Here is a 72,089-nt window from a genome sequence, read left to right on the forward strand (position 1 = left end):
TCTACAAATAAAAGGGAAAATAATAATGATTTTGAAAATTAGAGATCACATTCTTAAAAACCTTCTAGATTCCTAACTCATCAGATCTAAATACTGCTCTGAGTGATTATAAAGGGATTATTTTGTTTCAAACGAACAAGCATCAATCAATGAGTAAGTGAGCACACATTATCTCAGGCGGGCTCGGAGGGCTAGGCATGTCGTGGCTTCAGAGCCTCCCAAGCCGCACTCCAGCTGTCCGTGGGTGCTGCAGTTTCTGAAGAAGCCTGCCTCTGACTACTACACTCACCCCTCCCTTGAGTCACGGTTGGCAGGAGACTTCATTTCTTTCCCACATGGGCCTCTTTGTGGGACTGCTTATAATACAACATGGTTTCTTCTACTCCTAAAAGTTAGGGACAGAAATAGCGGCAGGGTGTGAGATGGCCCAGATGGAAGCCACAGTCCTTTTATAACCTAATACTGGAAGTGACATACTGTGTTAGTCTGGGTTGGCTAGAGAAACAAATTCATAGATGTGTGTATAAGAAAGAGCTTTATATAAAAGAGCAATCATATATTGAGAAAACACCCCAGCCCAGTCCATATCAAGTCCATTAGCTCATATGTGCAATACCAATCTATAAATTCTTCTTCAGACTCATGCAACACATGCGATGACACAAAATGCAGGGAGATCACAGGCCGGTGGGTGGAAAGTCTTGTGGATCCAGTGGCTGTATAAGCATCTCAGTGCTGGTGTGGGTCTCCACGTGGCTCCTCCAGCTCCAGGATTCTAGTGTAGCTCCATGTGTCTTGTTATCAGGAGCATGAAGCACAGTGAGTCTACTGTCTCTGGAGAGGATTGCAGGAGTTCTTGGAATCCTCAGGCAAAGGCCATACCTACAGGGAAGCCTCATTGGCTATGGCCGGATTGACAGGCTAGACTCCACCCTTTTGCTAGTTGACCAGAGATTACGTAATCGCCACATTTCCCATAACTTCTGCTGACATTCTAATATGAACCAGACTTGGGGAAAACTTGACAGCATACCAAGATAACTTGACTATCAATATCTGATTGATAGATGCCTAAAGAGCAACCAATTGTCTGCTGTGGGTAGACATGTACACTTCAGTGTGAGTAGATAGCACTTCTTCCTCGGTCTCCCCATATCTGTTGATACACATTACACATAAAGACAAAGGAACTGGGTGAGGAGCGATGGAGGATGATGTAAGATATGGAAAAAATAATCTGTAACTCATCAAGAGTTCGTGAGGGAAGGCGAGCAGGGGAGGGAAGGGGAAAATAGGGAGCTGATATCGGGTTCAAGTGTGAAGATAATGCTTTGAAAATGATGATGGTGGCATATGTGCAAATGTGCTTGATGCATTGGAGGAGTGTATGGATTGTGATAAGAGATGTAAGAGCTCCCATTAAAAGTATTTTAAAAAAAGGCAAAGGAACCCTGGCGGTGCCGTGGGTTAAATGTAGGAATATAGGAGTCACCTTTTGGGCTGACTGCTCGGGCCTCACTTACTGTTCCTTCTTTTATAACTGCCTCCCCCCTACAGTGTTCCCCCTCCTTGGTCTTGTGCCACCCATCCCTGCTCATCTCTTCTGAATTGAGCAAACTGCATCACAATGACTCAAACTTGGCTATCAAATCTCTTTCTTAGGAATTTGGACCAAAGTGATACAAAAGAGGAATTTTTGTGAGAGTTGGAGTTCTGCTCTCTAAGGGCAAAAAAATTCTGAAGAAACTGTTTCTTTCCTCACCACCACCAGGCCCCTTTTTGATGTAGGCTGAGGACAGTAAAAAAAACCCAGTATTTAGTGATTAAAGAGCAAAGCAGATGTTGTAGAGAACCGATGATAGAATATGAGGAAAGAAGGATTTGGGGATGCCAGATAACTTTCCACTTAATATGTCAGTCTTTCTCTGAGGCTTGGCTTCACTCCAGGAGATGCACATGGATGCTTAGAACACACCGTCTCAGCCTCGCGGAGCTCCAGTGGGTAAGCGCGGATGCATTGGTGCAGGGTGGAGGAACCCCGAGGAGGGAGTGCTCACTCGACCTAGGAGTCCTAGCAAGGTTTCACAGAGTAGGGGATATATGAACCTGATGCCGAAGGATTTCTCTTAAATGGGCAGAGTCCAGTGTGGCTAGGGGAGTGTGTCAAATCATGCAAGAGCACAGCCGTCAAAACTGAAGATGTAATGTGATGCTGGAAAAGCCAACAACTTCTCATGTTATGCTCAAAGTAATGAGGCATATTTTCAAAAGGGAAATGAAGATCATCTAAAATCATAACTTGGAAACAATTGGTTTGGAATATCTCCTCATTATGCATTAATTTACTATGCACCGTAATAGAGCTGATCTTTGTAAATGCATTTGGAATTCAAATGGCGTACATGTCCCTTCAATAAGGTTTGGTTTATACCTTTGAACAAGCTAATGAAAAGCATCAATGCACTTTCATGCGGGTTGCGATATTTCTGTGACAAGGGAGAAGCATTCGAGAGCAAATGTTTCACCATCATATTTGGCTCGGGCAGGTGCTAACTAGAAACAAAAGAAATTTGTGCTTAATTTAATGGCAAGGGGAAATTCATGACACACTGCTCTTTGGTCAAAGCACAGCAAAGGTGTCTTAGTTCTCCAGGGTGGGTATAACAGAAATACCGTAAGTGGGTGCCCTTAGCAAACGGAAATTACCTTTCTCACAGTTTAGGAAGCTAGAACTCTGAATTCAGGGTACTGGGTCTGAGAAAGCTTTCTCTATTGGCTCTGGGGGAAGGTCCTTGTATTCTTGAGTTTCTGTTCTTTGGTGATCTTCATGTGGCTAGATATCACTCTTCCCCCATCTCTGCTTCTTTTATTTCTTGTTTACTCTTCTATATCTTAAAATAGATTGATTTAAGACTTACGTTAAAATAATTCTATCTCAATATAGCGAAGACAACCAATTCCCAAATGGAATTATAGCCAGACAAAAATATTATGGGTTTCTCTCTTTCTTTGGTATCTAAATCTCTCTCTCTCTCTCTCTCTCTCTCTCTCTCTCTCTCTCTCTCTCTCTCTCTCGTGTGTGCGTGTGTGTTAGGCTGGGTTGATGAGAGAAATAAAACCAGAGACACTCATATATGTTTAAGAAAGAACTTTATATCAAAGAACAATTGTATGTTAAGAAAACATCCCATCCCATAAGTCCAATATCAATCCATAAATCCAGTGCTAGTTCATAAATCCTTCTTCAGGATTATGCATCACATATAATGGCACAAAAATGCAGGAAGATCACAGGCCGGTGAAAAGGCATTGGAAGCATGTCAGCACTGGTGCCGGTCTCCACGTGGCTCCTCCAGCTCTCTAAGGGTCTCAACAGCAAGAAAGGGAAGCAGAGACTGAAGCCTACCTCCAGGGAGAAAGAGAGGAAGCCCCCAGAATCCTCATGAGAAGGCCATGCCCACAAGGAAGCATCATCACGCTGTGACCTGATTGACAGGTTAGACTCCAGCCGTACACTTATTTATCAAGTTGACACGAAATTATGTAACTACCACACTATCTCTATATAAAATTCACTGTCATTGAGTCAATGCCTATAGGACAGGGGAGAACTGCCCCTGTGAGTTTCCCGGAAAGGCCGTCTATTTCGCCCCGTGGTTTTGAACTGCTGGTCTGTGGCTCTCTCTTCATGATGCCTTTGTCTTTCACCCTCATTGGTGTGGTTAGGTGTCCTTGCGTTTGTTCGGATTTGCAGTGGTCCTGTGACCCAGCCCCGTGCCGCCCTCACAGTTGTTACAGCCACTGGGGCCATCCATTTCCTGGAGGGCCTTTCTCGTTTTGATATTTTTAACAAGGACTGGTCGCTCCTGAGGAAATGTCCAGACAGCCTGAGATGAAGTACCACCGTTTTCCCAAGAGGCATTCTGACTGTTCTTTTTCCAAGAGTTTTATTTATCCCTTTGCATTCCATAGTACTTTCAGTATACATCATAATCTAAATACGCCGATTCTTCTCCTGTCTTCATTGCTCCTTGTCCAGCTTTGACAGCACTTGAAGCTGTTATACTCTGTGCCACGGATCAGCCACACCTTGGTGCTTAAAATGAACGCTTTACTCCTTAGCACTTTCAAGAGACCGTGTGCCGCAGATTTGTGCAATGCCATATATCCTTTGATTTCTTGACTGCTGCTTTCAGGAGCAATGATTGTGTGTCCAAATAAAATGAAATCCTCGACAACTTCAGTCCGTTCTCCATTTGTCACCATGTCTATTGGTCCAGTGAAGAGGCTTTACATTAAGTTGTAATCTGTACTGAAGACATAGGCTTTGATCTTCCTCATCAAGTGCCTCAAGTCCTTCATGCTTGTAGGTTGTTACTCACACGTTGTTATTTCCACCAGCTGTTGGTCCCATTTTGATGCTGGATTCTTCTTCACATGGTCCAGCTTTTCTGATTATTTGCTCAGCATGCAGATTGAATAAATATGGTAAAAGGATACAGCACTGAGGCATATTTTTCCTGATTTTGAATCATACAATATGTCTCTCTTAAAATGACTGCCTTTTGGTTTATGTATAAGTTTACATGCCTCACTCACTGCCATCAAGCCAATTCGGACTCCTAGTGATCCAATAGAAGAGGGTAAAACTGTCCTTGTGGGTTTCTGACACTGTAGATCTTAGGGGATTAGAAAGCCACATCCTTCTCTTATTGAGCTACTGATGGTTTCAAACCGCTGACCTTGTTGTTAGCAGTTTAATGCATAACCCAGTACACCATGTGAGCATAGCGAGTGAACCATAGGTTTTTAAAATCCACACAGCTGACTGTCTTGGCATTGTTAATAAAGCACAAGTAAACATATTTCTGGCATTCTCTGCTTTTAATCAGGATCCATATGACATCAGCAATAACATTCCTTGTTCTGTGTCCTCTTCTGACTCTAGCTTGAACTTCTGGCAACTCCCTGTCAATGAGCAGCTGTAACTGCTGAATTGTTTTCAGAAAAATTTTACTTGCATGTGATATTAATAATATTCAGTCATAATTTCTGCATCCTGTTGGATCAGCTTTATTTGGAATAGGCACAAATATGAATTTCCATCAATCAGTTGGCCAGGTAGCTCTCTTGGTGTAGACTGGTGAGTGCTTCCAGTGTTACCTCAGTTTGTTAAAATATTTTGCTTGGTGTTTTGTCAATTTTCAGAGTCTCGTTTTTTTACTGATGCCCTCAATACATCTTGCACTTTTTTCCCGGAGTTATATTTATTGATTTGAATGAGCAGTGGATGCACAATTACAACAAAAACAAATCTCACAGCCAAACAAACATGCTCCCATTTTAAGGAAATAACTGTTGGAAATTTCATTTGCCAAGAAAAAATTCTGAATGGATATACAACAAGGTTTTGAAAGCAGTTATTTCTGAAAGATAAATCTAAATGTTTCCATCTTCTATCTCACCTTTCCTTCCACCCCCAGCATATGTTTATAATTCTATCACCCTTTTCTATTTTGTCAAATGAATGTGATTTAGGGGAGAGATAAAGAGGTCAACCTATTTAGTTGAGCATTACTGAACTAGAAATCAATTTTTTTGAAAAAAATAGGAAAGGTGATTGCTGTTTTTAACTATTTTGAAAACAAAATTTGATATGAAGGTAGTCATTTTTCAGTGAGTACCAAGGATTACAAAGTTTTTATTTTTCTTTGTTACTTAAGAAGTCATATCATGATTTCGTACCATTTCATATTAGTATTCCTTCTGTGAAGCAAAAACAGTCCCCAAATGGAGGATCCTAAGGGTCATAGGAAGAGCAGATGCCATTAAATCGTTAAAGGTCAGAACCTGAGATGGCCTGTGGGTAGGCTCAGCATCATCTTGAGAGGGAACATCCTGACGTTGACACCCGCTGCGTTTCCCAAGAGCTACTGCAACAAAATGCTGCGCATCTGTTTTGCCTTCCTCAAATACCCATTCTTTTTCTGCCTTCCCATCCAGGGATGAACGAGTTTCTCTAAAAACTTGGTTTGCATCCAAGTTTAATGAGGATATATCAAATTCAAGCCACTGTAATTCAAATCCTAATCCAACACTAATGGCTTTTTATTTTTTAAGTGATGGGATTGTCTGTTACTTCTCAGCGTGTGTTTATTTATTTTAACACTATTGTGATTTGAGTGAACGTTTACTGAGCACATTGGCTTTCCAGTTAAATATTCATACACATTTTTGTTTCACCAATGGCTTTTATAAAGCTTCCTTTCAATGTCCAATTTCTAGGAAACGTATCCAGATGAGTCCATTCATCCTTAAAGCTTCTGATGGTTTCCCACTCGTTGTTAGTAAATTTTCCTTCACATAATATGAAAGAATTCTGGAATTGAATCACGACCTGGAAAGCTAGTCTTCATGATATCAATTCCAACTTGCAGCTCAGAAGCAAGTATCGCATAGTCTTCTTCATGAGAGATGTTAAAGTTGAAATTGGGATATGGATTCAATGAGTCTTTTGCAAGTATTTATTTCTTTGTTTATGCAGTTCTTGGCAAGCGAATATTGTGCTAAGGGATATTCAATTTCTCTGCAACCAATTTCCTTATCATTAGATGACCAGTCATGACTGCCTTAGCAGCCTGGGAAAGGATAAACTGGCCAATGCGCTCCTCTTCCTTTGACTGGATCGATGGTACCCCCAGAAGCCACTCTGCCCTGCTCGGCAGCCAAGTGCCCAACACACGCCCTCCCTTGCTGGCATCCAGCAGAAGTGCTTGGCAGGGTAAACCACGCACTGAAAATGGACCTTGCTGCCACCTCCAGGCTGAGATGGCACGGATGCTCTGGACTTCTGTTTTCAAAACCATCGACTCTTTATCATAAGCTACGTATTGGGATGGTTGAATGTGGACCAGTTATTTTTGGTATAGTGACTCTATGTACTACTCCCATTGTCTTTCGATGGTTCCTGGGTTGTTCAATATTTTGCCCATAGACTCCTCCAGCATTGCAATTCAAAGGTTGACTTTTGTTTGTTTGTTGTTCTTTCAGCTTGAGAAGTGCTCATTAAGCTCACCCTTTTTGGTTTTCTAACTTCGGGTCTTTGCGTATTTTATTGTAATACTTTACTTTGCCTTCTTGTGCTGCCTTATGAAATTTTCTGTTCAGTTATTTTACTTCATCATTTCTTTAATTAGTTTCAGCTGCTTTACATGCGAGTCTTTTCTGACATCCACTTTTGTCTTTGCTTTCTTTCCTGTCAGTTTAGTGAGCTTCTTGCTTTCTTCATGTATGCCATTCCATTTTTAATTTATAACAAATTACTTTATTGGGGGCTTGCACAACTCTTATCACAATTCATACATCTATCCATTGTGTCAAGCACATTTGTATATTTGTTGCCTGATACCTGATCCTATCGACACCTTGTGATCACACAGGCTGGTGTGCTTCTCCCATGTGGGCTTTGTTGCTTCTGAGCTAGATGGCTGCTTGTTTATCTTCAAGCCTTTAAGACCCAGACACTATATCTTTTGATAGCCAGGCACCATCAGCTTTCTTCACATTTGCTTATGCACCCACTTTGTCTTCAGTGATTGTGTTGGGAGGGTGAGCATCTCCTCCAGATTGTTTATCCTATCTATCTTATCTAGATAGAACTGCAGAGATAATAATATGCTCAAAAACAAGACAGAGCAAAACAAAGCGACAAAACAACAAAAACCACCACCACCACCGAAAAAAACCCTGTAAATAATTTTGTTCTGTTGCATGCCCATAGTGTTTCACCTCAGTGTGGCGGGGTCAGATTGGATACAATTCCCACAGTGTGTCTCCAGTGCTGTCCCCCGTATCACTATGGGTCAGTGAGAGACGTCGTGTCTGGTCGTGGGGCTGGCCCTATGGTTTTCTCCGTGCATTGGCTGCTCTGAGCAGAAATATCGTCCTCAGGTTTGGTGGACCAGGATGTGCTTCATTCTTTTTCCCTCCCCTTTAATTTGCTCCTGTGTGCTCTGATCAGACATGTCCCTCCCTCTGTGCTGTAGCTTCAGTGCTGCCCTCTGAAATGAATTCTTCTGGCGGGGAGGGAAGGCTGTTCACTTAGTTGGGAATGAGGCTGCCCCTCAGGCCTCTCTATTGGTTCCTTGCTTCAAGCCAGTGCATTGTTTTCTTGTCTTGGAGCATCCCGTGGAAGTCTGGTCCCTCTTTCCCTGTGGAGATATAAACAACACCCTTCCCTTGGGTGAGTTAGTACCCTTTTCCCATGGCTACCCATGTGTTTCCTCCCCTCCCCCCTCCTTTTTAGTTGGCTACCGTACTTATCCCTGGGTTTAGTCTGACTTCTGCCATATTACCTGGACCTCAGCCCAGGAATGTATGTGCACGTATGATGTTCTTTATGTCATCTCACAGTTCACGAGGCCTATCCTTAGTGTACAATGTGTCAAATCTCAAAGTTGTACCTTGCTTCTAATAGGCTTGTGTTAATTTTCTGAACTTACGTAAGTGTAGTGATGGTCTGTCTGTTCCCTAGTCAGCCCGTGACTTCGATGGGCTGCTGATACTGACCTTTTCTGTCATCTCTTGCCATAGATGCACCCAGTTTGACTCTTGTGTATTCCATCTAGTGGAGTCTACGTGTATAGCTCACATTAATCTTGTTGAAAGAGAGTATTTGCAATGAAGAAGCTGTTGGTCTTGCAAAATTTTATCTTGTGATCACCAGTTTCATATGTATTATCATGGCCATGTTTTCCAACTACTAATCCTTCCTTTTTGTTTTCACATTTTACTTTCCAGTCACTTGTAATTATTAGTGCATCTTCATTGCATGTTTGATTAATTTCAGACTGAAGAAATTGGTATAATATTTCAATTTATTCATCATTGATTTTATTTTAACTGTCAAAGGACCCTTTCACAGGAGTTACCTAAGACCATCAGAAAACACATAAATATTTCACAATATATAATTACACATTGTTTTTGATTAGTCACTATGCTTTAATTATGTTTAATTATGTTTAATTATGTTTAATTATGTTCAATTTGAACAAGGAAAATATATCTTGAATATCGAATATTTACACTACAATTCATAACAGTAGCAAAATGACAGTCATGAAGTAGCAACAAAAATAATTTAATGGTTTGGGGGGCAGGCACCACAACATGAGGAACTGTATTAATGGGTCGAGACATTAGGAAGGTTGAGAACCATTACTTTAGTCTTTTGACTTATGGTCTGCTGAATATATTCTTTTTGGTTTTCTAACTCTAGGTCTTTACATATTTTCTTACAATATTTTACTTTGGCTTTTTTTTTAAAGAGAGAAACTTTGTGTTTAATGGTAAAGCTTAGCACACTACAACACAGGGGATGGTCTGGAGCTGAAGCCGCAGGGACAGGTTGGTGAACCCCACAGAGCTTCACGTGGCGAAGAGGATGAGGAAGGCAACCATCCAACAGAAGAGCCCCTTAACCGCAGACAGGGAAAACCCCAGGATGGCATAGGAGAAGAGTTGCTGCTTGAGAGATGGGTTCCTGGCATAGCTGATGATCAAGCTGCCGAACACCGTCCCAATGCCAGCTCCGAACCAGCCACACTGACTGTGGCTGCCCCAACACCAGTACTCTTGGCTGCTGCGTCAATATCCCTGGAAACAGTGCTGGTCTGGATCTCCTGCCTGGCCACCTGGAGCAGGGAGCTGCTGCTGCAAGACAGTTTAGATGGTGTTTAGATGGGATCTCTGCTTGATTCAGGAACCAGGTAGACACAGGCCTGAATAGACCCCTGGCACAACAGTGGACCAGAGCTGGAGGAATGAGTAATGCCCATGGTCTATATATTTTCAATCTCTTAGCTTTAACTCTGGGTCTCTTACTTTGACATCTTGAGCTTCTCTTTGAAGTTTCCTGTTCAACGCTTTCACTTCATTATCTCTCCCATTTGCCTTAGCGACTCTATGATTGAAAGCAAGTTTCAGAGTCTCTTCTGACATATACTTTTTTTCCATCTTTATTTAAGTCCTTCAAAAGATGCAGCAACTATATTTTGTTATTGCTCCATTTCCATCAGGCTTACTTTTGAATGGCCTTTCAGTGTTGTGAAAATAGGATTTAAAAAGAAATACATATAGGATTTTTCCATTACCAACTTTGTGTGTGTGTGTGTGTTATTGTTTGAAGTGAACTTGTTGGTCACAAGACTCCAAATTCATTTCAGTTCACTTTCCTCCTTTTTTCTTTAAGCCACTCAGTCCACTGTTTAGGTTTGAGGGCTAAGGAATCTGGAGGGCTGACATATACTTTGATCTTTCTTTCTCACCTATCTTCTTAATAACCTTTGGTTTTCTTCATGTATGATATTTTTGATGTCATACAACAATGCCTTGGCCTTCTTTCTGATGCAACATGGTCAATGCCAGTCCATTTTAGCCCATGCATTCTTAGAATGTTGGTCTTTATTCATTCCATTTCATTTGTTATAATTTCCAATTTTCCTAGATTCATATTCCATACATTCCAAGGTCTGATTATTCGTGGAGGTTTACATCTGTTTCTCCTTACCTTGGGTCATGCCCCATCAGCAAATGAAGGTCCCGAGGGATTGACTCCCACAGGCTTTGCTCCCTTAGTGCCATTATGGTTGACTCTACTTTGAGAAGGCAGCTCTTCCTCAGTCAGATTTTGGGTGCCCTCTGACCTGAGGGCTCATCTTTTGTCACTATGTCGGATAATTCAGTGCTTCTATTCATGAGATTTCCCATATCTGACAATGTTTCATTTGTGCTTATTACATTTTTGTGGTAAATTCCTCAGAAGCAGAAAGCTTATTCCTTCTTCATAGTCTGTTCTTAGTCTGGAAGCTCTGTTGGAACCTGCTCATTTTGGGTGACCCTGCTGGTATTTGAAATACCAGTGACAAAGCTTCCAGAAGTCCTAAAACACACACGCCACCGCAGTAGGACAAACAGACAGGCGGCGGTTCCCTGTCATAGTCAGTGTATTTCCTATGGAGTCTGTCTTTATTTTCACTCCTGTTTTATGTTATCTGTATATGGTCACAGTTCACAATTACATTTGAAGTCAATTCATCTACTTTTAAGACTTCGCTTGTATTTGAAATCTGTCGTTATACAGTTTCAGTTACTTTCTGGTAGGCAAAAATCTAGTGGATTTTCAGGAGTTGACAGCTGACATTTAATTTTTACTTTCTTCTTCCTTTTGCCAATCTTGTAAACTTTATGCTGCTCACTAACATTTGCACCAATACTTACTCATGGATGAAGCTGGATAAAACATCCAATAAACAAAATTTTGTGATTTCTGAGAAAATTTGAGGAAAGATTCTTTGGAAGAGGAATTAATACTCTTTGATATAAATTAGAACTTTAATTGCCTGTAGAATTGATTTATCTGGACAAAACGATTTTCCTGGATTCTTCTGAAGACTAATTCAATTGTGAATAAAATCCCCTTTTGAAACTAACTAAAGGTTCAGGGACAACTGGTTCTTTTCTGAAGTTTTGGCCAACTGGGAAAAACTTTTAAGGTGATGGGTCTAATGGAGACCTCCAGATTAGTTCATAAGACAGTTTACTTCTCACTTCTGAAAACAACCAGAACTTCTACTCTTGGTTAAAAGATGGAGAGGAGCCCCATTACAGCAAAGTGGGCTACATGTTGGGTGGTGTGTTAGTCTGGGTACTTTAGAGAAACAAATCCACAGAAACTCATGTATAAGAGAGAGTGTTATATAAAGGTTAAGTGCACATTAAGAAAACATCCCAACCCAGTGCTGCCCAAGCCCACAAGCCCAACATTAACCCTTATGTCTGACACCAATCCACAAAGTCCTCCTCCATCTCACAAAACACACACTATGATGCCGACTGCAGGAGGAAAGCAAAATCAGTGAACATGTAAGCATCTCAGTGCTGGCAGCGGTCTCCACATGGCTGCTTCAGCGCCCAGGGCTGTATCGGGGCTGGTCCATGCGGCTTCTCCTTGGGGATGCCTTGCAGGATGTGGGCCTTGCCAGTTGAAGCAGGGAACTGGCTAAGGCAGCTGCACCCTTGTCCGACTATCACAAAGCAAGAGACCTAAGAACTAGAAAGGCGAGGCTCACCGAGCCATTTATCCCTCCGCCCTTCAATTAACCCCATATGTGTTTATTGGCCAGGTTGGCACAATAAACTAACTACCTCAGGTGGTTAACAGCATGTTTAGCAGTTCAAACCAACCAGTCTCTCAGTGGGAGAAAGATGAGGATTTATCTCTCGGTAAAGAGCGATAGTCTCAGTAACCCACAGGAACAGTTCTACGCTCCCTGTAGGGGCACTATGAGTTGGATTATCAACTCAATGGCAGTGAGTTTGGTTTTGAGTTTATTGACAGATGGAGGAAGATTGTGTGGCTTTAAGATTTTTATTTCTAGTTTTTGCCTTTACATTAACTAGCTATGCATAATTATAGTAATCCAATTAATGAAAACAATACTGTGACTTATTGGGTTATTATTATATGTAAACTATATACTTATAAATGTATTATTACTGAAGATTTTATAATCTATGAGTTAGAATATCTTAAGGCATATGAATATTATGATGCATATTTTACATGTAGTCCACAGATGAAGTCTGTAGTAACAGATGATGAAGGAGTTCAGGATTTGCAACCAAAATGAGATGAGAGGCTGACTTTGGAATAGGCCATCAATTGCTTACATGTAAGTTCAGGTTGAAATTAACAATAATTAAAACAGGATGGTGAGAGCCAAAATGCAACCTTGAGTATATCCCACCCTAATTTCAGGACTGGCTCAAAGTATCTGACACATTGGACACTAGTTGTAGAAAATTGATGAGCCATGGATGACAACAAGAATACCACACAGAAAGAAAGCACTAGGAGATTAAAAACCAAGAAAGAAATAAGATATCAAGGTGGATGTCAAAAGAGACTTTGAAACTTGCTTTTGGATGTAAAGTAGCTAAGGACTACAGAAAATTCCAAAGAACATTGATGAAACTGAAGCACTTCAGGGTCTGGATGGACCTGGAGAACATGGTGCTGAGTGAATTAGTCAATCATTAAAGAACATATGTTACATGAGACCACTGTTAGAAAGAAAACATAAGAAAAAGATTTTCATAACCAAAGAAACAAGACTTGGATGGTTATGGAGCCAGGGTCAGGGGTGATGGTGGTGGTGGGGAGGGCAAAGTGAAGGTAAAGCTATAGGCTAGAGGGTGACCTCTTTTAACTTGGGTGAAGAGGAAGATAGTATTCCAAGAGAAGAAAGAGAGATCATGTGTGGGAGAGAGGTGGGTCAAGATATTAGAGGGTTTGAAAATTAGTTTAAGTTGCTGAATGCAAAACTGATTATATGAAATGTAAATGCCCACATAACTTCCCAATGGAAAGTTAGAAAAGGGAAGGAAGGAGTATTAGAAGAGATTGTGATGATGTATATACAGCTTAAAAAAAAGTTAATTATGGAGGTGGATGATATGTGAATATTATATCAAGAAAACTGTTTAAAAATCAGACAAACAAATAAACCCAAACTTTAGCTATAGTTACCAGGGGTGAAGGAGGAAAATATTTGCTTAGGAGACATTGAGTTTATTCTAATGGTGGTGAAATAATTTGGAAAAGGATATCAATAATGGTTAAACCACACGAAGAGTAAAATCAATGGCACTGAATTATACATGTAGAAGTTGTTGAATTGGAGAATGTCTTGTGTATATTTTTGCCACAATTCAAAATAATCATACAAATAACAATGAGTACAAGGAAGATGAAAGTTCTAAAATTGATTGTGATAATGATTATACAGCTCTTCTTCATATGATTGAACTATTGAATTGCAAGATATATGGAGGAAGGACCAATAGACATTTTTAAAGTTAAAAAAGGGATAATAGAAAGAATACAGAGTCACGGTGACAAAAAGAACTGATTAACGTTCTTGCATTCTGAAAGGTAGCACCTGAGCAAGAACCAGGAAGAAGGGCAGGTTGTACTGAAGACAGTAGTGAAAAACACAGCTCGAGTGAATCGATGGAATACCAATTTAAATGTTTCAACAAGTTGATGAAGCTCTGGAAGAACTCACTCACGTGCCAAGAAATTTTTAAGTAAACTACCTGGCTAACCAACAGGAAGAGATCCACATTTATGCCCATTTCAAAGAAAAATGACCCAATAAAATACAGAAATTGTCAAACAATATCATTATATCACATACAAGTGAAATTTTGCTAAAAATAATTCATCAGTACATTGACAGGGAGCTACCAGAACTTCAAATTGTATTTAGAAGAGGTTGTGGCATGAGGGATATCATTGATGACATGAGATGGAGACTAGAAACATGTTTACGTGTGTTCATAGACTGTGAAAAGACAATTAACTGTGTAAACCAAGAAAGCATGAATAGCCTTGAATAGAATGGGAATTCCAAAACACTTAGTTGTGCTCATTTGAACTTGTACATGAACCAGGAAAAGTTGAACAAAACAAGGATACGGTGGTTTTAAAGAAAGAAAGGTGTGTGTCAGGGTTGTATCATTTCACCATATTTATTCAATCTCGACGTTGAAAAATAACCTGAGAAATTTGACTTTATGAAGAACATGACATCAGGATTGGAAGAAGTCATATTAGCAACTTGAGATATGCAGAAGACATAACCTTGCTTGCTGAATGTGAGGAGACTTGAAGCACTTGCTGATGAAGATCACGGATTGCAGCCTTAAGTTTGGATCACAATTTAATGTAAAGAAAACAAAAGTCTTCACAATTGGACCATATTTCCATGATAAATCAAAGTAAAATCAGAAAAATTGTCAAAAACATTTCCCTTTTCTTGAATCTGCAATCAATGATCTTGGAGGCAGTAGTCAAGAAGTCAAAGGTTATATTGCAAAGGACAAACCTGCTGCATAGGACCTCTTTAAAATGCTGGCGAGCAAGGATGTCACTTTGAAGATTAAAGTGTGCTTGACCCAATCCATGGTATGGTCAATCACCCCACATGCACGTGAAAGCTGGACTAAGGAAGACTGGTGAGGAATTGATGCATTTGATTTACGGTGCTGGAGAAGAATAACGGAAAAGTGGGTGAGGGGTGACAGAGGACGATGTACGATATGGAAAAATAGTCTATAACTTATCAAGGGTTTGTGAGGGAGGGTGGATAGGGAAGGGAGTGGGGAGAAATGGGGAGCTGATATCAGGGGCTCAAGTAGGAAGAGAATGCTTTGAAAATGATTATGGCGGTACATGTGCACATGTGCTTGACACATTGGAGGAATGTATGGATTGATATAAGAGATGTAAGAGCCCCCAATAAAAGTATTTTAAAAATAAATGAAAAGAAAAAAGAAAAGAAAAGCAGAAAGTACCATGGCTGCTAAAAGAACATACAAACCTGCCTTGGAAGAAGTACAGCTAGAATGCTCCTTCGAATTGAGGAGGATCGTGAGACTTTACCTTTGGTACTTTGGGTGTTGTCAGGAGAGATCAGTCCCTGGAGAAAGACATTGTGCTTGGTAAAGTGGAGAGTTAGTGCAAAAGATGAAGACCTTTGATAAGATTGATTGACACAGCGGCTGTACCATGGGCTCAAACAGGAATGACTGTGAAGATGGCACGGAACTGGCCAGGGTTTGCTCTCTTGTACAAAGGGCTGCTGCGAGTCAGAACCAATCAGCAGCATGAACAATGTTTACAAACAGAGCTCTTGGGGGGTAGAAACTGTTAACATGGTCAGCTGATAACAAATGATTGGAAGTTTGAGTCTCCCAGGGGTGTCTTTGAAGAAAGGCCTGGCACTCGACTTCCAAACACTGGTTTGAAAACCCTAGGGAGTACAGTTCTTCTCTGATGCACATGGTGTTGTCAGGAATAAGAATGAACTCAATGACCACTGGTTTTATTTTAGAGATGGGATACTGAGTCACAGAGATGCTACGTGATTAGTCAAAGGCTACATGGATGATAATGGGTAGCAACCTACCCACAATGTTATTCTGCCTTCCCATCTTCAATTTCTTGGTCACTCTGGGCCTCCTTTTCTCTTCCATCAAAAGGGGAAACTCCTGACTCCTCTGACACTCTCGTTCTATGTGAGAAGAATAAACAAAGAGCCATGTGAAAGGACAAGTGTTTTGAAGACTATAAAGTGGGGGAGGATACAATTATTAAGATGAATATGCTAAAGGAAAGAGGACTCTTTGGATCAAGAATTAGAGATTGACCTTCAGCAAAAGGGCGGCTGTCACTGTGTTGACAGCTCAAGATGGGACCCCGAGTGCCTACCTTCACAGCTGTCAGAATGGCAGGGCAGGGGACAGATGCCAGGGCTGGGCATCCAGGCGTGAGGGGCCAGGCCTTCTTTGCCAGAGTCTCTGGGCAGATTCACTCAGATTTGACCTTTTGAATGTAAAATATTTGTCAAGTTGCCAAGTAGCCAAGGATTGTATTCAGCCAGGAGAGAAATAGTCTAAGCTGATCGAGGGATACTTTGACCACAGGGTTGTCTCTGGACAGAAATGGTTTCCACTAGGCTCAAGTTATACTTGGAAACCACAGCCTCACCACTATTTGGTGGGTATTTGTCAATGTTCTGGAAACATTGCCTCTGTTTTAGAAAATGTAGTGCTGTTTGTAAACTTTTAAATTAAAAATAGTCACATATTTTTCATTCTGTAACTATGAAATTATGTAGTTTATCTAAGCCCCCACCCCCAAGTAATAGCCTCCTTCCCTAATTCTTGTGCATCTCTGTAAGGTTGGAGCAAAGGGATGCTCAGTCTCCTGACATTCATCGATATAAATAGTATGTTTGTGGAAACGTCGCAGCCTCACCATGTATTTCATATTTTGACAAGAAAGCTCTGTGAAAAGTAAAATCCTGGATGTTCTGCAACTTTGCTTTCAGTAGTCTTCCTTTAAGAACTAAAGCACAGAGGGCTAGTGATTTTCCTCAAAAGTTTACAGCCAGGGACTATCTGAAATATAAATCCTTCTCATTTTTATTTGTGTGTACAATTAGCCTTATGGTAGATTGCAAAATGCCTCCAAATTCTTCTCATCTCCTATCGCACTCTCCTTTAACCGTCGATGTTGTCATCCTTCCCAGTGAGAGCTGGAACTTCTCTTCCCACTGTCAGTACCCGGGGTTGGCCGTGTGGTCTACTTTTTATTTAAAGAAAAGTTTTATTGGCGTATAACTCATGGCATATAATTCACGTGTAATACAGTCCAATAGTTCGATTGCATCAAGAAGAGTTGTATGATTGCCACCACAACCGGTTTGCAAAGGTTCTCTTCATTCTTGTACTCATCGTCAGTATCTTCCCAATCTCCCCCCCTCTCCCCCCCCCCCCCCGCCACCCGCCCGCCGTGAGTCCCCAGGGAACCATTCGTCCAGTCACTGTCTCTATAGACACACCTATCCTGGATTTCACATGCAGCAAGGCATTTTAAAAACAACAAACATAGCAACAATAACAAACGAAAGCATAACAATCTCACTCAAAAAGAAAGCATACAAATTTAAAAGACTAGAGCAAATTTAAAATGGATCGTAAGGGTCATCAAATGATAAGGGGCTAAATTTTAACCTAACTGTAGCTGCAATAATCCACTTTCCAATGTGTTCTGCAAGGAGAGCAAGGCTCTTCCCATCCCTGGTCCATGGTCAGAGGGAATTCACCAGATGTTTAACCCATGTATATTTCCCTTTCACTTAACACAAAACAAAACAAAAAAACCGGAGTAACAAGATAGTAGATTGTAATCTTACTATATTTCCCACAATCGACTTTACAATGCTCTCTGTGAGATAACAAGGATATATATATCCATCAACTGTGACCAAAGATGCATTGGAAGCTTAATTCATATGTGGATCATGCAAATGCAATTTGGGCTTCCACTGTCATCCACAGCCTTCTGTAAACCAAGGGCTTACAATTTAAGCTCTGCTATTATTATCTTCTTTGGATTTTATAATTTGCAGTCCTTGGATCTAACAAGGCTGCTGTGCTTCTTTCACATGGACTTAGTTTACACCTCACTTAAATAGCTGCTTGTTTGAAGACCAGTCTTTAATACGGCAGCCACTATTCCTTCTGATAGCCAGGCACCATCTAGTTTCTTCACATGTGATCTACCTTGACTGATGGGACATTTAGGTATGTAATACAAGCAGAGACTTGAGACCTGATTGTGACTTGAGCTTTCCCTTATTTGCTGCAGGAAACCCATTTACACCAGACCAATCTATTGTATAAGGCGCTGTTGGATTGATTTTGACTCATAGAGTTCTATGTACAATAGAATGAAACATTGTCTGATCCTGTACCATCCTCACAATTGTTTATAGTCTCTACATATTACATATCTAAAGTATGTAAGACAAGTTTCCACATACCAGCTTTTAAGGAGCATTCTGGCTCTACTTCTTCTAAGATAGCTTTATTTATTCTTTTGGCAGTTCATGGCATATTCAATAGTCATTGCTAACACCATAATTCAAAGGTTTCAATTCCTCTTCAGTTTTATTTATTCATTATTTAGCTTTCACATGCATAAGAGACCATTGAAAATATCGTAGTTTGTGTCAGGTGCATATTAGTTCTCAAAGTGACATTTTTGATCTTTATCACTGTAAATAGATCGTTTACAGCAGATTTTCCCAATGCAATGTGTTTGATCTGTTGACTTTTATTTCATGGGTATTAATTGTGTATCTAAGTAAAGTTAAATTGTTAACAACTTCAATCTCTTCTCCATTTGTCATGATATTGCTTATTGGTCTAGTTCTAAGGATGTTTGTTTTCTTTATGTTGAGGTATAACCCATTCTGAAAGCCACAGTCGTTGCTCTTCTGCGTGAAGAAAGCAGAAGGTCTTGAAAGAAAGGAAAGAGTGCCATGGATGTAGGAAGAGACGGGAATTTGCTCATGACTGTATAGTCGCTACAGTGAAAGGAAGACATGATGGGCTAACCAAAGAGCCAAACAGATTTTAAAGGGAGACTTAAGAAGACAGTCACATATTATAATGAAATGTCCCCAAACCTGGAGCTGAGAAATCCAGAAGGAAGAAGACGCCTGGCATTTCTCAAGCTGCCAGTACTGAAGACAAATTTAAGCCTTGAGTTTCAATATAGAAGAATTCTATGGGGAAATATTGAAGGATACAGGAAGCACCAAAAGAAAACAAAGCTGACAGACAGTGTTACTGCACCAGCAACAGGTCAGTATTCAGACACCTCAGGAGGCAGTATCTGATCATGACTGATGCTAGGGCTGGGAGCAATCCTAGGTGCACTAAAGGCATTGGCAAAACACAAGGCCCCAGGAACTGATGCATTAGCAATGGAAATATTTCCCTTTTTGATGTTTCTTTTAAATCATTTTATTGGGGGCTCATACAAGTCTTATCATACCCCATACATACATCAATTGAAGAAAGCACATTTGTACATTCGTTACCCACAATTGGAATATTTCAATGAACAGTTGCAACATGGGAATCAGACACTCCTCTGTGTGTGCTTTTGGACATTTGGAAGGCAGCCTCCCTCATCAGAAGACTGGAAGAGATCTGTATTTGTGCCTTTCCAGTAATGGTGATCTAACACAACGTGCCACCACTTGTCTGTCAGTCTGTTGTACTGTGATGGCTTGTGTGTTGCTGGAAGCTGTGTCACTGGTATTTCAATGCAGGGTCACCCAAAGTGAACAGGTTTCAGCAGAGCTTCCAGACTAAGGACAAACCACGAAGGTCTTGACTCCCCACTTCAGAAGAAGTAGTTGCTGAAAAACTTGTACATGACTTTGAAGCATTATGGATACTGAAACCCTAGTGAATGGAAGCAGCAGAACATTGTTGGAGGGTGAGCCCTCAGGTCGACGAGCACTCCAAATGTGACTGAAGAAGAGGTGCTTGTGAGGAAGAGCTGCTTTTTCCGAGTGGAGTCAACCAAGGGGGAGTAGTTGGGTCAAGCCTGTGTGAGGGGAGCCACCTGGATCTTCATTTGCTGATGGGCACAAATTAAGGTTAGGAGAACACCGCTGAAAAATCTTCCAATGATCAGAACTGGAGTGTTCAAAGTATGGATCTAGGAAAATAGGAAGTATTTAAAATGAAATGGAACACATAAAGATCAGTGTCCTAGACATTAACGGGCTGAAATGGACTGACTGGTATTGGCCATTTTGAATCAGACAATAATATTATTTACTATGCTAGGAATAACGCAATTAAGGGGAAAGGTGCTATATTCATTGTCAAAAATGGATATTTCAAATCAATCTTGAAGTATTGTGCTGTCTGTGAGAGGATTACATCTCTCTGCCTTCAAGGGAATCCAATCAATCCAAATATTATCCAATTTTTATCCACAAACCACAAAAGCTCGTGATGAACAAATTGAAGAATTCTCCCAATGTCTTCAGTTAGAAACACACAATCAAGGTGCCTTGATAAGTATTGGTGACAGGAATGCAAAAGTTTGAAATAAAGAGAGAGGAACAGTAGTTAACAATATGGTCTTGGTGATAGAAACCAAGCTGGGGATCACGTAATAAAATTTTGCAAGACCAAAAACTTGCTCCTATCAAGCACCTTTTTGGACAATGCAAAAGGTGGCTATGCACATGGACTTCCCTAGACGGGATGTGCAGAAATCAGACAGACTATCAACTGTTCATTTGGAAGTTCAAAGTTATGTTGAAGAAAATTAAAATAAGTCCATGAGAGCCAAATACCACTTTGAGTTTATCCCATCTGAATTTTGAGAACATCTCAAGAACAGAGGATCGACCTGAGTATGTTCATTTATATAATCAGGATTGTTTGATGCATGAAATCCAAGATAGATAAACCCTTTAAAAATAACAAAGGGAGCAATGATTCCCTGAGGCTACAGAAAGAGTGGGAGGGGAAGGGGAACTGATAGCAATGATGACTGTGTAATTCCACTCAAGGGGAACAAATAACAGAGTTTTAGGTGAAAGGATACATTGGAGGGTGTAAGAAAAGGATATATATTAGGGGAGGGGAGAAAGGGAAACAGATATCAAAGAATTCACGAAGAAAGAAAATGTTTTGAAACTGTTGGTGGCATAAATTATACAATTATGCTTTTTCTAATTGAATTATGGATTGTTATAATATCTGTACGAGCATCAATTAAATGATTTAAAAAAATTAAAATAACTGTGGAGAATGGAAATTCCAGAACAGAAAACTTAATTGTGTTCTTATGGAACCTGTACATAGATGAAGAGGCAGTTTTAAAAAACAGAACACGGGGATTCTGCATGGTTTCATATCAGGAAAGTTGCACACGAGAAATCTGTCCTTTCACCACACTTATTTCAGTTTCTTTTCAGGGCAAATGATCTGAGAAGCCGAACGATACAAAGAAGAAGGTGGCATCAGGATTGGAGAATGACTCATTAACAATCTGCATCTGCAGAAAAAGTGAATTTACTTATGCATTCTTAATTTCTAATTCTTGCTAGTATATAAAATTGTATCTCAAAATATTAATCTCACAGTCAGTCTAACCTCTCCTAACATTTGTATTAGTCTGTATGTCTTCTGAGTGTTCTCTTAAAGTAATCATACATACTTACTGCTCTTGAGTGGGTTGATTCACTGCAGCCCTCTAGGTTTAGCGCTGAGAGCGTTCCTCTAGAATTTCCAAGGCTGTAGCTTATAATGGAAGCAGACTGCCATACCTTTCTCTCAAAGGAGGTTTTATCTGCCAACCTTTTGTGAACATCCCGGTGCTTAACTACTGCGCTATCAGAGGGCCTTAAAATAAGCAGAGATTTATTTTTTCAGACTCAGAGTTCTAATTTCTTGTTGTGATTTTATTGTACCAGCGTTGACGTTCATGATATAGGTAGAAGTGATATTAGTGGGACTCTTGCTCTACTCGTGAATTGGAATGATGCTGGCATTTCTCCATTGAGAGTGATGTTTGCTGTAGGTGTTTATCAGGGTTTCCTTGCCTTTGGGGCATGGCTCCTTCATTCTTTGAGCTCTTCTATCCTTTCTGGCACACAAAAAGAGATGTTACAGCTTTATTTTACATATTTTTTACTTCATCCCTGGAGTCAGACATTTCTCCAGAGTCTTTGCTTCTTTTACTTATGAATGGTATATAGCAACCAAGATGTTTGAGCACCATATAAAAGAAAACATAGCCACAATGCCATTCAAAAGCAATTCATTATCATCATCTAAGCAGTGTTAACATTTTGTTTCATACTTAAAAATTTTTTTATACAGTATGCTTGAATCATGATCCAAATAAGGCCTACATATTGCAATTAGTTACATGTTTTAAGCCAAACCAAACCAACTCACTGCCATCAAGTCAATGCCAACTCATACAACTCTAAAGGACCGGGTACCACTGTCCTGTGAGTTTCTGCGACTGCACTTCTTTATGGGAATAGAATGAAAGCCTCTTCTTTCTTTCATGGAGCAGCTGGTAGCTTCGAACTGCTGACCTGGCAGTTAGTAGCCCAACCAATGTGTAACCGCTTTTCCCCCAGTAGTCCTGATCAAACAAAATAAATCCGTCTCCCTTCTGGGATGTTTAATGGTACATGCCAACTTGGCGAGGCTGTGGTTAACTATTGCTTGGCAGACACTGTGGTTAACTATTGCTTGGCAGACACTGTGAAATCACTTTTCATTTTCGTCTGATGTAAGTAATCTACCGAAAGTTAGGGAGTTTCCTTGAGGGTGTCGCCTGCCTACAGTCTACACATAGATGCCCTGGCGCAGCTCATTTGTGTTCTTGACCCTGAACCCTTTTCACTGCCTAACTTCTTGATTTTGTATGTCTCTGGCTGCTGTACGACCTGCAGGTTTGGGGTTCATCTGTCCCCGTGACCTTGCAAACCAGTCAGTCGAGGTCTTCAGCCTGTCAACTGACCCATTAATCTGGGGCTCGCCATCTACCATAATTGGGGAGGCATTCCCTTGAAGGAATTTACTCTCTAATTCTGCAGGTTTATATACTCTTCATAGGTTCTGCTCCTTTTGAGAGCCCAGTCTAAGACACCACCATCTCATTTTCGTCCTTTGTAATTCCATTTAGAAGGAGCTGGGCATTTGTTCTGTTGACTTTCATATTGCTTGGATTTTGCTGATTGTGCTCCTGCCATGTAGATTAATGATTTCCTCTGCGTGGCCTGTAAAGTGCTGGCTGGAACTCGTGGTTTGAGCACATGTCGATGAGATCTTCTTTGGTCAGAGTCCTTCGAGATTCTTTCACCAAGGGGTGCCTGGTGCCTAGTTGTCTTTCTTGTTGGGATGGTAGCAGGCTATACCGCGCCCATTTGCTTCTCACTCACTGACATCCCATCACGGCTGACTCATGGTGACCCCGTAAGACAGCATAGGCCTGCACCTGTGGGGGTCCAGATTTAACTCTTTATGGGGAAGAAAGCGCCACCTTTTCCCCTCAGAGCTGCTGGTGGTTTCAAACTGCTGACTCAATGAATATGCATTGAACCCTTCTGTGGCTGTATGCTGTTAAGTTGATTCTGGCACACAGGGCCACTATGTGCCAAGTTAGAACTGCCCCCTAAGATTTTCTAGGCTGTAATGCGTACAGGAGCACATTGTCCTACTAACTGATAATGGATTCAAACGGTCAGCTTTTGGGTTAACCAATGAGCACCTAACCATTGAGGCACCAGGGCTGTTTATTCTGCCATTAGGAGGCACTCAGCAGCAGCGAATAAGCAACTGGTTGTGTCATGCTTGTTGTGGGTGGGGCTGCTCTTGGATGAGACACTGCTTTAGAGGGTGTGGCAGTTACAGAATCTGCCACTTGCGAAGGGGTGGAGTCTAGCCCGACAATCAGGTCACAGCCAATGGGGCCTCTGTGTGCACATGGCCTTCTCCTGAAGAGCCTGTCTTCCTCCCTGGAGGCACAACACATACAAGCTCTGCTTCATATTCCTGTTGACAAGCCACATGGAGCTACATTGATGGATCTAGAGTCCTGGAGCTGAAGGAGCCACGTGGAGACCCCTGCCAGCATTGAGATGCTTCCACCACCACTGAATTCACAAGACTTTCCACCCACTGGCCTGCTATCTTCCTGTATTCGGCATCATTGCATGTGTTGCATGAGTTTGAAGAGGAATTTATAGACTGATATCAGACATATGGGCTAATATCAGACTTATGGATTTGATCTGGACTGGGCGGGGGTGTTTCCTTAATGTGCAATTGCTCTTTCTTATAAACTATGAGTGTCTTTGGACTTTTTTTCCTGTTCTCCTCAGACTAGCACAGATGGTGTATGGGCTTTGAAGCTGAGAGCCCTCTGACCAGAAGAAGACCACAGCTCAGCTCTTGAAGAGGACGGCAAGGGAGAGGGTCCAGCAAGTGCCCGCGCTCTGAGGCCGGCATGAGCTTGGCCTGCTCCAGGAAGAGAAAGGTGGGGTGGTGGGGGTGGTGGTTGATGCAGAGTGAGCAGGTAGAAAGGTGGGGGAAGACAAGTCTAGAGAGTTGACTAGAATCCAGCCCTTTAGATTTTGCACTGAGACACTGTGCAGGGATACCTAGGAAATATCGTGGGTTTGGCTCCGGACCATCATGCTATTATAACCCAGTGAGGGACACGCATTTTTTGACTTCCCAGTGCGTGTAAAAGTTACGATTACCCTCTACTGTGGTCTATTAAGTATGCAGTAGTAGGATGAAAAAGTGAGAGATACTGTGAAAATCACCAGATCATGACGCAGAGGCGTGAAGTGAGTCAATGCCACAGGAAAAAATGGTGCCGTAAAGACCTGGTCTGCACAGGCTTGCCACCAACTTTCAATTTGAAAAACACAAACAAACAAAACCCTGCAGCATGTGTGAACCACTATAACATGAAGTGCAGTAAAAGGATGCATGACTGTAAATCAGGCTCTATGATGGTGGTAGTTGTGTTCACTCAGCAGAAAACGTGCAGCTACAGAATCCTACAATGGTTTAAAAATGACTCCCCCACCCTGCCCCCCTCATCCGGCCAGATTGTCTTGTCTTCTGCCATTGGGAGGCCCTTCTGCGGCCTGAGTTTTGAATCTGCTGGTTGTCCTCAGTGCTCTCTGTGGCTGCTGATTTGAAACTCTTTGAAGAGCCAGCCCCTTGGTGATTTTTGCTTTCTGCTCTACCCTGACCTCTGGTGGAAATGGCCCGTTAAGACATAGACAAAGTGAGAATCTGGACGCTTAGCCTCCTCCTCCACCCATACCAAATTTGGCTTGGTAAACATCATATTATCAAGGCCTTAAGTCAAGCCTTTCTTCTTCAGGTCCCCAGGGTGTCACAAGGGGCAGACATTCAGACACTGCCATGGGGTACCCAGATGGCTTCACTCATAAAAATCATTCTTTAGCTTGTGGGTGGAATGGGCCTCTCCTCAGGTATTGGGCCTTGCCTGATCAATTGTCAACATTTCATCTCTGGCCTCAGAGGTTGCTTCAGCAAGGGAACATGATCCAAGTGGTCGAATCGTGTCTCTCTAGGTGCTGATACTTGGACAGTGGAAGAGAGGGGATCTCTCTCTTCTTGGGTCTAGACTGAAACGTGTTGTATACCAAGCGTGGTGCAGTGGGCTACACATTGAGCTGCCACCCACAAGGTCAGCAGTTTGAAACCACCAGCTGTTCAGTGGGAGAAGCATGAGGCTTTCTACTCCTGTAGGGAATTACAGTCTTGGAAACTCACAGGGTCAGTTCTAACCTGCCCTTGAGGGTCACCGTGAGTCAGAATCAACTTGATGGCAGTGAGAGGGTTTTGAAATGTTGCTGCCGTGTCCGTATTTTTGGCCATGTAGTGAAAGACTGAATGAGGATTCCATCAATGGCGAGGAGGAAGGTGGGGTCTGGAGATGCAAAGCCAGCTGTCATTTACGCCCTTGCTGCCACTGTTCCAGCAGTTCTGGTGGTGGAGTGGGCTACGTACTGAGCCGGTCACGGCAAAAGCAGTGCTTTGAATTCCCCAGCCACTCTACGGAAGAAATATGAGGCTGTCTTCTCCCCTTCAGTTCCACAGACAGTCCTTGGTGTTGCGACCCTCTGAGATTTTCAAACTTCAGTGAGTGTAAGGGCCTGACATACACAACGGTCAGTATGCTGTGCTCTTGGGCGACTCCGATCCACCCACAGGGGTGGCACCAATGGTTTGTGCTCAGTGACTAACTACTGGCACCACGAGTGGGTTGCAGATTGCACTGGGTGATGGCGTCAGAGCAGGCGACACAGAAATAACCATCTATGAAATTGTGGTGCAATATTTCAGCAGAAATATTATTTAACCTCCCTGGCGGTAATCCTGAGTGTGGCTCAGGGTAAATGTTAACTGTGTATTAAAGTTTATCACACCTGGAATGTCTACTAGAGAGATTAAAATGAGTAATTTCTTAAGAATTACAGGCCTACAATATAAAACAACAAATTTTATGCAAAACAATGTACCGCTTTGGGTACAAAATTACTGACATAATTAGACCACTTAAAAGATATTGCTATGAATAAATATAAAAACAAAAACATATCTAAAACCCTATGCAAATTTATTTTCTTGGCTTCTCTGGTCAGAGTTGCCATTATTATCCAAATACAGTGATGCTTTCAATCATGAGGTCTGTCTGCATGTGCAACAAACACATGTTATTGCACATGTTACTGCTCATGTTTTTATAATTGCTGATTTCCCCCCGCCCCCCAAGTTTTCTGGTATTTTAGCTACAAAACCATAAAACCAAACTCACTGCTATTGAGCCGATGCTGACTCATGGTGACCCTGAAAGATAGGGTAGAACTGCCTTTGTGAGTTTCTGAGCCTGTGAAAACTTTATGCATGTAGAAAGCCCATCTTTCTCCCTCAGAGTCACTGGTGGTTTTGAACTGCTGACCTTAAGGTTAGCAGTCCAGTGTGGAACCACTACACCACCAGGGCTTCCTGCTTTAGCTATAGTAGTGTGCCAATTAGTATTTGTGAACCTGAATAGAATACTAACTAAAGGAACAAAGGAAGAAGAACCAAAGAGGATTTCCATTCGATTATTAACAATGTAATTTATAATATAATTCAATATAGAAAGAATTTACCAAGCAATTTTGCTATTCCTAGTCATATAATATAAGGAGTATAGGAGACGTAGTTGGTTATGTGTTGGGCTGCTACCTGAGAGATCAATACTTTTGAATTCACTAGGTGATCCAAAGGAGAAACATGAAGTTTTCTATTCTTGTAAAGATGAACAGTCTCAGAGACCCAAAGGGCCAGTTTCCATTCTGTTCTATGAAGCTACTATGAATTGGAATGGATTCAATGTTCATATAATCTATGAAATATTACACTTGAGCTGTATACAATCATACTTATCACAAATTACTAAATTTGCCACATAGGAAGGAGTTGATAACAGACATTACTATGGATTCTACATGACGTGGTCATGGAGAAGGTCCATGGGAGTGTGGTGGAACCACGAGTTACTAACGTGGGTGATACTAACTCTCATGACACCACTGTAATGAACCCAAAGATTAGCAGTTCAAACAAACCCAGTGGAACTGCAGAAGAAAGGCCTGCTGATCTACTCCCATAAAGATTACAGCCAAGAAAACCCTGCAGAGTGACCACTTGACTTGGAGTCAACCATGGAGTCACATGGAGTCACCATGAATTTGAATGGACTTGGCAGGAATAGGTTTGCTGGAATTGGTTTTTACAGGTGGTTGGAGACTTGTGGATACTTTGAACTTCTGCAGGTTTCTTTAAAAAAAATCATTTTACTGGGGGCTCATACAACTCTTATCTCAATCCATACATACATCAATTCTATAAAGCACATTTGTATATTCATTACACTCATCATTCTCAAAACATTTGCTTTCTACATTTTTTTTATCAGCTCCTCATTTTCCCCCTCCCTCTCTGCTCTTATAACCAGTTCCCCCTCTCTACCCCACCCTCCCTCGACCCTCCTGGTATCGCCACTCTCACCACTGGTCCTGAAGGGATCATCTGCCCTGGATTCCCTGTGTTTTCAGTTCCTATCTTTACCAGTGTACATCCTCTGGTCTAGCCAGATTTGTAAGGTAGAATTGGGATCATGGGTAGTGAGGGTGGGGGGAAAGAAGCCATTTAGGAACTAGAGGAAGGTTGAATGTTTCATCATTGCTACACTGAACCCTGACTGACTAGTTTCCTCTCTGAAACCCTTCCGTACAGGGATGCCCAGTTGCCTACAGATGGGCTTTGGGTCTTCACCCACATTCCATCTCATTCACAATGATATGATATTTTGTTCTTTGATGCCTGATACCTCATCTCTTTGACACCTTGTGATCACACAGGCTGGTGTGCTTCTTCCCTGTGGGCTTTGTTGCTTCTGAGCTAGATGGCCGCTTGTTTACCTTCAAGCCTTTAAGACCCCAGACGCTGTATCTTTTGATAGCTAGGCACCATCAACTTTCTTCCCCACATTTGCTTTGTCTTCAGCGATCCTGTCGGGAAGGTGAGCATAATGGAATTCCAGTTTAATAAACAAAGTATTCTTGCATTGAGGGAGTACTTGAGTAGAGGCCCAATGTCCATCTGCTACCTTAATACTGAACCTATAAATATATGCACATAAATCTATTTCCCCATCCTCATATATAAATATATTTACATATGTACATACCTTTGTTTAGACCTCTATAAATGCCCTTTGCCTCCTAGCTCTTTCCTCTATTTCCTTTTACTTTCCTCTTGCTGCACTATCATGCTCAGTCTTCATTTGGGTTACAGAAATTCCTCTCGGTTACATTATCCTCGATCACACCCTACCAGACCTTCTACATCCTCCCCACCACCGATTTGGATCACTTGTTGTTCCCTTGTCCCTGGGTTTGTTAATACCACTACCTTTCCCCCAACTGTCCCCTCGCCCATGTACCCCTGGAACTGTTCATCCAGTTGTTTTCTCCTCCAGATTGCTCATCCAGCCTGTCTTATTTAGACAGGCCTGCGGAGATAATAACATGCACAAAAACAAGACAGAGCAAAACCAAGCATCAAAAGAAAACAAAACAACAACAAAAAGCCAATGACAAAAAACCCACACAAAACAACAAAAAGCTTTTAGTTAGTTTAAGGACTGTTTGTTGGCCTTTAGTAGTGTTTTGCAGTTGAGTCTGATGGGGTGCCAAGCCCTGGCCCCAAAGTCTGTTTCTGATATTTCCTGGGTACTTCGTTGCTTTGTTCCCCTTGCTGTTCTGCCTCCATGTAGTGGGATCAGTTTGAGTGCAATTCGCACACTCTCTCCAGTGTTGTTTCCTGTAGGGCTGTGGGTGGTCAGTGAGGGATGTTGTGTCTCATAGTGGGGATGGCTATATGGTCTTCTCTGTGGATTGGCTTCTCTGAGAGGGAATATTGTCCTCAAGGATTGGTTGGCCAGGATGTGCTCCACTCTCTCTTCCTCCCCCTTCATTTGCTCCCATGTGCTCTGATCAGACATGTCCCTCTCCCTGAGCTGAAGTTTCAGTGCTGTCCTCTGAAATAAGTTCTTCTGGGGGTAGGGGCATCTGTCCATGTAGTTGGGATTGGGGTCTGCAGGTTTCTTATTTGATCATTTAGACCCTAACCCCCAAGTGTCTCTGTATTATGCTTCTCTTGGTGGTTCCTCTCCTAGGATAAGCCTGTCTGATTTTCTCTTTTATAATATTCTTCCTTGACCCATTGCCAACCGAATGTGTTCTCTTTTGAATGCATCTCAGTGGCTCATTGTCTCTCTCAGAATGCGGCACACTGCACAGCAACCCCTGTGGGACCATTGCCTTCCTTGTCTTGGACATGTTCACTGCACTGCGACTAATAAAATCTGCTTGCTCTTTCAGTCACTTATTTTTTTTAAAACAGTATAAAGTAGTTTTATAATTAAAACCCCAATTAAAAATAGCTTTCAAACCAGTTTTCCTCATCTTACATGTTTTTAAACCATGACTATAGGGTGTTACGTATTTCTATCCATTTTTATTTTGCTTTCTCTCAATTGGTCTTTCCCTTTTACCTAACAACTTGTTGGAATAATTTCAGTCTTCTCCTGAGAAAGCAATCTCCAGTGATGTCACCTCTAGATTCCATAAGCAAATTTGACTTTAATGAATATCCATCAAGTGTTTAGGGTTCTTGACTTTATACCTTTAGGGTGTGTTGTACATTTGCATTCAGAATTGGAGGGTGTGCTAGGTTGGGTTCTCTAGAGAAGCAAAACCATTACAACTAATGTATGTACATCAAGAGAGAAGCTTATATCAAGAAAAATGGCTCACACAGTTGAGGAAATGGTTAAGTCCAGTTGGTGGTCAGATAAGCTAGAGGTTTTTTCTGACTTGCATGATTATTGGGACTGGGAATCTGGGGCTCCGAGGCTGGTTGAGGCTGTGATGGACTGGCAGAGCCGATGTTATGGTAGGCTGTGGCCAATTCCTAGGATCAGTAGACAATGTGGAGGGCCACCAGCACACCACACAAGAGACCAGATGTACAATGCCGGCCACCAGGAAGAGAGAGAGCACCTCTTTTACAGATATCAAATATGTACCACACGTACAAGGAGAAATCATTAGGCTAGGATGTGCATCTTATGGGGGAGGGCTTATTGCCACACCATGGAGAATCCTGGCTGGGCCAAGTTAACACAAGACCTAATTGTCCCTGGGGGTGCTCCCTCTTTCATACATTTGTGAAAGTTGCCAGTTTTGTCAATGCGTTGTTGCCTTTAAATACCTTCTCTATCTTTTGAAGAGAATCTGTGATTCTCAAGTAGGAATGTTATTGAGAGAGTTTTGCATTTGGATTGTATTTTAAGAAGATGTTACGGAGAGAGAGAGAGACCTGGTGGCACAGTTCTTAAGGCTGCTAACCCAAAATTCAAAAACCCGCAACCCCCTGCCCTCAAGCTGATTTCAACTCATAGTGACGTGATAGAGGATTTTTTTTCTTTTTTTAAAAACATTTTATTAGGGACTCATACAACTCTTATCACAATCCATACATACATCAATTGTATAAAGCACATCTATACATTCTTTGTCCTCATCATTTTCAAAGCATTTGCTCTCCACTTAAGCCGTTTGCATCAAGTCCCCCTTTTTCTCCTTCCTCCCCGCTTCCCCCTCCCTCATGAGCCCTTGATAACTTATAAAGTATTATTTTGTCATATCTTGCCCTATCTGGTGTCTCCCTTCACCCCCTTTTCTGTTGTCCATCCCCCAGGGAGAAGGTCACATGTAGATCCTTGTAATCGGTTCCCTCTTTCTAGCCCACTCTCCCTCTACCCTCCCAGTATCGCCCCTCAAACCCCTGGTCCTGAAGGTATCATCCACACTTGATTCCCTGTGCCTCCAGTTCCTATCTGCACCAGTGTACAACCTCTGCTCTATCCAGACTTGCAAGGTAGAATTCGGATATGGTAGTGGGGGGTTGGGGGGAGGAAGCATTTAGAAACTGGAGGAAAGCTGTATTCTTCATGGGTGCTACGTCGCACCCTGACTGACCCATCTCCTCCTCTAGACCCTTCTGTGAGGGGATCTCTCGTGGCTTTGGGTCTCCACTCTGCGATATAGGATTTCTGAGATGGTCAATCTTTGCAGGAGCAGACAGCCTCATCTTTTTCCTGCTGAGTAGCTCGTGGGCTTGAACTACCAACCATGTGGTTAAAAACTCAATCCATATCCCACAATACCACCAAGGCTTAGGGTGTGTGCATGATTGTGTGTGTGTGTGTATGTATGAAGGGGCTCATGATAAAATGTATTGATAGTTATCAGGTTTTCTTGCCACATAATCGGTATTATCTCAGCATTTGGAAAAATAATGCCACTATTGGTCTAGGCTCCCACCTGTCTGTCAGTTTGTTGTACTGTGGTGGTGGCTTGCCTGTTGCTGTGAAGCTGGGAACTGTACCCCTGGTGTTTCAAATACCAGGAGGGTTACATATGGCGGATACGTTTTAGTAGATCTTTTAGACCAGGATGAAAGGCCTGGAAATCTGTTTCTAAAAGTTAGCTAATGAAAATCATATGGACCACAGCAGAGTATGACCGGGTAGAGTGTTAAGTTGGGAGGCACTCAAATGACACAGTGGACAACAATGAGCTGGATCACACCAATGACTGGGAAGGTGACAGAGGGCCAGGCAACACTTTGTCCTATTGTTCGGTCAAAGCCAACTCAATGGTGGCTAGTGAAAGCAGCAAGTCTAGAACACCTTCACTTGGATAATGATTTGCAGTTCGTCGATGGAGTGCTGCCTATACAGTACTGAGACTCTTTCTTGTGCAAGGCCTTTCCCCCTGAGTCATGTTTCTGTTCCGGTGGCATTTTTGAGATGGGGTGTGCATCACCATCCTGTCAGCATTTTGATGTTGGTGATGGTAGCTATCGCTTGAGAGCCTCTTATCTACCAGATACTATTATTGTTTCCATTTTATAGGTTAGAAACAAAGACATAAAATGTACCCATCTCTCCATATCATACAACAATAAGCGATAGAGCAGGGAGAAAAAAATCCAGACTCTAAAGCTTGAGTTCCATGATGATTATGTGCCTGAATTTTCCTTCTTTAACGGAATTGATTTTATTTCTAATTTCAGGTCATACGTCATCAGTGAGTCATAAAGTCAATGTTACAGGTCACAGATGTCATTAGAAGTGTAATGGAATGTCAGAGACTAGAATTGTAACAGTAAGTGATCGACCACCGTGTCGATCCCAAGCACAGTGACTGCAGAGGACAGCGTAGAGCTGCTCCTCGGGGTGTCCGAGACGGTAACTCTTTATGGAGCCGCCAGCCAGATCTCTTTGCCAAGCTGTGCCTGGTGGATTTGCACTGCAGATCTTACAGTGAGCAGTCCAATACTTATCCCCCAGTACCATTCGGTTCCTTCTACAGAACTGTATATAACAGTAAGGGTGTTAGTTTAGAAAAGTTTCATTTCAGTCACCTGTGTGTGTGTGTGTGTGTGCTTGAATATATGTGTGTCAAGATGAATTTTTAAATTGTGGATTGCAGTCGAAAGTTTGAAAACACTGTTCTAAGCTCTTCATGTATTCATTTTGTTCCTCACAAGTTTTACACTTTATGGGTCTAAGCAGATCTTGCTAGTTTCCGCCTTCTTAAATATGGAGAAGTCCCTCTTAATTCCTCTCATCTTCCACAGTCACAAGCCATGAATTCCCTCAAGTACATCCCTTCGCTTCCTCAAATTCATCACTAACTGACCCTTCAGGCTTTCTACAAAAAACTTGGTTGGCGAGTGCTGAATGCCTTTGAAGCTCTGTTCACAATTTGAAAGCTCCATTTGTCCTTAGTTGTTGCATGAGAAAAAAATGCACATTTAATAAGCACGTTAATAGGTGATGGCCTGCATCTATTTCCTCCAACACAAAAACAGACCGATTGTGCTCGCTTGTCATTTCCGCCCACCCACATCAGACAGGCAAACTTGGGAGGGGGCGCAGGAAGACATCTCCCCTGCTGTTTGTCACACAGCCAGCATGCAGGTGAAGTACTCAGTCCCCAGACAGCCTCTGGAAGGGGCACAGTGGATATGCAAATGATCATTTCACACGGTAAATGTTGGGTTTTCTTATGTCAGTAGCCATCCACAGCAACTCTCTGGGGACCCTTTCAAAAGCCAGTTTGAAAATTTGCTCCTTGAAACACAGATTTATATTAATAATGAGAACATATTAAAAAATGCTAAGTTGCTGGTGGGAAAGTCCAAAAGTGCCCTTTTGGAAAGCTGAAGTGAATTATAAACTCTATCTACAAAATAGAATTTGGGTTCCTTATTTTTATTTATTTATTGGTTTTGGATTAAGGAATTCAGTCTCATTGAAATGCATACAGAAGAAGAAGTTATGTTGAGCAGTTAAGGAGTTTTTGGCCATGTAGGAAAAATATTGAAGATTAACCACTATAAATTTTGTAGAAGTATCCTCATTTTGTATAAAGTACTGACTCAAGAGAAGAATTATGATGAGAAGATCTCTCTTGTTAGTTGCTCTTGAGTCAATTTTCAACTCACAGTGACCCTATGTGACAGAGGACAACCATAGTGTTTCCTGGGTTTTGGTCTTTATGAGGCAGATTTCCCACTCTGAACTTCTGACTGAGTTTCAACTGCTACTCTAACCACTGTGGCACCAGGGGTTTGCCCAGTTATAATGTACATGTAAATGACTAAGAAATAAAACTTCAATGAGGACCACTAAATTTTTGAAATTGGTTGTTATGACAGCATAACTTAGCCTTACTGGCAGAGTGCTCATGCCACATTCCATCATGGTGTCCTGCATGTGGTTACATGTTGGGCTGCTAACTGCAATGTCAGCAGTTTGAAACTACCAGCCTCTTTGAGGGAGAAAGATGGGGCTTTCTACTCCCCAAAAGAAGTGTTATCTAGTATCTGAGGTCTTAAAGGCTTGTTTCCAAACCAGTAGCCCTCTCAGTGAGATGTCAACTGAGTCCACATGGAAGAAGCTCATCATTATCAGTCACCAAAGGATTGTAATCCATGCAATCCGAAATCAGGAAAGGAATTAGTATCAGACGCTTAATGGTGAAAATCCCATGTGCATAAGGCAATGGAGATCAGTGGGAGCCCAGTTTCATTTGTGGGAGCACATAGGGAATCAGCCTCCAGAGAACTCCCTCTATCTACAATTGGGGGATGGATGGGAGAAAAGTGGCTACTACATAGTGCTTCAGGGAGATGAGTGTAGAAGATCAAAGGCACAAATCTGACTTGAATGGTTAAAACTCTGTCAGTGGACACTTCTATGATCTGATTTCTAAAATGTTCTGTATTTTTGGTATACAATGCTTTATTTAGTTTTTGCTTGTACATATAAGGGTGTATTTCAGAGATGTTATATCATTGGAGGTCACCCTCTTGAAGTGGAGTTTTATGTTTTCTGGCATATGAAACCCAGGATTGATGAATCTGTGGGGGCAGCAAGTAGAACAATGGTTAAGAGGGAGGGGTTCCAGTGGTGAGTGTGCATAATAGGGAGATGATGTCAAGGAGCCCATGTAGACATGAAAAGAATGTTTGGAAACTGATTGTGAGAGCAATTGCACAATTCTACTGGACGTGATTGAACTATGGAAATGTATAATATATGTATTAAACCCCAATTAATGAAAAGAAAAGAATTCTAATCTTAGCAATTCACAGGCCAGTTCCACCCTGTCCTATAGGGTAGCTATAAGCCGGCCTTGGCTCAATGGCAGTGAGTTTTGTTCATCTGTTTTGCTTATCCGACTGCCACAGTGTTTAATGCCAGACCCATTATGAACGCCATTCCCGTTGCAAGACTTCAGCATGTTTGGCTCTCTCTGAATTTCTACAAAGGCACAAAAAACTTCATCTGTTCTCCCACACGACCCCGTAACCATCTGTAGTCTGAGACTGTACATCTTTCCTGGAGTCGACAGCATTATCATTTTCCCACGGAGCAGATGGTGGATTTGAACTCTTGACTATACATTTGGATAGCAGTTCAATGCTTGCTTAACAATGCCATCAGAGCATACATTAAGCCACATTAAATATTAGTTTCCATTCTTCCTCTTAAAAAGAGGACCATGATGGGTATAGTTATCTCAATGAGACTACAAAATTGTCAAGATTAGGAACTACTTCCTTCCGTATCTGGCCCACTGCAGATCAGTTTGACAAATGTAATTTCCTCATGGAGAAATCACGATAAGGCACTCAAAAGACACAAAACACTCAACTTTAATCTTATGTTGGAGCATACCCATGACAGTTAAGATGGTATATGGTCAGGCAGCAGTGGGTCCGACTGTGTGTGGGGTTGCTATGAGTGAGAGGCTGCTTGATGGCAATTAACAGCACTAGTATACTTTCATTGAGGGAGTACTTGAGTCGAGGCCCAATGTCCACCTGCTACCTTAATACTAAACCTATAAAATAAATATGTGCACATAGATCGATTTCCCCATTATCATATATAAATATATTTACATATGTACATGCCTGTATTTAGACCTTTATAAATGCCATTTGCCTCCTAGTTCTTTCCTCTATTTCTTTTTAAGTTCCTCTTTTTCCACTATTTTCCACTTTAGCCTTCACTTGGGTTTCAGTAATTCCTCTTGGTTACATTGCCCTTGATCAAGCCCTACCAGGCCTCCTACATCATCCTCGCCCTTGATTTTGGATCACTTGTTGTTCCCCTTTCCCTCAGTTTGTTAACACCCACTTCCTTTCACCCACCTCCCCCTCTCTCATGCCCCCACCTCACCGCCTCATGAACCGTTAGTCCCGTTGTTTTCTTCTCCAGATTGTTTATCCCACCTATCTTATCTAGGTAGGTCAGCAGACATTGGGCCTCTTACTCAAGTACTCCCTTAAAGCAAGAACATTTTGTTCTATTAAACTAGCATTCCATGATGCTCACCTTCCTGATATGATCTCTGGGGCTTGAACAACAGAAAAGTGAGTGAAGGGAGACATTGGACAGTGTAAGACATAACAAAATAATAATAATTTATAAATTATCAGGGGTTCATGAAGAAGGGGGGATGGAGAGGGAGGGGAAAAATGAGGAGCTGATACCAAGGGCTCAAGTAGAAACAAAATGGTTTGAGAATGTTGATGGCAACAAATGTACAAATGTGCTTGACACAATGCATGTATGTATGGATTGTGATGAGTTGTATGAGCTCCCAATAAAATGATTTTTAAAAGGAAGACAAAAAAGAACTAGGAGGCAAAGGGCATTTATAGAAGTCTAAATACAGACATGTATATATGTAAGTATATTTATATATGATGATGGGGAAATAGATCTATGTGCATCTATTTATAGATTTAGTATTAAGGTAGCAGATGGAAATTGGGCCTCTACTCAAATGCTCCCTCAATGAAAGAACACTTTTTTCTATTAAATTGGCATTCCATAATGCTCACCTTCCTGACAAAGCAGCTACATAAGCAAATGTGGGGAAGAACGCTGATGGTGCTCAGTTTCAAAAGATATGGTATCTGGGGTCTTAAATGCTTGAAGATAAACAAGTGACCATCTAGCTCAGAAGCAACAAAGTCCACATGGAAGAAGCACACCAGTCCATGTGATCATGATGTGTCAATGGTATCAGATATCAGACATCAAAGAACAATAAATTATATTATTGTGAATGAGCAGGAGTGCAGAGTAGAGACCCCAAACCCATCTGTAGGCAACTGGACATCCCCTTACAGAAGGGTTGCGAGAAAGAGATGAGCCAGTCAGGGTGCAGTATAGCACCAATGAAACATACAACTTTCCTCTAGTTCTTAAATTCTTCCTCCCCCCACTATCATGATCCCAATTCTAGCTTACAAATCCGGCTAGACCAGAGCATGTACACTGGTACAGAAAAGAACTGGAAACACAGGGACTCCAGGACAGATATACCCCTCAGGACCAATAATGACAGTAGCCATACCAGGAGGGTAAGGGTAAGATAAGGTAGGAGGGGAGAACTGATCACAAAGATTTACATATAACCCCCTCCCTGGGGCACAGACAACAGAAAAGTGGGTGAAGGGATAGGTTGGGCAGTGTAAGATATAACAAAATAATAATAATTTATAAATTATCAAGGGTTGTTGAGGGAGGCCGGTGGGGAAGGAGGGGAAAAATGAGGAGCTGATACCAAGGGCTCAAGTAGAAACAAAATGTTTTGAGACTGATGATGGCAACAAATGTGCTTGACACAATGTATGGATTGGATAAGAGTTTTATGAGCCCCCAATAAAATAATTTTAAAAATACTTTCAAAACTCAAGTATCATCTTCTGCTGAATCATCTAAGTGCAAACTCCTTTAATTGCTATCTCTATATGAATGGTTTATAGACACCTCTAACTCAACATGCACTCTACACATTCTTCCTCATCCTCCCACGTCTTTCCTCCCCTCTAGTTGCAGAGGCCATAAACATTTTTATAATACTTAATTTCTTTTAATAAAGTGTTATTATGTTTCAGTGCAAATTACACAGCAAATTAGGTTTTCCTTTAAAAATATTGTTATAGCTTGTTTAATGAAATTTGTTATATATTTTTCAATCCAAAAGAGCACAGAAAATAATAAAACATAGAACAAATTTAAGAATGGGTTAAAAGGGAAAGCAAATGATAAGATGCTTAATTTTAACCTATTTCTGAATTAATTCACTTTGTGTTGTACTCTATATGAGGGCAAGGCTTTTCTTGTCCTAGGTCTGAGACCCATTCTTCGTGGGGTCTCTGCAAATGGATTTTGGGCTTTCACTGTCATCTGCAAACCAGGGACAGAAAATTTAAGCCCTAATATGTTTCCATCCTCTGATCTTGGATTTTGTTATTTACAATCCTTGGTAAGGTAGTTAGTTTATTGTGCCAACCTGGCCGATAAACACATGTGGGGTTAATTGAAGGACAGAAGGATAAATGGCTCAGTGAGCCTCACCTTTCTAGTTCTTGGGTCTCTTGCTTTGTGATGGTTGGACCAGGGTGCAGCTGCCTTAGTCAGTTCCTTGCTTCAACTGGCAAGGCCCACGTCCTATAAAACAACCCTCATGAGAAGCTGCATGGACCTACCCCGATGCAGCCTTGGGTGCTGGAGGAGCTGTGTGGAGACCCCTGCCAGTGCTGAGATGCTTAGACATTCACTGATTCAGCTCTCCTCCTGTAGTCAGCATCAACATGTGTGTTTTATGAGATGAAGGAGGACCTAGTGGATTGCTGTTGGACTTAAGGTTTAATGTTGGACTTGTGGGCTTGGGCAGCACTGGGTTGGAATGTTTTCTTGATGTGAACTTAACCTTTATGTAAAACTCTTTCTTATACATGAGTTTCTGTGGATTTGTTTCTCTAAAGTACCCAGACTAATATACCTGGGTAATATAGGCTGATGTGCATCTTCTCTGTAGGCTTTCCTGACTCCTTACTTAGATGACTGCTTGTTTTAAGACAATCTTTAAAGACCCAGATGTTATTCTTTCTGATAGCCAGGCAACAGCTAATTTCTTCACCATACTTTGTTATAACACCCTTATCTTCAGGTATCTCTTCAGAAGGTTTAGTATTAAGTGGTGCCATATCATAAGAATTGATTTTTCTTAGGTTAGGGTATACAGTTAAGTGTGAACTTAAAATCCATTCATTTATCTAAGACATTTATCTATATCTGTATATATATGAGGGGGTACCCCCCAAATTGGAATTTTTTTCAAAGCTATGTATATAAAATTTTTTTTTTAGTTTGTAGAGGGATAACTTAAACACATGCACAATAACCTCTTGAGTCAATTTCCATTTATAGCAGTCCTATAGGACAGAAAACTGTCCTTTATGGTCTCCAATCTTTTTTTCTTCTTTTTTTACATTTTATTAGGGGCTCATACAACTCTTACCACAATCCACACATATACATATATCAATTGTATAAAGCACATCCGTACATTCTTTGCCCTAATCACTCTCAAAGCATTTGCTCTCCACTTAAGCCCTCTGCATCAGGTCCTCTATTGTTTCCCCTCCCTCCCAGCTCCCCCCTCCCTCATGAGCCCTTGATAATCCACAGATTGTTATTTTGTCATATCTTGTCCTATCCGGAGTCCCCATTCTCAGCTGTCCATCTCTCAGGGAGGATGCCACATGTGGATCCTTGTACTCAGTTCCCCCATTCCAACCCACTCACCCTCCACTCTCCCAGCATCACCCCTCACACCCCTGGTTCTGAAGGTATCATCCACCCTGGATTCCCTGTTCCTCCAGCTCCCATATGCACTAGTGTACAACCTCTGACCTATCCAGTCCTACAAGGTAGAATTTGGATCATGGTAGTTGGAGGGGAGGAAGCATCCAGGATCTGGGGGAAAGCTGTGTTAACAACCACATCAACTTTAAAGTACTCCCCATTACACTTAATACATTTTTGAAATCTGCGATTCCATTCTTGGAAATATTTTTCAAACTCATCTGGATGGCTAATGGCACCTTCCTTGTTTTTTTTCCTGCACCTATTTATGTCGTCAAATTACTGTCCTTTCATGTCTCTCTTCATTCAGTGAAACTAAAAGAAGTTACTCAGAGTGAGGTCATGTGAGTCAGATGCATGGGGCAAGAGAGGCTTGCTGTGGTTTTTTTTGGCCAACAACTGGTGCACTGAGATGGTTGTATAAACAAGTGTATTGTCCTGGTGGAAAAACCAGTGCCCTATCTTCCAAAAATCAGGTGTTTTTTGTTGCACATTTTTATGCAATCTTTTCAAAACCTCTAAATAGAAAGCTTGATTAACAGACTGGCCCGGTGAAATGAACTCCAAATGCAATATCCCCCTCACATCAAAAACAAACAAACAAAAACAAATGAGCATCATCTCAATCTTCGATTTCACTTGACAAGTTTTTTTGGGGGGTGAGATGATGATGGTGTCTCCCACTGGCTTGATTCATGTTTGCTTTTGGGGTCATAAGAATAGCACCTTGTCTCATCACCAGTAATGACCTTGGGAAAAAATAGTCTGGGTCACTTCTGAGCTGTTCTTTCAAAGCAGGACATGTTTCCAGTTGATACTCTTTTCTGGTCAGTCAGAACCAAAGGCACAAATTTCATAGTAGCCCATCTCATTCCCAAACCTTTTGTTAAAATTTGCTGAACCAAGCTCCAAGATAGTCCAGATAACCTCCCCATCTCTTCAATAGCCCATCATCAGTCTTTGAGCACGAGGGTATATATTTGTTGACATTTTCATCCATTCGGAAAGTTGACAGACATACAGAATGAGGTTTGTCATCAATTGATATTGCACCTTTTTTGAAATCAGAAAACCACTTGTGTACTTCAGTTTTACACATAGCGCTGTCCTTGTTAGCTGTGCTCAACATCACAACAGTTTCTGTGGCATTCTTCTCAAGCAGCTGTTCTCTTAAATCAACGTTCACCAAAAATAAAGTTTGAAGGAAATTGATTTTATGAATAAATTCACTGTGACCAGAGAGAACCCTACTAGGTGATGCCACTGTGTGCACTAACTCAGAGTGAGTTGCTGGATACTCACCTAGCGGAAAAATACCTACTACAAAAGCTCCTCCCAGGGGAGCTTCTTTCAGGTTTTTTTTTAGGGTACTCATTTGTACATCTCCCTGTTCCACTTTAGTGGTAGCATTGTCAGATTTTTGAGGGATATTATACTTCTAAAAGACAAACTGATCTGTTTTGGAAGAACTTTGACCAGATTTCTCCTTAGAAGCAAGATGGCAAGACTTTGTCTTACATATTTTAGACCCCCCTTTAGGGGTCAAATAACCCTTTCACAAGGGTCACCCAATTCAAAACAGTAGCAAAATTACAGTTATGAAGTAGCAACAAAAATTATTTTATGGTTGGGAGGGGGGTCGCCACAACATGAGGAACTGTATGAAAGAGTTGTGGCCTTAGTAAGGTTGAGAACATATTGCTTTAAACATATTGTCAGGAGAGACCAGTTCCTGGAGAAGATAAAGTGTTTGGTGAAGTGGAGGGGCAGCAAACAAGAGAAAGGCCCTCAATGAGATAGATTGACACAGTGGCTGCAACAGTGGATTTAGGCATAGGAAAAATTGTGAGGATGGCACAGAACTGTGCAGTGTTTTGTGCTGTTGTGCAGAAGGTCAATATGGGTCAGAACCAACTCGATGGCAGTAACAACACAAGTGACCTTCACAAGACTTTTATTAATTCTCATAATAGTATTGTTAAACTAGCCACTAGTGCAGACTTAGAATATTGTTGAGATAGTAGGGACATTGCTATATGGAAAAGTTTTTAGAATAAAATACATGGGATATTCCCTTATGCATCTTAAAAATGAAAGTGACAGAATCCTGTTTAAGAAAACAATGAGCCACTTCCTGGAAGAAGAGGAACACATACCAAAGGGACTCCGCAGACACCAGGCCAGGAGAGTTACTTAGAGGGAAATTCAACACTGCTGGATCACAGGAGGAGCATCATAAAGATAAATAGGCACAGATCCACAAGGATTTGAGAGTCTGGGCGCTTTTGGCTTTCCACAGTGGGGGCCAGCTAGGACTTGACCTTAGCCCCTCCACTGTCTCAGCCAGAGCTGGGACCATTTGGAGCCACCACAGGGGATTAATATCAACACAGCCACAGCTTGCTGCTGTCTCAGGGCAGAGATTGAACCTTTGAAGCTCCACGGGCAGGGATTGAGGCTCAGTTACATTGTTACTTTTGTTTCCTTCTCTTATCTCTATCCCCCCACAGCCTCAGTGGGCTTACTTTTAAATTTTTTTCTACTATTTTGTCTCTTCCTTGTTCTCTCACACTCCACTGCTGACCTCCAGACCAGTCCCCTTATTCTAGGTCATTTAGACCTGTCCCCACCCAGTTAGGTGAGCTCAAACCTGTGCAGCTAGCCCAGGGCTAGGAAAAGCTCTGCCAACCTCCACCAGGGGGTACTCTGCCCAACTTCTTACTGGATAATTCCTGCCTGTGTGTCTAGGGGAGCTTCTACTTTTCCTCTGTGAGCCCACGTGTCTGAGGGAACTACCTCCCACCTGCCTTAGTGCCTTACATGGCCTAAAGCATCTTAGCCACCACTCATCAATGTTCAAAGCTGCTGCAGGAACCTCTGCCCAACCTCCGCAGTGATCTACCTGACCAGGGCAGCTCTGCCCAGCATTTTCAGTGTTCTACACCAAAGCAAGCAACCCACCAACCTTCTGGGGTAATCCCCTGAGAGGGAAGCACAGGAGGATAAAGTGGCAGGTTAATTCCATAGTGAAATTATCTGTAGGCAGTTCTAAGAAGCTTTTTAAGTCTTCCAGAGAGAGCCAGTGCTCTTCAACTCACTGGAAAATGGCTCCTCTAAAACAATGTAACACAAACATCAGCCCCAACGACCTCAATGAAAAAACAGGAGAAACAAAAGGCAATGGCAGAAGATGTCCTGAACATAAGGGCATGCATAGAAGAAGCAGATATTGAGCTGCCCCAGAAAGAAATTTTCAGGATGCTGTTTGGAGTCATACAGGATAAGAGGGAAACAATACAGAAAAAGGATGGAATGATAGAGGAAATAAAGTCCATACACCAAAGGGAAATACAAGAGCTTAGGTAGGAGATAATAAAAACCAGTAGCAAACACACAGACCTCAAAAATTGACGGGAGGAAGCAGAGAACCGCACCAGTGACTTGGAGGACAGCCAAGCAGACTTTAACAAACGTGAACAAAAGTCTAATAAGATTATCAGAGATGTTGAAGAAAACCTAAGAGCTATGTCTGATGCTACGAAGAGGAACAACATTAGAATTATTGGATTACCGGAGGAAGACACAACAAAGTCATCTGCAACAACAGTAAGAGAATTCTTGGAAGAAAACTTCCCCAGTTTAATGAATGAAAACCAGGCAATCATTCTGGAGGCTGAAAGAACACCAGGTAGACTAAATCACAAGAAAAAGTCATGAAGGCACATAATAGTTAAACTATCCAACTTGGAAGAAAAGGAGAAAATCATGAGGGCAGCTAGGGAAAAACAAGCAATCACAAATAAAGGTTCCTAAATAAGAATATACTTGGACCTATCAGCAGAAACTATGAAGAAGAGGAGAGAGTGGAGCAACATATTCCAAAAATTGAAGGACAACAACTCAAACCCAAGAATCCTTTACACAGCCAAATTACTGATTAAGATAGATGGAGAAGTGAGAGTCTTCCCAGACAAGGAAAAACTCAAAGAATACGTTAGAAGAAATCCAACCCTACAAAAGATGCTTGCCAACCAAGTATGGGCAGAAGAACAACACTCACCAAACATAAGTAAGAGACCACTACATAAAACAACCTCACCCAGAGGGCAACAAAGAGAAAACAAACCCCAAGATATCATTGGTATAGGATGGAAAGAAGTCTGGTGTAAGGATGGATACTCAAAATCAGGAATGATACACACACACACACACACACGAACAACACACTAATAAGAAAGGAAGATAGGAAAACACCCAACACAAAAGGTATAAGATGACATCACAAAGTCCACAGATGGATGGCCTGAAATCAGGCATCAAAACACTGAGGCTAGCAGACTGGCTTAGAAAACACAATGCATCAATCTTCTGCCTACAGGAGACATCTCAATGCTACAGACAAAAATAGGCTGAGAATCAAAGGTTGGAGAAAGGCATACCAAGTAAACAGCAATTCAAAAAAGCAGGGGTTGCAATCCTAATTTCGGATAAAATTGACTTCAAAGTGAAAACCATAAAAAGAGATAAGCAGGGACACTGTATGATGATCAAGAGAATGATAGACAAAGTACCACTAAGCATTGTAAACATATATTCCCTGAATGAGAGCCCCACTGAATACGTCAACCAAACACTCCGAAAGATGAAAAAAGAAATCACAGCCTCAACAATAATAGTGGGTGACTTCAATGCACTACTCTCTGAGAAAGATAGATCACAGGGAAAGAAACTCAACAAGGAGGCAAGTGATCTAAATACTACAATTAGACAATTTGACCTGATAGATATATACAGAGCTTTTCATCCAAATACAAAAAATTCACATTCTTTCTAAGCCCGCAAGGCACATATTCAAAGATAGACCACATGCTGGGGCATAAGGTGAATCGACATAAATTTAAGCACATTGATATCATACAGACCTTTCTCTCTGACCACTGTGCCACAAGACTAGAAATCAACAAGAGAAAGACGAAGAAAACAAGAGCAAACAATTAGAGAATGGATAAGTCTACATTGCAAAAGGAGTGCATTCTGCACAGATCAGAGATGAAATTAGGAAATTTCTAGAAATCAATGATAATGAGAACATGATGTACCAAAACTTATGGGACACAGCAAAGGCAGTTATCAGAGGAAGTTTCATAGCAATACATGCACACCTGATAAAGGAAGAGAGATTCGTGAATGATATGCTGGCACAAAATTTACAACAACTAGGGAAGAATCAGCAAGAAAATCCTACTAGTAGGAAAAGAAAATAAATAATAAAAATCAGGGCTGAGATTCAGGAGAGGGAAAATATGAAAATTACGGAAAAAAATAATGCTGCTAAAAGTAAGTTCTTTGAAAGGATAAATAGAATTGACAGATTGTGGCAAACCTAACCAAAGAAAGGAGAGAACAAATTTCAATAGCAAGAACAATGGTCATTATAACAGACCCTAATGAAATCAAAATGATAGTTACACAGTACTATGAAGAATTGTACTCCAATGAATTCAACAACTTGGAAGACATGAACCAATTCTTGGAAAAATAATCCCTCCACAGACTATCCTCGATGGATGTCAAGAATCTTAACAGACCCATAGCAATAGAAGAAATAGGGTAGCGGGGGCACAGGGCACTAACCCACCCAAGGGGAGGATATTGTTTATATATCCACAGGGAAAGAATGACCAGACTTCAACCCATTGTTCCAGATGTGAATGCAACATGCCGGCATGCAGTAAGGAACCAGTGGAGAGGTCTGAGGGGCCGCCCCAATCCCAACTACGTGGACAACTGCCCCTACCCCCAGAAGAATTTATTTCAGATGACTGTAATGAAACTGCATCTCCGGGAGAGGGACATGTCTGATCAGAGCACATGGGAGCAAATGAAGGGGCAGGAAGAGAGAGTGGAGCACATCCTGGCCCACCAAGCCTTGAGGACGATATTCCTGCTCAGAACAGCCAATCCACAGAGAAGACCACATGGCTGGCCCTGCTATGAGACGCGGCATCATTCACTGACCTATAGCCCTACAGAGGACAACACTGGAGACACCGTGTGGGAATTCCGATCGATCTGATCCCACCACACAGAGGCAAAACACTAAGGGTGTGCAATAGAACAGCAAGGGGGGCAGAGCAACGAAGTGCCCAGGGAACACCAAAAAATTAACTTTGGGACCAGGGCTTGGCACCCCAACAGACTTGACTAGGAAACACTCCTAAAGGCCAACAAACAGTCCTTGAACTAACTACAAGCTTTTCTTTCCTGTTGTGTGTTGTTGTTTTTTTGTCATTGGTTTGTTGTTGTTGTTCTGTTGTATTTTGTTGCTTGGTTTTACTCTGTCTTGTTTTTGTGCATGTTATTATCTCCACAAGTCTGTCTAAATAAGATAGGCTGGATGAACAACCTGGAGGAGAAAACAATGGGACCAACAGTTCCAGTGGGGCATGGGAGAGGGGAAGGTGGGGGGAAAGGTAGTGATGCTAACAAACCCAGGGACAAGGGAACAACAAGTGATCCAAATCAGTGGTGAAAGGTAGTAGGAGGCCTGGTAAGGCATGATCAAGGGTAATGTAACCAAGAGGAATTACTGAAACCCAAATGAAGACTGAGCATGATGTTGGGACAAGAGGAAAGTCAAGGGAAACAGAGGAAAGAGCTAGGAGGCAAAGGGCATTTATAGAGGTCTAAATAAAGGTATGTACATATGTAAATATATTTATATATGAGGAGAGAAAATAGATCTATGTGCATATACTTATAGATTTAGTATTAAGGTAGCAGATGGACATTCGGCCTCCACTCAAGTACTCCCTCAATGGAAGAATACTTTGTTCTATTTAACTAGTATTCTATGATGCTCACCTTCCTGACACTTGCTGAAGACAAAGCAGGTGGATAAGCAAATGTGGTGAAGTAAGCTGATCATGCCTGGCTATCAAAAGTTATAACATCTAGGGTCTTAAAAGCTTGAAGGTAAACAAGTGGCCATCTAGCTCAGAAGCAACAAAGCCCACAGGGAAGAAGCACAACAGCCTGTCCGATCACGTGGCGTCAAAGGGATTTTGTATCAGACATCATCAGAACAGAAAATCTTATCATTGTGAATGAGGGATGAGGGGGAGTGTGGAGTGGAGACCCAAAGCCCATCTGTAGGCAATTGGACATCCCCTTATGGAAGGGTTGCAGGGAGGAGACGAGACAGTCAGGGTGCAATGTCGCAACGATGAAACATATAATCTTCCTCTAGTTCCTAAATGCTTCCAACCCCCCCCCCCCCATTATGATCTCAATTCTACCTTAAAAACCTGGCTAGACCAGAGGATGTACACTGGTACAGATAAGAACTGGAAACACAGGGAATCCAGGGCGGATGATCCCTTCAGGACCAATGGTGAGAGTGGTGATACCAGGGTGGTGGAGAGGGTGGGGTGGAAAGGGGAAACCAATTACAAGGATCTACATATAATATCCTCCTTGGGGGACAGACAACAGAAAAGTGTGAGACGTCGAACAGTGCAAGATATGACAAAATGATAATTTATAAATTATCAAGGTTTCATGAGGGGGGTTGGGAAAGAGGCAGGGGAAAAATGAGGAGCTAATAACAAAAGCTTAAGTGGAGGGCAAATATTTTGAAAATGATGAGAGCAACGAATGTACAAATGTGCTATACACAAATGATGTATGTATGGATTGTGATAAGAGTTGTATGAGCCCCTAATAAAATGATTAAAGAAAAAAGAGAAAACAATGAGGAAAAGAGAGAGCACCCCGAGCTTAATAACACCTTTTCACTATGGCAGACTACGTCTTCAGAGCTCAGGCATATCTTAGAGCTAAATAAAATATGAAAATGTCAAATATATGGGAGGCTCTGTTTTCCTATTACTGGGCAACCTCAAAAGCAAGAGGTTTGATCCAAAGTCCGCGAACTTCCAATTTCTCGGCCGTAAGGGGGCAGACTTCTTCTTATCTCTATAGGGCATTACAGTTTTTAGTCCAAAGAAGTGTATTTGTTCCTTTGTTCTGCATCCTGGCTGGCTCACACATTCCTTGTGACCCTTCTGTGAGGGGATGTCCAATTGTTTACAGTTGGGCTTTAGGTTTCCACTCCAACTCCCCTCATTCACATCAATATGATTGTTTGGGTAATACCTGATCCCATCAATACCCTGTGATCACACAGGCTGACATGCTTCTTGCATGTAGGCTTGTTGCTTCCCTGCTAGATGACTGTTTGGTCAACTTCAGGCTTTTAAGACTCCAGACGCTATATCTTTTGATAGCTGGGCACCAGCTACTCTCTTCACCACATTTGCTTATGCACCCATTTTGTCATCTGCAATTATGTCAGGAAGGTGAGCATCACAGAATACCAGGTTCTTAGAACAAAAGGTTCTTGTGTTGAGGGAAGACCTGAGTAGAGGCACACAACTTGCCTCTCGTTCTTTAATGCTTCCTCCTTCCACTATCATAACCCCATTTCTACCTTACAACTCCGGCTAGACTAGAGCATGTATACTGGTACAGATATGAGATCTCAGCACACAGAATCCAAGACAGATAACCCCTTCAGGAACCTTTATGCGAGTAGTGATACCATGAAGGTAAGGGCAAGGTGGGAGTATATATAATCGATGTATATCCACCCCTTCCATGGGGGACAAACCACAGAATTGCGGGTGAAAGGAGATAGCGGATGGTATAAGATGTGAACATAATAATTTATAAATTACCAAGGGTTCATGAAGGTGGGAGTGTGGGGAAGGAGGGGGGAAAAAAAGGACCTGATACCAAGGGCTCAAGTAGAAAGAAAATGTTTTGAAAATGATGATGGCAACACATGTACAAATGTGCTTGATACAATTGATGTATGGACTGTTGTAAGAGCTATATGAGCCCCCAATAAAATGATTTATTAAAAAAACAAAACAAAGCAAAACCCCCCAAATCCCAAATGCCAACAAGACTGTGAGACATTCTGTATGGTTATGAAAACACTGATTGAAAAAGTTTTTTTATTAGAAAAGTCTATACAATTTGCCTTGGGGAAAAATTTCCATGATGCAGGTGAACAATGTTAACATTTAACAGGTTAGCAGTTGGGCTGTTAGCTACAATGCGGACAGTTTGAAAGATGCGGTTTTCCATTCCCTCACAGACCACCTTTCCCTGAGGCCTCATGCTCCGTTGCTTATCTAAATGGGAGATGCTTTGTACCCAGCTACTGGATGCCCTGGCTTACTTTGCTTATCTTGACAATTGCCGACCGATTAAGCGTAAAAGGAATTTTTACTGCAAGGCTGTTAATATTTTGGATTTCCAAATAAATGTGAAGTTATATTTCCAGTATTTTTATGAACTCTTTCACCCCCTTTACAACAGGAGAGATAATTTTCCTGAGGGAGAGCATCAGTATGAGGCTACAGTGGTGTCCAAGGATTCACAGGCTACTTAAATAGGAGAAGGACACAAAAGAAACTGTCACAAAATCATGATTGGCAGCGGATGAATTCATCACTTTGTAGGCATGCTTCCAGAAGTAGAAGACCGTGATTGGGATAGATAGGTACACTATTCCTTAATAGAAACACTTACAATATTGTTTCAAGGTACTTTGATCATGTTGGTCTGGAATATGACTCATGACTATGAGGACTTAGTACCCCAATTTCCATCAAAGTCATGTCCAGGAAAGTTCCTAAGTGCAAGACTGTCCCTTCTTGGGCTGTCCAGAGGTTCACATTAACCCAGAGGCACCTGGTGATCTGCTTCCAGAAACTCAGCTACTGAAAACTTTAGTGACTGTGGCAGTTACATAACCTCCTGTCAACTTGCAAAAGGGTGGAGTCTAACCTGCCAATCAGGTGATAGCCAATGAGGCCTCTATGTGGGCAAGGCTTTCTCCTGAGGATCCTTGGAATTCCTGTCTTCCTCCCTGGAGGCAGGGCATACACTCTCCCTCTGAGACATTTCCTTTACAAGCCACATGGCGCTCTGCTAATGGAGCCAGAGACCTTGTGCTGGAGGACCCACTTGGAGACCCCTGCTAGCACTGAGATGCTTCCTCCACCACTGGATTCAAAGGCTTTCCATCCACTGGCCTGTGATCTTCCTGCATTCAACATCATTGCATGTGTTTTGTGAGTCTGAAGAGGAATTTATAGACTCGTATCAGACACATGGGGTAACATCAGACTTATGTACTTGATCTGGACTGGGCTGGGATGTTTTCTCAGTATACAATTACTCTTTATATAAAGCTCTTTCTTTAAAATTAAAAAAAAAATTTTCCTGGGGGTTCTTACAGCTCTTAACACAATCCATCCATCCACTGTGTCAAGCACATTTATGCATATGTTGCCATCATCATTCTCAAAACATTTGCTTTCTACTTGAGCCCTTGGTATCAGCTCACTTCCCCCCTTTCCCACACTCCCTCCATCATGAAAACTTGATAATTTATAAATTATTATTCTTTTTCATGTCTTGCACTGACCATATCCCTTCACCCACTTCTCTGTTTTTTGTCCCCCTGGGAGGGGGCTATATATAAATCATTGTGATCGGTTCCCTCTTTCTCCCTCCATCTTCTTTTTCCCCTCCTGGCATGGCTACTTATTGATCCCAAGGGGTTTATCTACCCTGAATTCCCTGTGTTTCCAGCTCTTATCTGTACCCAGGTATGTGCTCTGGTCTAGCTGGATTTTTAAGGTAGAACTGGGGTCATGATAGTGGGGGCAGCAGAGGAAGCATTAAAGAACTAGAGGAAAGTTATATGTTTCACGGGTGCTATTCTGCATCCTGACTGGCTCATATTTTCTTTGTGACCTTCTGTGAGGGGATGCACAATTGTCTAGAGATGGGTTTTGGGTATCCATTCCATGCTCCCACTCTTTCACATTGATAGGATTTTTTGTTCTGGGTCTTAGATGCCTGATACCTGATCCCATCGACACCTTGTGATCACACAGGCTGGTGCGGTACTTCCATGTGGGCTTTGTTGCTTCTTCGCCAGATGGCTGCTTGTTTATCGCAAGCTTTTAAGACCCCAGACGCTATATCTTTTGTTATCCGTGCACCATCAGCTTTCTTCACCACATTTTTCTTATGAGCCCATTTTGTCTTCAGTGATCATGGTGGGAAGCTGAGCATCACAGAATGCCAGGTTCTTAGAACAAAGTGTTCTTGCATTGAGGGAGTACTTGAGTGGAGACCTAATGTCCCTCTGCTGCCTTAATACTCAACAAATAAATGTATGTTCATAGGTCTATTTCCCTATAGTTATATACAAATATATTTACATATGTACATGCCTATATTTAGACCTCTATAAATATCCTTTGCTTCTTAGTTCCTTTTTACTTTTATTTCCTTTTACTTTCCTCTTTTCCCATTATAATGGTCAGGCTTCATTTGGGTTTTAGTAATTCCTCTTGGCTACATTACCCTTGATCAAGACCCACCAGTCATCCTATGCCCTCTTCACCACCGAGTTTAGATCATTTGTTGTTCCCTTGTCCCTGAGTTTGTTGACACCCCACCCTTTTTTGTCCCCGCACTTCCCTCTCCCGTGTCTCCCAGAAACTGTTGGTCTTGTTTCTCCTCCATATTTTTTCTCCCCTATCTTATCTAGATAGACATGCAGAGGCAACAATAAGCACAAAAACAAGACAGAGCAAAACAAAACAACAAAAGAAAATAAGAAAAACGAAACATCAGCACAACCAAGGATAAAAAAAAGAAAAGCCTATAAATAGTTCCAGGTTTGTTTGTTGACTTTTAGGAGTGTTTTCCAGTTGAGTTTGATAGGACGCCACGCCCTGGCCCCAAAGTCTATTTTTGGTGTTCCCTGGGGACTTCCTTACTTTGGTCCCCTAGCAGCTCTGTTTAATGGCCTTACTGTTTCACTTCAGTTTGTGGGGTCAGATCAGGCACAATTCCTGCACTGTCTTCAGTGTTGTCTCCCATATCACCACTATGGGTCATTGAGGAATATTGTGTCTTGTGGTGGAGTCGGTCCTATGGTTCTCTCTGTGCATGGACTTCTCTGAGCAGGAATATCATCCTTGGGGGATTTGCTCCTTCACTCTTTGTCCCTGTGTCCTCTGATCAGATGTGTCCCGATCCCTGAGCTGTAGTTTCAGTATTGTCTTCTGAAGAGCATTCTTTTAGTGTGTGTGGATGTGTGGGGTGTGTGTGTCCATGAGTTGGGATTGGGGCTGGTCCTACCAGAGCTCTTTCTTATACACATGAGTGTCTATGAATTTTTTCTCTAGTCCACCCAGTTAGTCTCCACTAACACAGTGACTCTTGCTTAGCTCTCACAGCAATTTACATCAACCCTATATGACGGAGTGCAGCTGCTCTTATGGGTTCCCAAGAGTGTACATGTTAATATGAGTAGAAGCCTCTTCTTTCTACCAGGGAGTGGCTGGTGGTTTTGAACTGCTGACCTTGCTGTTAGTAGACCAATGTATAAGTCACTACGGGGCTCCATGCAGGTGTCCTCAAATCAGACTAGGTACACACTTCCATATCATGCCACTTCTCTGCATCTGTCATAAAGGCAAGTGGTCTTGTTGGTGTATAATAGAGAGAAAGGCAACTTTTACCTGAGTTTAATGTCATTATTAATTATTTCTTCCATTATAGGATCTTTGATATTACCTAGAACATAAAACCAAAAAGAAAAGCAAAACTCATTGCCACCGGGTAGATTTTGATCAAAAGGATAGAGTAAAACTGTCCCTTCAGGTTTTAGAGGATATGCATCTTCATAGGAGCAGTTAAGTCTCACTTGGCTCTGTCAGAGCAGATTGGTGGAGTTAATTACTGATCTTGAGGTTGCAGGTGAGTGTCAGTAAACTACTGCACCAAATTCTTAACAGCTGCTTCACAAAGCATGCGCTAATCAATTGTAAATTACCAGAGTGGCTCTATTAGTGTATGTCCCCGAGTATCAGCTCTCAATACAAATATTGTATAGTGACCCCTTTACTCACTGTCTACGGGAAAACCTTATTTGGGGGAGGTGGCTGCTGACAAAGGCAGTATCTCTGTTTATATGAGTTGATCCTTAGAATAAATATAAATACCAAATCTGTTGAGGTATTTTAGAAAGCACCTCCCCATGGAAACTGTAAACATCCACAACTTCAACCTTAAAAATTGATTTTAAGTTTCACCCCTAAAATCCTTGTGAATTGAGAAATATATTGATAAAATGGGCTAGATTTAAAAGAAACAGACGGATCTTTTTGTCTGAGTCCAACTTGGCAGTGAAACACAGCATGTTCAGAGTGTAGGCAGAAGGGGGAGGTAAAGATAATTTGTCAACGTCAACATATTGTCCAGTTGACTCTGTCTTCAAATTAATTACCAAGAAGTCATGTGTGGTAGTTACATAATCTCGAGTCAATTTGGGACTTGATAGGATTACGAATGAAGGGGTGGAGTCTGGCCTACCAATCAGGTCATAGCCAATGAGGCCTCTGTGTGGGCATGGCCTTCTCCTGAGGATTCTGGGAATGTCCTTGGAGGCAGGCAACACACACTCTCTCTGCTCATTCCCTGAGAGATGCTCTACTGACAAGACATGGCACTATGCTGATAGAGCCCATGCCCTGGGAGCTGAAGGAACATGTGGAGACCGCAGCCAGCACTGAGATGCTTACAACACTACTGGATTCACAAGACTTCCCACCCAATGGCCTGTGATTGTCCTGGATTCAGCATCATTTCATGTGTTTCGTGAGTCTGAAGAGGAGTTTATAGATTGGTATCAGACATATGGGCTAATATCGAACTTGTGGACTTGATCTGGTGGGCTGGAATGTGATCTCAATATTCAATTGCTCATGAATATAAAGATCTTTCACATACACATATGAATATCTATGAATTTGGGTCTCTAGTCTCCCCAGTCTAACATACCATATAACATATTGTTAAAAATAAAATGTCATCCCCCCCCCTTTTTTTTAGCCTTCTCTGTTAGGTTTACAAGTATTCTAGTCAAACTCTCTTAGAACTGGCTCTCCATTATGAAGAAGTTTCTGTTACTTCAATGTAGGAGTCCTGGTAGTACAATGGGTTGCTTATCTCAAGGTCAGCAGTTTGAAACCACTAGAAGCTTCCAGTGAGAAAGATATGGCTTTCTAGTCCCATGAAGAGTTTTATTCTTGGAAATGCACAGGGGCAGCCCTATCCTGTCCTGTAGTGTCACTGTGAGTTGGAAATAACTAGATGACAGTAAGCTTTTAATTAGCGTGTTATCCCAGAGGGCTAGAGCAGTGCTTCACAAGTGCATACAAGTCTGGGCCAGGACTGAGATTCAGCGTTTCTAGAATGCTCTCCAGTCATGCCATTGCTGCTGGCCTGTGGTTCACACTGCATGACAAGCAGGGGACTCTGTTCAAACTTTGGGGACCTTTTCTTCTTAGTCTTCTAGAAGCCAGGCTTGGAAAGCGAGGGGAGTCCCACCAGCAACCATCATCATTGTGCTGAATGTTGATAAAATCCTCTGTTGTCTTTTTCATCCCATTTTAAATATAACATATTTTTGGTCCTTTCTCCTCCCCCAAAACTCCTTTGACTGTCCTGAGGTGGGATTGTGCCTCTGGAAAACGGTGGCACCTGTAATTCATTGTGATAATGGAACCTTTTATGGTGATGCAATTAGCAGTGTTGTCTGGTGTTACTCCATGACAGAGTATGGAAGGAGCTATTTAAATCAACCACATAGCATTATCAGTGAGAAATACAATGAACGCAGGGGTGTGTGGAACAGAATCCTATTGTGTGTGGCACACGTGTGTCTGTGTGTGTATGCCATGGCCAGACCATGACGAGTGCGACAATGGTTCCCGCTTTGATTTGCTGCCTGTCACCCATGCTGACTTCTGTCTGCTGGTGAGGAGGGGGTGGGGGAGAAGGGCTAATGAGAATCCATGTACTCTGAAAGACCCATTTTTCTCTTAGTGCGGAGAAAGGCCAGGGAGGTCCACGCAGGGATAGTAGCTAAACATAGTAGATCGGGACCTCGAGTTGCTCATCAAAGCTGCCATTAGTGCAAGAGGTGGAACTTTTCTTAATAGAAATGACTCTAAATGGATATAGGAGTCATGGGGGTAATTGACTAACCAAGGCGTAAGCATGTTTGCATAAAGGAAAAGCCACAAAACAGCATGCCTCCCCCATTAGCTCCTCAACAGAGGCGAGTGGCGATTGCTGGCAATCCATCTTGGACCAAGAGTAGAGCTCTTTAGGATGTCAAATTGCATGGCAATGATAATGAGGACGATAATGCTCATTGCATCTGGTAGACTGTGCATTTTACAAGTTGGGTTATTTCCTAAGAAATTGTATTTTACTCGTCTTGAACCTTCTGTGGTTGAACAATGTTGGTGATGCATCTTGGTGGAAACTGCCGTACAGATCACCCTGTTACCCTCTTTCCTGCTGGATTTGAAACTTGACTTGGCTAGATGGTCTGTAATCAAAGAACGCAAGCAACAGTGCTACCCAGTTTTATTTGAACAGTCTTCTGGTGAGGGAGAAAATGGAATTTCTTTTTAGTAAACCAACTTTGTGAAATTCTATGATTCCACTTTTGTACATTGCATCAACCTTTTGGGAGAGATCCAGGTTCTGTATTTCTTGTCAATGTTGTGGGGAGGCACTTTTAAAAAAATTAAATACTTTTACTGGGGGCTCTTACATCTCATATCACACTCCATACATTCATCAATTGTGTCAAGCACATTTGTACATATGTTGTGGCCATGCTTTTCAAAGCATTTTCTTTCTACTTGAGCCCTTGGTATCAACTCCTCATTTTTTCCCTTCCCTCCTTCCCCCTCCCTCCCTCATCAACCCTGGATAAGTTATAGATTATTATTTTCATATCTTACATAATTCTCTGTCACCCTTCACCCACTTTTCCATTGTTCTTCCCCCTGGGAAGGGGTTTTATGTTGATCCTTGTGATCGATTTCCTTCTCTCTCCCCCCATCTTCCCCTTATCCTCCTAGTATCTCTATTTTCATCGTTGACCCTGAGGGGTTTATCTATCCTTGATTCCCTGTGTCACAGGCTCTTATCTGTAGCAGTGCACATGTTCTGATCTAATCCCATTTGTAAGGTAGAATTGAGATCATGATAGTGGGGGGTGGGGGTGGGTGGAAGTGGGAAGAAAGGAAGCATTAAAGATTTAGAGGAAAGTTTTATGCTTCATTGATGCTATATGGTACACTGACTGGGTCATCTCTTCCTTGTGACCCTTCTGTGAGGGATGTCTAAGTGTCTACAGATGGGCTTTGGAGCTCTACTCCTTGGCCGCCTTACCCCCATTCACATTGGTATGATTTTGTTTTGGGTCTTAGATGCCTGACACCTTATCCCATTGACACCTTGTGATCACACAGGCTGGTGTGCTTTTTCCGTGTGGACTTTGTTGCTTCTCAGCTACATGGCCGCCTATTTATCTTCAAGCTTTTAAGACCCCAGACACTATATTGTTTGATAGCCGGGCACCATCAGCTTTCTTCACCACACTTTGTCTTCAGTGATCGTGTCAGGAAGGTGAGCAATGGGAGGCACTTTTGATGGTAGTCTCCATCCGTGTGGAACCAGACTTCCATCTCTGTTGATCAATGGGAACATTTGTATATTCTCCTCACATTGAGGCATAGGTAGCTTCATTGTCTGGAATCAGGGCCAGCTGGATGAATCTGAAGCACTGACTTGGCATTATTCTGTGAAAACATTGTCATTTGACCATACGGACCTTACCACCACCATTGAAAATTCCAGCCCCCAAACCAGCAGCCATGTGTTAAGCAACAGGTATGGGGCCATGCATTAGGGAGGAACCTCAGGCCTGTACAATTTGAGTTCTTTCAATATTTACAATTGGCACCCAGATGTGGCAGGCCCCCTGTGGATAGTTGGCAGTCACATCATTCCCTAAGGTCTGTGGTGCACTCTGAACTCCAGAACACATGAATGAGAATGACTTTCTTGAAGATTTCACGAGGAAGCTGGGAAGATGATTTGCATCACAGACCCCACACAGGAGAGAAGTAGAATGTTCATCCCCATTCTGTCCTTGTGCTGGTCACCTTGTCATGCCCTCTTTCTTACTCCAAACAACCTCTCACTCCTGAACCCCTCTATTGTTCAGGCTATTCAGCTTATGACCTCCACTTACATATCCCAGAAAGCAAAAGCCAGCTCTGCGGTCAGACCCAGGGTGATCATCAAGCGCCTCTTAGAAGTCTCTTCTCCCATCAACACTTCTAATTCACTAGTAAAATATTGTTTGGAAGGGATTGTTGTATTGCTGAGTAAAGATGGCTTTTCATGTTGTTTATGTAAGGTATAGCCCACCTACTCCCCTCAAAGACTGTGAACTACTGAGAGTTCCATGGGTATGTGTAATACACATGAGTATTTAATTACATAGATGTCTCTGGATGGCACAGATGCTCAAGTGCTGTATTATAATGGGAAAGTTGGCAGTTTGAGCCCACCCAGAAGTGCATTGGAAGACAAGCCTGAAATTCCGTTGCCAAACACTTGTAGCCTTGGGACTCCTCTGGCGCCACTGGACTACGCACACGTAGATCACCACGAGTCAGATCCACTTGACAGCAGCAGCAACTAGTTAAATACATAGTTCAATATGAGACACCATTCCGTTTGTTACTGATGGCCTGTTCTCTATTCCCGCCGTTGTGTCTAGTCTCATCAGTGACTCCCTCCCCATACTCATGCTGGGTTTTCACTGGCTTTATCCTTCCTGGAAGCACACTTCCAGATTCTCTTTTTCTCCAACATGTCTTCACTTTCCCTGTTGACAGATGTCAGAGGTTTGAGATGTTGTTACCCAGGCTGACTGCACTTAAAGAACGGAGACTCTTGGTTATGCACAACTTGAACTCAGAGGAACGAGTCCTTCACGGGGAGAATGTTCATTCTTGTATCAGTCCAAAAGGCACGAATTTAGCAGCAGACAAACAGCACCGAAGGCGGACGCCCTAAAGGACCCCTGGTGGCACCCCAACCAGGCGCTCAGCTCCTAACTGAAAGGCTGGTGGTTGAAACCCACCAGTGACCACACAGATGACCTGGAGATAGGCTCCTATGAAACTGACGGCTTTGTCACTTGGAGTCCCAAGGAGGCAACAAAGTGACTTACACCATGACATTGATAAAATCTAGATGTAAATTCAGCAATAGGAACGAGTGACTGAGAAAGGAGAGTGAGGGATGGGGCAGATACACTGTACAATGAATGAGGGTGAGAGAAAACAAGAATGTATTTAAAAGAAAATACCCCAAACCCCATTTGATATTGTAGTATGATTCAATATTTGTTGGGTTCCATAACCACCTAGTGATAGATTCATATCTCCTAGCTTGTTCACAGGTGTGGCTCAGGTGTTTTGAACAGTAACTAGCAGATAGTAATAGCTCAATATATATTTGTGATGTGAAGTAAAATCATGTATGGCTCAGATCTTATTTTAATAAATTGCTCAGGACCTTCTCTCAGACCTCAGTATGTTTCTTTTGAGAATTCTGTGACTTAAAAATATTTAAGACTTCCATATACACACTTTTTAGTCTTGAAGGATGAGGTGGGGCAGCTAGCTCTTTTTTGACACCAGGGGGAACCAGGGACAAGTCCCTGTGCTGTCTCAGTTGCTGCTTCTTTGCGACCAGCGGGTGTCACTACTGTTGCTCAGTTTGTCACAGTCCGTTCAGACTGGCTCACTCTTCCAGGAGTCTCTGCTCTTTCCTCCCCTGCAAAGCTCCACATCTCACTCCTGCAGGGTTAGGCTCCGGCTCCCAGGCCTGCAGGGCTGAGCACCTCCCTCTGGTCACCCACCCAGCTGTGTTCTTGGCCACGAACTGACCCTAGGAGGCTGACCGTAAAGCTCAACCGAACCTTGGTTGGGGACAATACAAAGAAAATAATGTTATTTGTAAAAAAAAAAAATCCTTGGAGATATGTCACGATCACTTTGTCAGAACTGATGGAAGGATTTTTTTTAGTTCTTTCCAGAAAGGGCTATTATTATTTAAAAAAATCACTTTATTGGTGGCTCTTACAGCTCTTATAGCAATCTGTACATCAGTTGTATCAAGTACATATGTTGCCATCGTAATTTTCTAAACATTTTCTTTCTGTTTAAGCCCTTGGTATTAACTCTTCTTCTTTTTCTCCAAAATGGCTATTGTTTTAAAAAGTCATCTATTGTGGTAAAATATATACAACATGTATTGTTAATCTACTATTTTATTGTTCCATGCTGTATAATTCATCAATGTAAAAATATGGGCCAATTGTAAAAATGATGCAATGGTGACATCAGACTTCCTCACCTACGGGACTCTCCATCAGCAGCAACAGCAGTCGAAGGCTGGCTCCCAGGAGGCAGAGGATAGACATTCTTTCTCTAATACCAGCTGTCCTACCCAGGGAACTCTACCCTTCTTCTGAGTTTGATCATTTGCTCCAGTGGCTTCCTCAGAGTCCACCAAACTCAAACCCACCTTACTGCCACAAAGTCAGTGCTGATTCATAGCGACCTCCTATGGGTTTCCTCAATTGTAACCATTTACAGGAGCAGAAAAACTGGGGTTTATTAAGAAAGTACCAGGTTACAATTCAGGTTCAGGAAAGTTTCAGGATACAACTCTTTCATTAGGGTGGTTTCTTAGCTGTGCCACAGACAGACCTCTTCCTTGTTTTGCCATTTAGAACCTATTTCTTTGGTGGCTCTCCTGATGGTCCTGGGATTTCTCTGTGTTTCTATTTCAGAGATGAGTCATTCTTACACAGAGGACTTGTTTTTGTCTTTCAGCAGACCATACTCTCAAGGAAATAAAGCATGGCAGCATGGTTCAGAATACAGCCTATCTTAATTCTGCCCATTAGCATAACAGAGAACACCATTGAAATTGGGATTATAACCACAGGCATGTTATGTTGGTTGTTAGGTACCCTTGAGTCAGTTTTGACTCATAGGGACCCTACATATAACAGAACGAACCACTGCCCAGTCCTGTGGCACCCTCACAATTGTTCTTACGTTTGGGCCCATCACTGCAGCTACTGCGTCGATCCATCTCATTGAGGGCCTTTTTCTTGTTCGTTGCCGTCCATTTGATCAAGCTTGATGTCCTTCACCAGGGACTGATCTCTCCTGACAACATAGCCACGGAACATGAGACCAGATCTCACAGATATAGAGGCCAAACATTCAAGGTTTGAGAAAAACAAATGTATTTTTTCACTTATATGACAGTAGTGGTGAGTTTTCAGATGTTAAAGAAAAAAGTTTTAGAAAGTATAATCATGAGTATGCATCAAAGTTTATTCTGATCAAATGAGGGAAGAAGGACCCAGGAAAGCCATTTCCAAATTTCACTTCTGGCAGAGACATTTTATAAGAAAGGAACATGGTTAGATAACCATCATTAAGCTAGACACAGGAAGAAAAGAAAGACTGGTTAAAGGTCACTAGACCCTTGATAGACAGTTGGCAACTGACTGTGTAGGTAATTGGGCATGTGGGTAATTGGCTTCTACAGCAAACCTTAATCCCATTAAAGTTCACAGAAAATTGCTTAAACATTTTATCAGGAATGCTAGCTTCTCAGAAAGAGGTTGTGAAGCAAAAGAAAAATTCATTACACAATCCAGTTTTGGAATAATTTTACTGTGTGCACAATTATGTCCACTCTGCCCTACCCAGTCATCCCAAGACCCTGTTTGATGGAAATTGCCATTTTCAATATGTGGTGTCTATGCCATTAGCAAGGAAGAGGGAGGAGAATAGATGCCCAGGGACAGAGATTTTTTTTAAGCAAGTGGACCAGATATTGGACATAAAACTTCTGCTCATGTATCACTGAGAGGCTAGTCACCTGATCACATGGATGCAGACATTGCTGAGAAATACAGTCTTTTACTGTCCATTTAAACCTTTGCTTTTACTTTGGGGAGATTGATAGTCAGTCATCTTCAGTATGGGTGAAAATAATCTTTCTACTACTTTCTTCTGAAGTAGAAATTGGTAGAATATGGCCCCCAGGTCAAATTCCACCCATAACTCATTTTTTTGTAAATAAAGTTTTATTGGAACACAGTTATTATCATTTGTTTGTCATCGCATAAGATTGCTCTCACATAACATTCATAGAGTTGAGTAGTTGTGACAGACTGGCATACAAAACCTAAAATATGTACTATTTCCTTCTTTATAGGGAAAGTTTGCTGAACAGGGGTTCTTCTGTGTGTTCTGTATTCATACAGAAGTGGAACCGTTGAAGTGTGTATGCCTTTTAAAAGTTATATAGACATTGCCCTTCATACTTCCATTACCAATGTATGAAGTTGCCCATTCTCCAATATCTTCAACAACAGATTTATATAAAAAATTTTAAATTTATTGGGGGCTCTTACAGCTCTTATCATAATCCAGCCATCCATGTGTCAAGCACATTTGTGCATATGTTTCCACCATCAATTTCAAAACATTTTCTTCCTACTTGAGCCCTTGGTATCAGCTCATGTCCCCTCTCCCCCATCCTCCCTCCCTCATGAACCCTTGATAATTTATAAATTATTATTTTTTTTTATGTTTTTCAGTGACCGCTGTCTCTCTTCACCCACTTTTCTGTTGTCCATCACGCTGGGAGGGGGTTATATATAGATCATTGTGTTTGGTGTCCCCTTTTGTCCCCCACCTTCCCCTTTCCCTCCTGGTATGGCTATTCTCATTAGTGGTCCCGAGGAGTTTATCTGTTCCAGAGTCCTTGTGTTTCAAGTTCTGTCTGTACCAGTGTACATGCTCTGGCCTAGCTGGATTGATATAAAATTTTTACATACAAATTTCATATAGAATATTTCACTGTAGCTTTAATTACACTTGAATTATTATTAGACTGAACATTTCTTATTAGGACTAAAACTAATAATTATTTGAAGAGTATTCCTTTTTGTGGATTACCTGTATCCTCTGCATGCCATTGGCTAATACTGTTGATTTTGTACATTAATTTCTAGGGTCTCTATATAATAAGATACTGAGCTTTCTGTGATACACATTGCATAAATCTATACTTTTAAATTTCCTATCTGCTTTAGGCTTTGTTCATGGAAGTATTGCATTGAAAAGACATTTTATCTTTGTATAGTTAAATTTAAGTCTTTACTTTAATGACTTCTGACTTATATGTCATGCTTAGAAGGCCTTCCCACCCTGGGATTATATGAAAAAAAATTTCCATTTTTTTACTTAATAATTTTATGGTTTTCATTTTTTACATTGAAATGTTTTCTCCATCTGTAATATATTTGTTTTAAGTTTAGAGGAATGGATTCAATTTTGTTTTGTTTTGTTTTCCTCCCCCCAAAAAAGACTACCCATTGTATGAGCATAATTTTTGTAACAATATATCTTATATATCATATATTAAATTCCTGTCTGTTTTGAGTTCTTTTACTGGACTATTTCATTGATCTATTTGTGGCTTAGTATCATGCTGTTTAAATTACTGTACTTTTAGATTACATTTTAGTATCTGGCAGAGCTAATTTACCTTTATTATAATTTTCTGGTTAGTTTTACTTGTTTGTTTTTATTTTAAAATATTTTATTATGTTTCAGGTGAAAGTTCACATAATTAATTAGGTTATCATTTAATAATTTTTATACAACTTGTTCCATGATATTGGTGACATTTTTCACAGTGTCAGCATTCTTTTTTTTTTTTCTGTTTCTTTTAATCTGCCTCCCCTGCCTCTCTCTAGATTCTCATCTTTGTTTTAGGGAAATGTTGACCATTCAGTCTCATATCTTCTTGTTGTTACCTTTCATCATATCTGTTCTGACTCATAGTAGAGCTATAAACAACAGAACAAAACTTCATAATTAGTTGATTATTTAAGGGAGCTCAGCATGCATGCGTGGTCATGCTTATTTTATAAGCCAGTGTATTCTTTGGATGAAAAGTGGCCACCATAAGTGACTTCATTTCCAAGTTCAAAGGGACATCATCTCTGCATTTCCTCTAATCTCTATCAGTCCCCAAAGTCTGGCTTTTTAAAGGAGATTAACTTTTTTTTCCTTTTTAAAATCGTTTTATTGGGGCTCGTACAACTCTTATCACAATCCATACATACATACATTGTGTCAAGCACATTTGTTGCCATCATCATTCTCAAAACATTTTATTTCTACTTGAGCCCTTGGTATCAGCTCCCCATTCCACCCCCTTCTGCCACACCCCCTCACAAATCCTTGATACTTTATAAATTTTATTATTTTGTCATATCTTACACGTCCAGTGTCTCCCTTCACCCCCTTTTCTGTTGTACACCACCTAGGGGGGGGTTATATGTAGAGTCTTGTGATTGCTTCCCCCTTTCTACCACACTTTCTCCTTTCCCTCCTGGTATCACCACTCTCATTATTGGTCCTGAGGGGTTCATCTGTCCTGGATTCCCTGTGTTTCCAGTTCCTATCTGTACCAGTGTACATCCTCTAGTCTAGCTGGATTTGTAAGATAGAATTGGGATCATGCTAGTGGGGGTGGGGGTCGGGTGAGGAAGCATTAAAGAAGTAGAGGAAAGTTGTATGTTTCATTGTTGCTATACTGCACTGGCTTGTCTCCTCCCTATGACCCTTCTGTATGGGGATGTTCAGTTGCCTACAGATGGGCTTTGGGTGTCCACCCCACACCTCCCCTCATTCAACTTTTATTCCATACTTTTCTCCCTTTTTACCCAGAACCTTCTGTTGTGTTCCTGGTCAGAACATTTGGGTAGTAGCTTTGAGTACCTTCTAGTTCTGGTCTCAGGCTATTAGTCCTAAGATTTCAATTCTTCTTTGAGTCTCTGATGCCTTTCATTCTCTTTTATTCCCAGATGAGTAGAGATGAAAAGTTATACCTTAGAATAGTCACTTGCAAGCCGTGAAGAGCCTAGACTATTCGCCAAACGAGACTGTAGAACATTATCTTTTTTTCCCTTATATTTATTTATTTTATTGGGAGGTTTGACAGTTTGTGTTCACTTTAAAAAAATTATTGGCCTTACTTCCACATATCATATTATTCAATAGTTCAATTATATCAATAAGAGTTGCACAATCATTACCACAATCAATTTTAGAACATTTTCTTCTTCCTTATATTTATTATTCATGTAATTGTTATTTATTAAATTGTGGCAAAAATACACACAGCAAAATTTTCTCCAGTTCAACAACTTCTACATGTACAATTCAGTGCCATTGATTATATACTACATGCTGTGCAACCATTATTGATATCATTTTACAAATTATCCCACCTTCATACTATAAATACAATGCTGTCTAAGCAAAAACTCCTCCTCCATCACCCATGGTAACCAGATGTCAACTTTGGTTTCTTTTCTTTTTTTCCCCAGTTGTTTTCTTGATATAAAATTCACCTATACACTTCCATAGTTAGGTCATTTAAAAAAAGAGTTGCATCTACATTGTCACACTCAGTTCTACTGCTCTCTCCCTGTCCTGCATTCATCACCATACCCCACCCCACCCCAATAAATAATTACATCAGTTATTGTGTCTATGCATCCACTCCTTTGGTGCTGGGAAACCTATAAACCATGAAAAACAAAAACAAAATGAAGCAGAAGGAAGATGATGACTCTGGTTTACTTTGTCAGTAATATTATGAAAAAACAAAAACCAACATGAACATCAATCTAAAACAACCAAAAATAAAAGCAAATGATCAAAATCAATACCAAACAAACAGCCCTCTCTCCCAAACAAAGTTCAACAAACAGAAAAGGAAGGCATTGCCAATCATTCCCCTGGGGTATAAAGCGATTGCGTTATAATTTATCCAATGGCATATAATTAAAAAACCATTTTATTGGGGCTCTTATAACATTCCATACATCAATTGGATCAAGCATATTTGTACACATGTTGCCATCATTTCCAAAACATGTTCTACTTGAGCCCTTTTGGTATAAGCTCCCCCCTCCCTTTCCCTTCTCCACCCTTCCATCTTGGTGTATCCTTGATGGATTATATATTGTTATTTCATATCTTACACTGTATATTGTCTCCCTTCACCTACATTTCCGTTATTCATCCCCTCCATGGTGTGGGGGTGGGTATGGGGAGGGGGCTATATATCCAATCTTGTGGTGGGTTCCCTTTTCTCACCCTTTCCCCTCCCTGACCATACCGCTACCCTCATGATATCGCTGCTCCCCTTACTGTTTCTGAGGGTTTATCTTTCCTGACTTCAATGTCGAGAGCACTTATCTGTACCAGTGTGTATTCTCCAACCGGTCTAGCCAGATTTGTAAGTTAGAACTGGGTCATGGTGGTGGAGGGAGGAAGTGTTCAGGAGCTAGAGGAATGGCGTGTGATTTGTCAGTGCTACACTACACTTTGGTTGCATCATGCTTTCCTTATACCACTTCTGCTGGGGGATATTCACTTATTTACAGATGGGCTTTGGGATTCCACCCCTACCCCCCTCTTTTGCATCAATATAGTTGTTTTGGATCTTTTGTTACTTGATGCCTGATCCCGTGGGCACCTCATGATCACACAGGCTGGTGTGCTTCTTCCACGTGGGCTTATTTGTTTCCTTGGTAGATGGCAGCTTGTTTAACTTCAACCCTTTAAGACCCTAGACACTATATCTTTTGATAGCTGGACACCCTCTGCCATCTTTACCACATTTGCTTATGCACCCATTTTGTCTTCAGCAGTCCTGTCAGGTAGGTAGCAACGAGTGCCAGGTTATCAGAAAAAGTGTTCCTGTGTTAAGGGAGGCCTTGAGTAGAGGCCTGAAGTCCATCTGCTTTCTTAATATTTTTCATATAAATATATGTACATGGGCCTCTATCCCTTTCATTATAAATTAATATATTTACATATATACATGCCCACAGCTAATCCTCTATAAATAGCTTTTGCCTTCTATTTCTTTCCTCTGTTTCCTTTCACCTTCCTCCTATCCCACTCTCATGCTCACCATCCATTCGGCTCTCAGTAATTCCTCTCGGATACATTGCTCTTGATCAAGCCCCACCCGGCATTACACGTCCTCCTCACCATCCATTTTAGATCTCTTGTTATTCCCTATCTTTGAGTTTGTTGGCTCCCTACTCACCCTAGTTCTCTCCTTGGGATAGTTCTCCTTGGGATTGCCTATCTTATATAGATAGACACGGTGAAAGAAAAAGAAAACAAGACAAAATAAAACAAAGAAAGAAACAGAAAAAAAAAAAGCAGTAGATAATTCCAGGTCTGTCTGCGGACCCTTATGTATGTTTTCCGATCAAGACTGATCCGGTGCCAAGCCTTGTCCCCCAAGTCGGAAGTCTTTTATCAGGATTCCTTGGGAACTTGGTTACTTTGCTCCCCTTGCTTCCCAGTTGCACTTCCTTCGCCTTTCATCCCACTGTGCTTGGGGTAGACCAGGTACACTTTCCACGTAATGTCTCCAGTGCTGTCTCCCATAGAGCTATGGTCAGTGAGGGAACGTCATGTCTTGTGGTGGGGCTGGGCCCACAATCCTCTCTATGCACAGGCTGTCAGAGCAGGGATGTTGTTCCTGGGGCCTGATCGGCCATGATGAGTTTCACTCTCTCATTTTCTCTTTCCCTCTTAGTTCGTTACCACGTGGTCAGGACAGACCCGCCTCTGTCCTAAGGCTCTGTCTTCAGTGTTGTCCTACGTATTGCCTTCTTCTGGGGAGGGGGGTCAACATAGCTGGGCTTGGGCCATGCTCTGTCATCCTCACTGTTAGTTTGCTGCTCCATGCCAGTGAATTGCCTCCAAGGTTTGGCATTCTGGGATGGGGTCTGTTCTCAAAGGCATAGAATGAGGTACTGTTGATATGAAGAGTTTATGTGAATATAGCCCAACTGAAAGCTGCAATCTATGAGTTATCGCTTTGTACAGATTGATTTCTTAATCGATTGAACTCTGTTTACATTGAGCATGGAAGTTGGTGCTAGGAGAAAATTTACTGTAACATTTCTTACAAGGGAAGATCCTTGCCTATATGATTGCTATCTGCCATATTTGTGCAAGAGGTTCATTGAGATATTAAATATATGTTGGTTTTGGGTCCCCATTCATTGGATGCCCATTAAATGAAAGGTCCCACTCAAGGCCCAACAACCACCATGTCCACAGTCTTGGGGTAGCCATCATGTGCTTTCACTCCCATCAGGGAGTTTCAGTCCAAGAGCTACAGGTAGTTTTGAAGTAGGGCCCATTTCTTTCCACTGGGCTTCCACATTGAGTCCTTCCGGTGTGTCCCTTGGGGGATGCCGTGTTCCTTGTAAGGTCAGTGTCTAAGGTCATCATAGGGCTCAGTCCATGGCGTGGCTGAATGAGGGTTGGTTAGAAATTTATTCAAAGTGTCTGCCCAGGAACATAGAACCAGTTTTATTCTCCTCCTAGGTTCCCTACAATTGTTGTTTAGCATCCCTTCCTGATGTGAGGTTGCTCCCTCACCATTTGCCCCCTAGTACTACTAAGAAATATAAGTACCTCTTCTGAAATGTAGACGCTTCCCTTCCCTGGCCTTTTCTTGATTTTCCAGTCAGGTTCTCCTCTCATTACTGTGGAGGCCTGTTGATCTGTCAAAGCCTTGTCGTAGTGTTGTGTAGCATCAAGTAGGTGGTCATTTCCCTTTCCTCCATCCTTGAATGGTTGACCCCAGACAATGTGAGGTCTCCTCTTTTGAGGTGGTTCTTATGAAGTGCACATAAGGGAGGTGATGCATGCTGCATGGCCACCAGGTAGACTTTCTACACCTTCGTTTGGGAAATGGTCTCTAAGATTTAGTTAATTGGTGTTTCTCCTTATAGTAGTGGTCTCATACAATATCGGTCCTTATGTGATTGCCTGACTTCACTCAGCATAATGGTTTTCAGGTCCTTCCATTCCATATGGTGTTTCATGCTTTCAGCACGGATTCTAGGAGTGTGTAGCATTTCGTTGTGTGCATGTACCATAGTTTCTTTATCCATTTTCCACTGTTGGGCTGCTTCCAATTTCTTGCTATTGCGAACTGTGCTGCTAGAAATATGGGAAGGCATACAGTTACTCATGTTGTGTTTCTTATTTCTTTGGGGTATATTCCTCATAGTGGTGTTGCTGGATTGTTTGGGAGTTCAAGTCCCAGTTCCTTTAAGTATTGTCATATCGTTTTCCACAATGGTTGTATGTATTTATGAGCCCACCAACAGTTTATATGAGTTCCATTCTCCCTACTACTTCTCCATCGTTTGTCATTTAAAAAAATTGTGCTAGAATTGTGCATGTAAGGTAGTGTCTCATTGTGGTTTTAATCCCCATCTCCTGATGGTTAGTTATCATAAGCATTTTTCCTTTTTATTTATTCTATTTGTATTTAATTTTTGGTGAACTGTCTGTATGTCTTTTTCCCACTTCTTCATTGGGTCATTTGCTATTTTATTATTGAGATGTTGTAGAGTTTTGTATATTTTGGTAATTAGACCCTTATTTGATGTGTCGGTAAAATTTTCTCCCCCAATCTGTGATGTAATTTATGCACGTCCCAGTCATCTAAGTTGTCCCCTGGTGTATACCTCTTTCATTATGCTTGGTTAGCTTTAGAACATTATATTTATGAAGTACGGTATGCAAACTTTTCCGTGAGATTATGGCCTCAGTTTTAGACTTAGTAAAGCAAGCTTGTTTTAATTATTTGTCTAGGTAATATTTGTAACTATGCCTTCTATATGATGTATTATATGTATATATATGCAGAATATATATATATGTAGCAAACAAAAACAGGACTAAGATGCATCTGACTCAAGCAATGGTATTTTCAATTACTTCATATGCATGTGAAAGTTGGACAGTGATTAAAGAAGACTGAAAAAGAATTGGTGTTTTGAAATTGTGGTGTTGATGGAGAATATTGAAAGTACCATGCGTTGCCAGAAGGACAAACAAATCTAATCTCAGAAGTACAGCCAGAGTACTCCTTAAAGGCAAGGATGGTGAGACTTCATCTTCCATACTTCAGACATGGTTTTGGGAAAGCCCCGTTCTTAGAGAAGGACATCATGCTTGATAAAGGAGAGGGGCAGCAAAAAAGAGGAAGGCCCCGGTGGAAGCTCAGGAAGGCCTGAGCTGGATTGGTACCGAAGACGCAAGAGTGGGCTCAAGGACAGGAACATTGTGAAGATGGTGCAGGACTGGGCAGTGTTTCCTTCTGATGTGCATAGGATTGCTATGGGTTGGAACCAACTTAATGGCACCTAACAGCATCACATAAACATGTATATTCAGTCTCAGTAAGCCGGTGGAGCAGTTCTGCTTTGTTCTATAGGATTTTTAGGAATTCAAATGGACTCAATGGTATTAGATTTGGTTATTTTTTTAAAGCAACTAATGATCATAAACCTCTTTCACATACAAGTGTTGGCTGTCTAAATGTTTTTATTGGTGCATTGTCTATTCCTGTCCTTTACCCATTTTTAGAATAGTGCTTTGTCTTTTTGTTATTGAGTTGTTGAAGTTTTCTATATATTTTAGAGGTTAAACCATTATCTGATATGTCACTGTCAAACTTTTTTTTTCTCAATCTGTATGTTCTCTTTTTACTTTCTTGGTAAAATCTTTTGATAAGTATTTAATTTGTTGGGAATTAAAAAATGACATCTTCAGTTTTTTCTACCTCTATTTGTGTTAGTTTAATTAAACAGTGTTTCTAAAAGTTATCCATTTCTCCTAGATTTTCAAATTTTCTGGAGAACAATTTTTCATAAACTTCTGTTATGATCGCTGTCACCTCAGTTGGTTCTGTTCTAATGTCACCCAACTGATTTCTTATTTTAATTATTTGCATCTTCTCACTTTTTTCCTTTGTAAATTTGACTAGAGGTTTGTCAATTTTATTGGTTATCTTGAAGAAGCAATTCTTGTTTATTTTTCCATTTGGAAATAGTTTTATTTTTTATTTGCATTGCGGTACATGTATATATTAACTTGGGAGAATAGGCGTCTTGGTGATGTTGATGTTGAATATTTTTTCATTTGACAAACGTGTTGTTTTTATATGAACTCTTTTGGCCAATGAATGTATTTATCTGACTATGACATATTTCTGAGACTGGGCCACTTGGCTCATTAATAAAGTTGGTTTAAGTTATTATTATGATTTCCTGCTGAAACACGTCCTGCTCCACAAGTTCAGAGATCTGGGAGGTGATCACTTGCCTGTCCAATAGTAATCATAGAGTAAACACAGTCATAGTAGGAAATAAAATAATTTGTATACTTCATCATTGCCTTTGAACTGGTTCCTTCATAGAGTAAGGGGAACCATGACAGACAGGAAGAAGAGCAAGCATAATAGAGAAAGTGTTGGTTCAAATTCTTAAATCTGGAACATTATTTTCTTAGGTGGAATTTTCAGGAAATAGACTCTGAACTAGAATTCATAAACTTCAGAAATACAACAGCCAGATGTTTAGAGAAAGGAGACAAGGAAAAGGAGGAAGCCAATACAGAGCAACTTAATTCAGTGGAAAGTGTGGTCTTAATCTAACTCTGGGCCTCTGGGAGAACGTGTTGAACATGGCTTAATGCTGCCTACTTAAAGAAACAAGGCATCGAGGATCTTTATCAACTCCCAGTGATTGCTGATTGAAGGCTGCTCCTACTGGAGTCACGCCCAGCTTGCTCTGAGCAAGGATTAAGCATGCTCCAATGACCTGTTAGAGCCTGGTGTCTTAGAGGGTTGCATGTTGAGCATCTAACTGCAACACCAGCAGTTTGAATCCACTAGCCATTCCACTGGAGAAAGATAAGGCTTTCCTAGAGCCACAGAAACACACAGGGGCAGTTCTACCCTGTCATTATCAGCCAGAACTGACTTAATGGCATGAGTCTGGCTTTCAGGTTTAATGACTAGAAACAGGCTCAGGGAGAGTTAGAAATGAAAAATATTGAAAATGGCCAGCCAATAAACAAATATTGAAGGAAGGGCTCCATTAACATTGTCTTTAAAAATGTAATTTTCTATATCCTTTGTATTAGTCCCTTTGTACAAGAGTCCTTGGTAGCTCAAATGGCTGCATTCAGCTATGAACGGAAAGGTTGGTAGTTCTAACCCACCAAGAAATTCCTGCCAGAAAACCTTTGTGATCTGCTTCTGAGAGTACAACCATTGAAAGTCCCAGGAAGCACACTTCGACTGACTTTCATGAGGTTGTTGTGAGTTGAATTGGTTTGATGGCAATTGGTCCTGGTGCCACCTACACTCTTTCTTAGGTTATTCTGCCTCTACTCTCACCTAAGTAGGCAGGTCTATGTTGTAGCCTTGCAACTCTGTCTTCTCATTCTCAATCCACCGCGCTGTATGGACCAGAGTTTCTAAATGTGTTTAACCTTTTTGGGCTTGCCTTGGAAGAAGTACAGCCAGGGGGAAAAAAAAAGAAGTACAGCCAGAATGCTCCTTAGAAGTGAGGATGGAAAGACTTCATCTCCAATCCTTTAGATATGTTATCAAGAAAGAGCAGTCCCTGGAAAAGGACATCATAATTGGTAAAGTAGAAGGGTACCCCCAAAGAGGAAGACCCTTGATGAAATGGATTGGCACAGTGGCTGCAGCAATGGTTTCAAACTAATGTAAGCATGGTGCAGATGGTGGGATTATAAAGAGACTTCCCCTCAGCTTTGTCTCCCCAAAAGATATGCCAAACATTAGAAGCTATTTGCCAGCATATGGTGGGAGGCCAGATGCTTAGAAACATCCTTCCCGAAGGCAGTCCGTTGCCAGACAACTGTCTAGGCCCACCATAGGTAGGGCCCACTCCCTGGGCATCCTACTATGAAATGTGTCTGACTCAATTATTTGAATCTCTCATCTATCTCTCTCATGCTCTACGACTTTATTATAATCTTTATATATCTCAACTATACAATTGCACTTACTGAACCTATGATCAGTTGTGGGGGCTGGTCTCTCCCCCTACACACACAGTGCAGGACTGGCGGTGTTTTGTTCTGTGGTCAATAGGGCCTTTATGAGTTGGAACCGACTCAACCGCATGTAACAACCACTTGGCTTGTCAATAACCATGAGTTGTTATTGCACTCTGCTCCAAATGAAACAAGCGGGG

The 72,089-nt window shown here is 41.5% G+C and overlaps 2 pseudogenes; both read right to left on the reverse strand.

Moving 5' to 3' along the window:
• Positions 1–5,731: 5,731 nt before the first annotated feature.
• On the reverse strand, positions 5,732–8,580 carry LOC142440184 (L-aminoadipate-semialdehyde dehydrogenase-phosphopantetheinyl transferase pseudogene; annotated as a pseudogene).
• Positions 8,581–9,429: 849 nt separating this feature from the next.
• On the reverse strand, positions 9,430–59,339 carry LOC142440185 (ATP synthase F(0) complex subunit C1, mitochondrial pseudogene; annotated as a pseudogene).
• Positions 59,340–72,089: the final 12,750 nt, after the last annotated feature.

The sequence above is a fragment of the Tenrec ecaudatus genome, chromosome 2 (genome assembly GCF_050624435.1).
Source record: "Tenrec ecaudatus isolate mTenEca1 chromosome 2, mTenEca1.hap1, whole genome shotgun sequence".
Classification (NCBI taxonomy): domain Eukaryota; kingdom Metazoa; phylum Chordata; class Mammalia; order Afrosoricida; family Tenrecidae; genus Tenrec; species Tenrec ecaudatus.